Below are 72089 nucleotides of genomic sequence, written 5' to 3'. Positions count from 1 at the left end.
ACCAGGATTGGGGATGAGGGGTGCCACGCATACCGGGATTGGGGATGAGGGGTGCCACGCATACCGGGATTTTGGGATGAGGGGTGCCACGCATACCAGGATTGGGGATGAGGGGAGCCACTCATACCGGGATTGGGGATGAGGGGTGCCACGCATACCGGGATTGGGGATGAAGGGTGCCACGCATCCCGGGATTGGGGATGAGGGGTGCCACGCATCCCGGGATTGGGGATGAGGGGTGACATGCATACCGGGATTGGGGATGAGTGGTGCCACGCATACCAAAATAGGGATGAGGGGTGAAACGCATACCAGGATTGGGGATGAGGGGTGACACGCATACCGGGATTGGGGATGAGGGTGACACGCATACCGAGATTGGGGATGAGGGGTGCCACGCATACAGGGATTGGGGATGAGGGGTGCCACGCATACCGAGATTGGGGATGAGGGGTGCCACGCATACAGGGATTGGGGATGAGGGGTGCCACGCATACCGGGATTGGGGATGAGGTGTGCCACGCATACCAGGATTGGGGATGAGGGGTGCCACGTATACTGGGATTGGGGATGAGGGGTGCCACGCATAGCAGAATAGGGATGAGGGTGCCAAGCATACCAGAATAGGGATGAGGGGTGTCACGCATACCAGAATAGGGAAGAGGGGTGCCACGCATACCGGGATTGGGGATGAGGGGTGTCACGCATACCGGGATTGGGGATGAGGGGTGTCACGCATACCGGGATTGGGGATGAAAGTTGCTACGCATACAAGAATAGGGATGAGGGGTGCCACGCATACCAAAATAGGGATGAGGGGTGCCACGCATACCAGAATAGGGATGAGGGGTGCCACGCATACCGGGATTGGAGATGAGGGGTGTCACGCATACCAGGATTGGGGATGAAATGTGCCACGCATACCAGAATAGGGATGAGGGGTGCCACGCATACTGGGATAGGGGATGAGGGGTGCCACGCATACCGGGATTGGGGATGAGGGGTGTCACGCATACCGGGATTGGGGAGGAGGGGTGCCACGCATACCGGGATTGGGGATGAGGGGTGCCACGCATACCGGGATTTGGGATGAGGGGTGCCACGCATACCGGGATTGGGGATGAGGGGTGCCATGCATACCAGGATTGGGGATGAGGGGTGCCACGCATACCAGAATAGGGATGAGGGATGCCATGCATACCAGGATTGGGGATGAGGGCAGCCACGCATACCAGGATTGGGGATCAGGGGAGCCACGCATAAGGGGATTGGGGACGAGGGGTGCCACGCATACCGGGATTGGGGACGAGGGGTGCCACGCATACCGGGATTGGGGATGAGGGGTGCCACGCATACCGGGATTGGGGACGAGGGGTGCCACGCATACCGGGATTGGGGATGAGGGGTGCCACGCATACCAGGATTGGGGATGAGGGGTGCCACACATACCAGGATTGGAAATGAGGGGTGCCACGCAAACTAAAATAGGGATGAGGGGTGACTCGCATAACGGGATTGGGGATGAGGAATGACATCCATACCGGGATTGGGGATGAGGGGTGACACGCATACCGGGATTGGGGATGAGGGGTGCCACGCATACCGGGATTGGGGATGAAGGGTGCCACGCATCCCGGGATTGGGGATGAGGGGTGCCACGCATCCCGGGATTGGGGATGAGGGGTGACATGCATACCGGGATTGGGGATGAGTGGTGCCACGCATACCAAAATAGGGATGAGGGGTGACACGCATACCGGGATTGGGGATGAGGGGTGACACGCATACTGGGATTGGGGATGAGGGGTGCCACGCATTCCGGGATTGGGGATGAGGGGTGCCACGCATGCCGGGATTGGGGATGAGGGGTGCCACGCATACCGGGATTGGGGATGAGGGGTGCCACGCATACCGGGATTGGGAATGAGAGGTGCCACGCATACCAGGATTGGGGATGAGGGGTGCCATGCATACCAGGATTGGGGATGAGGGGTGCCACGCATAATAGTATTGGGGATGAGGGGAGCCACGCATACCGGGATTGGGGATGAGGGGTGCCACGCATAGCAGAATAGGGATGAGGGGTGCCACGCATACCAGAATAGGGATGAGGGATGCCATGCATACCACGATTGGGGATGAGGTGTGCCACGCATACCGAGATTGGGGATGAGGGGTGACACGCATACAGGGATTGGGGATGAGGGGTGCCACGCATACCGGGATTGTGGATGAGGGGTGCCACGCATACCAGGATTGGGGATGAAAGGTGGCATGCATACCAGAATAGGGATGAGGGGTGCCACGCATAATAGTATTGGGGATGAGGGGAGCCACGCATACTGGGATTGGGGATGAGGGCTGCCACGCATAGCAGAATAGGGATGAGGGGTGCCACGCATACCAGAATAGGGATGAGGGATGCGATGCATACCACGATTGGGGATGAGGGGAGCCACGCATATCAGGATTGGGGATGAGGGGAGCCACGCATACCGGGATTGGGGATGAGGGGTGCCACGCATCCCGGGATTGGGGATGAGGGGTGCCACACATCCCGGGATTGGGGATGAGGGGTGACATGCATACCGGGATTGGGGATGAGTGGTGCCACGCATACCAAAATAGGGATGAGGGGTGACACGCATACCGGGATTGGGGATGAGGGGTGACACGCATTCCGGGATTGGGGATGAGGGGTGCCACACATAATGGGATTGGGGATGAGGGGAGCCACGCATATCGGGATTGGGGATGAGGGATGCCATGCATACCAGGATTGGGGATGAGGGGAGCCACGCATACCAGAATAGGGATTAGGGGTGCCACGCATACCAGAATAGGAATGAGGGTTGCCACGCATACTGGGATTTGGGGATGAGGGGTGTCACGCATACTGGGATTGGGGATGAGGGGTGTCACGCATACCAGGATTGGGGATGAAAGGTGCCACGCATATCAGAATAGGGATGAGGGGTGCCACGCATGCCAGGATTGGAGATGAGGGGTGCCACGCATACCGTGATTGGGGATGAGGGGTGCCACGCATACCGGTATTGGGGATGAGGGGTGCAACGCATACCGGGATTGGGGATGAGGGGTGCCACGCATACCGGGATTTGGGATGTGGGGTGCCACGCATACCGGGATTGGGGATGAGGGGTGCCATGCATATCAGGATTGGGGATGAGGGGTGCCACGCATACCAGGATTGGGGATGAGGGGTGCCACGCATACCAAAATAGGGATGAGGGGTGAAACGCATACCAGGATTGGGGATGAGGGGTGACACGCATACCGGGATTGGGGATGAGGGTGACACGCATACCGAGATTGGGGATGAGGGGTGCCAAGCATACAGGGATTGGGGATGAGGGGTGCCACGCATACCGAGATTGGGGATGAGGGGTGCCACGCATACAGGGATTGGGGATGAGGGGTGCCACGCATACCGGGATTGGGGATGAGGGGTGCCACGCATACCAGGATTGGGGATGAGGGGTGCCACGTATACTGGGATTGGGGATGAGGGGTGCCACGCATAGCAGAATAGGGATGAGGGTGCCAAGCATACCAGAATAGGGATGAGGGGTGTCACGCATACCAGAATAGGGAAGAGGGGTGCCACGCATACCGGGATTGGGGATGAGGGGTGTCACGCATACCGGGATTGGGGATGAGGGGTGTCACGCATACCGGGATTGGGGATGAAAGGTGCTACGCATACAAGAATAGGGATGAGGGGTGCCACGCATACCAAAATAGGGATGAGGGGTGCCACGCATACCAGAATAGGGATGAGGAGTGCCACGCATACCGGGATTGGAGATGAGGGGTGTCACGCATACCAGGATTGGGGATGAAATGTGCCACGCATACCAGAATAGGGATGAGGGGTGCCACGCATACTGGGATAGGGGATGAGGGGTGCCACGCATACTGGGATTGGGGATGAGGGGTGTCACGCATACCGGGATTGGGGAGGAGGGGTGCCACGCATACCGGGATTGGGGATGAGGGGTGCCACGCATACCGGGATTTGGGATGAGGGGTGCCACGCATACCGGGATTGGGGATGAGGGGTGCCATGCATACCAGGATTGGGGATGAGGGGTGCCATGCATACCAGGATTGGGGATGAGGGGTGCCACGCATACCAGAATAGGGATGAGGGATGCCATGCATACCAGGATTGGGGATGAGGGCAGCCACGCATACCAGGATTGGGGATCAGGGGAGCCACGCATACCGGGATTGGGGACGAGGGGTGCCACGCATACCGGGATTGGGGACGAGGGGTGCCACGCATACCGGGATTGGGGATGAGGGGTGCCACGCATACCGGGATTGGGGACGAGGGATGCCACGCATACCGGGATTGGGGATGAGGGGTGCCACGCATACCAGGATTGGGGATGAGGGGTGCCACACATACCAGGATTGGAAATGAGGGGTGCCACGCAAACTAAAATAGGGATCAGGGGTGACTCGCATAACGGGATTGGGGATGAGGAATGACATCCATACCGGGATTGGGGATGAGGGGTGACACGCATACCGGGATTGGGGATGAGAGGTGCCACGCATTCCGGGATTGGGGATGAGGGGTGCCACGCATAATGGGATTGGGGATTAGGGGAGCCACGCATACCTGGATTGGGGATGAGGGGTGCCACGCATAGCAGAATAGGGATTAGGGGTGCCACGCATACCAGAATAGGGATGAGGGATGCCATGCATTCCAGGATTGGGAATGAGGGGAGCCACTCATACCAGAATTGGGGATGAGGGGAGCCACGCATACCAGGATTGGGGATGAGGGGTGCCACTCATACCAGAATTGGGGATGAGGGGAGCCACGCATACCGGGATTGGGGAGGAGGGGTGCCACGCATACCGGGATTGGGTATGAGTGGTGCCACGCATACCGGGATTGGGGATGAGTGGTGCCACGCATACCGGGATTGGGGATGAGGGGTGCCACGCAAACCGGGATTGGGGATGAGGGGTTCCACGCATACCGGGATTGGGGATGAGGGGTGCCACGCATACCAGAATAGGGATGAGGGGTGCCACGCATACCAGAATAGGGATGAGGGGTGCCACGCATACCAGAATAGGGATGAGGGGTGCCACGCATAACAGAATAGGGATGAGGGGTGCCACACATACCGGGATTGGGGATGAAGGGTGTCACGCATACCGGGATTGGTGATGAGGGGTGTCACGCATACCAGGATTGGGGATGAAAGGTGCCACGCATACCGGAATAGGGATGAGGGGTGCCACGCATACCAGAATAGGGATGAGGGGTGCCACTAAACCAGAATAGGGAAGAGGGGTGCCACGCATACCGGGATTGAGGATGAGGGGTGTCGCGAATACCGGGATTGGGGATAAGGGGTGCCACGCATACCAAAATAGGGATGAGGGGTGCCACGCATACCAGAATAGGGATGAGGGGTGCCACGCATACCAGAATAGGGATGAGGGGTGCCACGCATAACAGAATAGGGATGAGGGGTGCCACACATACCGGGATTGGGGATGAAGGGTGTCACGCATACCGGGATTGGTGATGAGGGGTGTCACGCATACCAGGATTGGGGATGAAAGGTGCCACGCATACTGGAATAGGGATGAGGGGTGCCACGCATACCAGAATAGGGATGAGGGGTGCCACTAAACCAGAATAGGGAAGAGGGGTGCCACGCATACCGGGATTGAGGATGAGGGGTGTCGCGAATACCGAGATTGGGGATAAGGGGTGCCACGCATACCAAAATAGGGATGAGGGGTGCCACGCATACCAGAATAGGGATGAGGGGTGCCACGCATACCAGAATAGGGATGAGGGGTGCCACGCATACCGGGATTGGGGATGAGGGGTGTCACGCATACCGGGATTGGGGATGAGGGGTGTCACGCATACCGGGATTGGGGATGAGGGGTGTCACGCATGCCAGGATTGGGGATGAAAGGTGCCACGCATACCAGAATAGGGATGAGGGGTGCCACGCATACCAGAATAGGGATGAGGGGTGCCTCGCATACCAGAATAGGAATGAGGGGTGCCACGCATACCGGGATTGGGGATGAGGGGTGTCACGCATACCGGGATTGGGGATGAGGGGTGTCACGCATGCCAGGATTGGGGATGAAAGGTGCCACGCATACCAGAATAGGGATGAGGGGTGCCACGCATACCAGAATAGGGATGAGGGGTGCCTCGCATACCAGAATAGGAATGAGGGGTGCCACGCATACCAGGTTTGGGGATGAGGGGTGTCACGCATACCGGTATTGGGGATGAGGGGTGTCACGCATACCAGGATTGGGGATGAAAGGTGCCACGCATACCAGAATAGGGATGAGGGATGCCACGCATACCAGGATTGGGGATGAGGGGTGCCACGCATACCAAAATAGGGATGAGGGGTGAAAAGCATACCAGGATTGGGGATGAGGGGTGCCACGCATACCAGGATTGGGGATGAAAGGTGCCACGCATACCAAAATAGGGATGAGCGGTGCCACGCATACTGGTATTGGGGATGAGAAGTGCCATGCATACCAGGATTGGGGATGAAAGGTGCCACGCATACCAGAATAGGGATGAGGGGTGCCACGCATACCAGAATAGGGATGAGGGGTGTCACGCATACCAGAATAGGGAAGAGGGGTGCCACGCATACCGGGATTGGAGATGAGGGGTGTCACGCATACCGGGATTGGGGATGAGGGGTGTCACGCATACGGGATTGGGGATGAAAGGTGCCACGCATACCAGAATAGGGATGAGGGGTGCCACGCATACCAGAATAGGGATGATGGGTGCCACGCATACCAGAATAGGGATGAGGGGTGCCACGCATACCGGGATTGGGGATGAGGGGTGTCACGCATACCGGGATTGGGGATGAGGTGTGTCACGCATGCCAGGATTGGGGATCAAAGGTGCCACGCATACCAGAATAGGGATGAGGGGTGCCACGCATACCAGAATAGGGATGAGGGGTGCCTCGCATACCAGAAAAGGAATGAGGGGTGCCACGCATACCGGGATTGGGGATGAGGGGTGTCACGCATACCGGGATTGGGGATGAGGGGTGTCACACATACCAGGATTGGGGATGAAAGGTGCCACGCATACCAGAATAGGGATGAGGGATGCCACGCATACCAGGATTGGGGATGAGGGGTGCCACGCATACCAAAATAGGGATGAGGGGTGAAAAGCATACCAGGATTGGGGATGAGGGGTGACACACATACCGGGATTGGGGATGAGGGGTGCCACGCATACCAAAATAGGGATGAGGGGTGAAAAGCATACCAGGATTGGGGATGAGGGGTGACACACATACCGGGATTGGGGATGAGGGGTGCCACGCATACCCGGATTGGGGATGAAGGGTGCCACGCATACCGCGATTGGGGATGAGGGGTGCCATGCATACCGGGATTGGGGATGAGGGGTGCCACGCATATCAGGATTGGGGATGAGAGGTGCCACGCATACCAGGATTGGGGATGAGGGGTGCCATGCATACCAGGATTGGGGATGAGGGGTGCCATGCATACCAGGATTGGGGATGAGGGGTGCCACGCATAATAGTATTGGGGATGAGGGGAGCCACGCATACCGGGATTGGGGATGAGGGGTGCCACGCATAGCAGAATAGGGATGAGGGGTGCCACGCATACCAGAATAGGGATGAGGGATGCCATGCATACCAGGATTGGGGATGAGCGGAGCCACGCATACCAGGATTGGGGATGAGGGGAGCCGCGCATACCGGGATTGGGGATGAGGGGTGCCACGCATACCAAAATAGGGATGAGGGGTGAAAAGCATACCAGGATTGGGGATGAGGGGTGCCACGCATACCGGGATTGGGGATGAGGGGTGCCACGCATACCAGGATTGGGGATGAGGGGAGCCACTCATACCGGGATTGGGGATGAGGGGTGCCACGCATACCGGGATTGGGGATGAAGGGTGCCACGCATCCCGGGATTGGGGATGAGGGGTGCCACGCATCCCGGGATTGGGGATGAGGGGTGACATGCATACCGGGATTGGGGATGAGTGGTGCCACGCATACCAAAATAGGGATGAGGGGTGACACGCATACCGGGATTGGGGATGAGGGGTGACACGCATACTGGGATTGGGGATGAGGGGTGCCACGCATTCCGGGATTGGGGATGAGGGGTGCCACGCATGCCGGGATTGGGGATGAGGGGTGCCACGCATACCGGGATTGGGGATGAGGGGTGCCACGCATACCGGGATTGGGAATGAGAGGTGCCACGCATACCAGGATTGGGGATGAGGGGTGCCATGCATACCAGGATTGGGGATGAGGGGTGCCAAGCATAATAGTATTGGGGATGAGGGGAGCCACGCATACCGGGATTGGGGATGAGGGGTGCCACGCATAGCAGAATAGGGATGAGGGGTGCCACGTGTACCAGAATAGGGATGAGGGATGCCATGCATACCACGATTGGGGATGAGGTGTGCCACGCATACTGAGATTGGGGATGAGGGGTGACACGCATACAGGGATTGGGGATGAGGGGTGCCACGCATACCGGGATTGTGGATGAGGGTTGCCACGCATACCAGGATTGGGGATGAAAGGTGCCACGCATACCAAAATAGGGATGAGCGGTGCCACGCATACCAGGATTGGTGATGAGGGGTGCCACGTATACTGGGATTGGGGATGAGGGGTGCCATGTATACTGGGATTGGGGATGAGGGGTGCCACGCATAGCAGAATAGGGATGAGGGTGCCAAGCATACCAGAATAGGGATGAGGGGTGTCACGCATACCAGAATAGGGAAGAGGGGTGCCACGCATACCGGGATTGGGGATGAGGGGTGTCACGCATACCGGGATTGGGGATGAGGGGTGTCACGCATACCGGGATTGGGGATGAAAGGTGCTACGCATACAAGAATAGGGATGAGGGGTGCCACGCATACCAAAATAGGGATGAGGGGTGCCACGCATACCAGAATAGGGATGAGGGGTGCCACGCATACCGGGATTGGAGATGAGGGGTGTCACGCATACCAGGATTGGGGATGAAATGTGCCACGCATACCAGAATAGGGATGAGGGGTGCCACGCATACTGCGATAGGGGATGAGGGGTGCCACGCATACCGGGATTGGGGATGAGGGGTGTCACGCATACCGGGACTGGGGAGGAGGGGTGCCACGCATACCGGGATTGGGGATGAGGGGTGCCACGCATACCGGGATTTGGGATGAGGGGTGCCACGCATACTGGGATTGGGGATGAGGGGTGCCATGCATACCAGGATTGGGGATGAGGGGTGCCACGCATACCAGAATAGGGATGAGGGTTGCCATGCATACCAGGATTGGGGATGAGGGCAGCCACGCATACCAGGATTGGGGAACAGGGGAGCCACGCATACCGGGATTGGGGACGAGGGGTGCCACGCATACCGGGATTGGGGACGAGGGGTGCCACGCATACCGGGATTGGGGATGAGGGGTGCCACGCATACCGGGATTGGGGACGAGGGGTGCCACGCATACCGGGATTGGGGATGAGGGGTGCCACGCATACCAGGATTGGGGATGAGGGGTGCCACACATACCAGGATTGGAAATGAGGGGTGCCACGCAAACTAAAATAGGGATGAGGGGTGACTCGCATAACGGGATTGGGGATGAGGAATGACATCCATACCGGGATTGGGGATGAGGGGTGACACGCATACCGGGATTTGGGATGAGAGGTGCCACGCATTCCGGGATTGGGGATGAGGGGTGCCACGCATAATGGGATTGGGGATGAGGGGAGCCACGTATACCTGGATTGGGGATGAGGGGTGCCACGCATAGCAGAATAGGGATTAGGGGTGCCACGCATACCAGAATAGGGATGAGGGATGCCATGCATTCCAGGATTGGAAATGAGGGGAGCCACTCATACCAGAATTGGGGATGGGGGGAGCCACGCATACCAGGATTGGGGATGAGGGGTGCCACGCATACCAGGATTGGGGATGAAAGGTGCCACGCATACCAGAATAGGGATGAGCGGTGCCACGCATACCGGTATTGGGGATGAGAAGTGCCATGCAAACCGGGATTGGGGATGAGGGGTTCCACGCATACCGGGATTGGGGATGAGGGGTGTCACGCATACCGGGATTGGGGAGGAGGGGTGCCACGCATACCGGGATTGGGTATGAGTGGTGCCACGCATACCGGGATTGGGGATGAGTGGTGCCACGCATACCGGGATTGGGGATGAGTGGTGCCACGCATACCGGGATTGGGGATGAGGGGTGCCACGCAAACCGGGATTGGGGATGAGGGGTTCCACGCATACCGGGATTGGGGATGAGGGGTGCCACGCATACCAGAATAGGGATGAGGGGTGCCACGCATACCAGAATATGGATGAGGGGTGCCACGCATACCAGAATAGGGATGAGGGGTGCCACGCATAACAGAATAGGGATGAGGGGTGCCACACATACCGGGATTGGGGATGAAGGGTGTCACGCATACCGGGATTGGTGATGAGGGGTGTCACGCATACCAGGATTGGGGATGAAAGGTGCCACGCATACCGGAATAGGGATGAGGGGTGCCACGCATACCAGAATAGGGATGAGGGGTGCCACTAAACCAGAATAGGGAAGAGGGGTGCCACGCATACCGGGATTGAGGATGAGGGGTGTCGCGAATACCGGGATTGGTGATAAGGGGTGCCACGCATACCAAAATAGGGATGAGGGGTGCCACGCATACCAGAATAGGGATGAGGGGTGCCACGCATACCAGAATAGGGATGAGGGGTGCCACGCATACCGGGATTGGGGATGAGGGGTGTCACGCATACCGGGATTGGGGATGAGGGGTGTCACGCATACCGGGATTGGGGATGAGGGGTGTCACGCATGCCAGGATTGGGGATGAAAGGTGCCACGCATACCAGAATAGGGATGAGGGGTGCCACGCATACCAGAATAGGGATGAGGGGTGCCACGCATAGCAGAATTGGGATGAGGGGTGCCACGCATACCAGAATAGGGATGAGGGATGCGATGCATATCACGATTGGGGATGAGGGGAGTCACGCATATCAGGATTGGGGATGAGGGGAGCCACGCATACCGGGATTGGGGATGAGGGGTGCCACGCATCCCGGGATTGGGGATGAGGGGTGCCACACATTCCGGGATTGGGGATGAGGGGTGACATGCATATCGGGATTGGGGATGAGTGGTGCCACGCATACCAAAATAGGGATGAGGGGTGACACGCATACCGGGATTGGGGATGAGGGGTGACACGCATTCCGGGATTGGGGATGAGGGGTGCCACGCATACCGGGATTGGGGATGAGGGTTGCCACGCATAATGGGATTGGGGATGAGGGGAGCCACGCATACCGGGATTGGGGATGAGGGATGCCATGCATACCAGGATTGGGGATGAGGGGAGCCACGCATACCAGAATAGGGATTAGGGGTGCCACGCATACCAGAATAGGAATGAGGGCTGCCACGCATACTGGGATTTGGGGATGAGGGGTGTCACGCATACCGGGATTGGGGATGAGGGGTGTCACGCATACCAGGATTGGGGATGAAAGGTGCCACGTATATCAGAATAGGGATGAGGGGTGCCACGCATGCCGGGATTGGAGATGAGGGGTGCCACGCATACCGTGATTGGGGATGAGGGGTGCCACGCATACCGGGATTGGGGATGAGGGGTGCCACGCATACCGGGATTGGGGATGAGGGGTGCCACGCATACCGGGATTTGGGATGTGGGGTGCCACGCATACCGGGATTGGGGATGAGGGGTGCCACGCATATCAGGATTGGGGATGAGGGGTGCCACGCATACCAGGATTGGGGATGAGGGGTGCCACGCATACCAAAATAGGGATGAGGGGTGAAACGCATACCAGGATTGGGTATGAGGGGTGACACGCATACAGGGATTGGGGATGAGGGGTGCCATGCATACCGGGATTGGGGATGAGGGGTGCCATGCATACCGGGATTGGGGATGAGGGGTGCCACGCATACCAGGATTGGGGATGAGGGGTGCCACGCATACTGGGATTGGGGATGAGGGGTGCCACGCATAGCAGAATAGGGATGAGGTGACACGCATACCAGAATAGGGATGAGGGATGCCATGCATACCAGGATTGGGGATGAGGGCAGCCACGCATACCAGGATTGGGGCCGAGGGGAGCCACGCATACCGGGATTGGGACGAGGGGTGCCACGCATACCGTGATTGGGGATGAGGGGTGCCACGCATACCGGGATTGGGGATGAGGGGTGCCACGCATACCAGGATTGGGGATGAGGGGTGCCACACATACCAGGATTGGAAATTAGGGGTGCCACGCATACCGGGATTGGGGATGAGAGGTGCCACGCATGCCAGGATTGGGGATGAGGGGTGCCACGCATACCGGGATTGGGGATGAGAGGTGCCACGCATGCCAGGATTGGGGATGAGGGGTGCCATGCATACCAGGATTGGGGATGAGGGGTGCCACGCATCCCGGGATTGGGGATGAGGGGTGACATGCATACCGGGATTGGGGATGAGTGGTGCCACGCATACCAAAATAGGGATGAGGGGTGACACGCATACCAGAATAGGGATGAGGGGTGCCACACATACTGGGATTGGGGATGAGGGGTGCCACGCATACCGGGATTGGGGATGAGGGGTGTCACGCATACCGGGATTGGGGAGGAGGGGTGCCACGCATACCGGGATTGGGGATGAGTGGTGCCACGCATACCGGGATTGGGGATGAGTGGTGCCACGCATACCAGGATTGGGGATGAGGGGTGCCACGCAAACCGGGATTGGGGATAAGGGGTGCCACGCATACCAGAATAGGGATGAGGGGTGCCACGCATACAAGAATAGGGATGAGGGGTGCCACGCATACCAGAATAGGGATGAGGGGTGCCACGCATACCAGAATAGGGATGAGGGGTGCCACGCATACAAGAATAGGGATGAGGGGTGCCACGCATACCAGAATAGGGATGAGGGGTGCCACGCATACCAGAATAGGGATGAGGGGTGCCACGCATACCGGGATTGAGGATGAAGGGTGTCACGCATACCGGGATTGAGGATGAAGGGTGTCACGCATACCGGGATTGGGGATGAGGGGTGCCACGCATACCAAATAGGGATGAGGGGTGCCACGCATACCGGGATTGGGGATGAGGGGTGTCACGCATACCGGGATTGGGGATGAGGGGTGTCACGCATACCAGGATTAGGGATGAAAGGTGCCACGCATACCAGAATAGGGATGAGGGGTGCCACGCATACCAGAATAGGGAAGAGGGGTGCCTCGCATACCAGAATAGGAATGAGGGGTGCCACGCATACCGCGATTGGGGATGAGGGGTGTCACGCATACCGGGATTGGGGATGAGGGGTGTCACGCATACCAGGATTGGGGATGAAAGGTGCCACGCATACCAGAATAGGGATGAGGGATGCCACGCATACCAGGATTGGGGATGAGGGGTGCCACGCATATCAAAATAGGGATGAGGGGTGAAAAGCATACCAGGATTGGGGATGAGGGGTGACACACATACCGGGATTGGGGATGAGGGGTGCCACGCATACTGGGATTGGGGATGAGGGGTGCCACGCATACCGGGATTGGGGATGAGGGGTGCCACGCATACCAGGATTGGGGATGAGGGGTGCCACGCATCCCGGGATTGGGGATGAGCTGTGACATTCATACCGGGATTGGGGATGAGTGGTGCCACGCATACCAAAATAGGGATGAGGGGTGACACGCATACCGGGATTGGGGATGAGGGGTGACACGCATACCGGGATCGGGGATGAGTGGTGCCACGCATAACGGGATTGGGGATGAGTGGTGCCACGCATTTCAGGATTGGGGATGAGTTGTGCCTCGCATAATGGATTGGGGATGAGGCGAGCCACGCATACCGGGATTGGGGATGAGGGGTGCCACGCATACCGGGATTGGGGATGAGGGGTGCCACGCATAATGGGATTGGGGATGAGGGGAGCCACGCATACCGGGATTTGGGATGAGGGATGCCATGCATACCAGGATTGGGGATGAGGGGAGCCACGCATACCAGGATTGGGGATGAGGGGAGCCACGCATACCGTGATTGGGGATGAAAGGTGCCACGCATACCAGAATAGGGATGAGGGGTGCCACGCATACCAGAATAGGGATGAGGGGTGTCACGCATACCAGAATAGGGAAGAGGGGTGCCACGCATACCGTGATTGGGGATGAGGGGTGTTACGCATACCGGGCTTGGGGATGAGGGGTGTCACGCATACCAGGATTGGGGATGAAAGGTGCCACGTATACCAGAATAGGGATGAGGGGTGCAACGCATGCCAGAATAGGGATGAGGGGTGCCACTCAAACCAGAATAGGGATGAGGGGTGCCACGCATACCGTGATTGGGGATGAGGGGTGTCACACATACCAGGATTGGGGATGAGAGGTGCCACGCATTCCGGGATTGGGGATGAGGGGTGCCACGCATAATGGGATTGGAGATGAGGGGAGCCACGCATACCTGGATAGGGGATGAGGGGTGCCATGCATAGCAGAATAGGGATTAGGGGTGCCACGCATACCAGAATAGGGATGAGGGATGCCATGAATTCCAGGATTGGGAATGAGGGGAGCCACTCATACCAGGATTGGGGATGAGGGGAGCCACGCATAACGGGATTGGGGATGAGAAGTGCCATGCATACCAGGATTGGGGATGAAAGGTGCCACGCATACCAGAATAGGGATGAGGGGTGCCACGCATACCAGAATAGGGATGAGGGGTGTCACGCATACCAGAATAGGGAACAGGGGTGCCACGCATACCTTGATTGGGGATGAGGGGTGTCACGCATACCGGGATTGGGGATGAGGGGTGTCACGCATACCGGGATTGGGGATGAAAGGTGCCACGCATACAAGAATAGGGATGAGGGGTGCCACGCATACCAGAATAGGGATGAGGGGTGCCACGCATACCAGAATAGGGATGAGGGGTGCCACGCATACCGGGATTGGGGATGAGGGGTGTCACGCATACCGGGATTGGGGATGAGGGGTGTCACGCATACCAGGATTGGGGATGAAATGTGCCTCGCATACCAGAATATGGATGAGGGGTGCCACGCATACTGGGATTGGGGATGAGGTGTGCCACGCATACCGGGATTGGGGACGAGGGGTGTCACGCATACCGGAATTGGGGATGAGGGGTGCCACGCATACCGGGATTGGGGATGAGTGGTGCCACGCATACTGGGATTGGGAATGAGTGGTGCCACGCATACCGGGATTGGGGATGAGGGGTGCCATGCAAACCGGGATTGGGGATGAGGGGTGCCACGCATACCGGGATTGGGGATGAGGGGTGCCACGTATACCAGAATAGGGATGAGGGGTGCCACGCATACCAGAATAGGGATGAGGGGTGCCACGCATACCAGAATAGGGATGAGGGGTGCCACGCATACCGGGATTGGGGATGAGGGGTGTTACGCATGCCAGGATTGGGGATGAAAGTTGCCACGCATACCAGAATAGGGATGAGGGGTGCCACGCATACCAGAATACGTATGAGGGGTGCCTCGCATACCAGAATAGGAATGAGGGGTGCCACGCATACCGGGATTGAGGATGAGGGGTGTCACGCATACCGGGATTGGGGATGAGGGGTGTCACGCATAACAGGATTGGGGATGAAAGGTGCCACGCATACCAGAATAGGGATGAGGGGTGCCACGCATACCAGAATAGGGATGAGGGGTGCCACGTAAACCAGAATAGGGAAGAGGGGTGCCACGCATAGCAGAATAGGGATGAGGGGTGCCACGCAAACCAGAATAGGGATGAGGGATGCCATGCATACCAGGATTGGGGATGAGGGGAGCCACGCATACCAGGATTGGGGATGAGGGGAGCAACGCATACCGGGATTGGGGATGAGGGGTGCCACGCATACCAAAATAGGGATGAGGGGTGAAAAACATACCAGGATTGGGGATGAGGGGTGACACACATACTAGGATTGGGGATGAGGGGTGCACGCATACCGGGATTGGGGATGAGGAGTGCCACGCATACCGGGATTGGGGATGAGGGATGCCATGCATACCAGGATTGGGGATGAGGGGAGCCACGCATACCAGAATAGGGATTAGGGGTGCCACGCATACCAGAATAGGAATGAGGGCTGCCACGCATACTGGGATTTGGGGATGAGGGGTGTCACGCATACCGGGATTGGGGATGAGGGGTGTCACGCATACCAGGATTGGGGATGAAAGGTGCCACGTATATCAGAATAGGGATGAGGGGTGCCACGCATGCCGGGATTGGAGATGAGGGGTGCCACGCATACCGTGATTGGGGATGAGGGGTGCCACGCATACCGGGATTGGGGATGAGGGGTGCCACGCATACCGGGATTGGGGATGAGGGGTGCCACGCATACCGGGATTTTGGGATGTGGGGTGCCACGCATACCGGGATTGGGGATGAGGGGTGCCACGCATATCAGGATTGGGGATGAGGGGTGCCACGCATACCAGGATTGGGGATGAGGGGTGCCACGCATACCAAAATAGGGATGAGGGGTGAAACGCATACCAGGATTGGGTATGAGGGGTGACACGCATACCGGGATTGGGGATGAGGGGTGACACGCATACCGAGATTGGGGATGAGGGGTGCCACGCATACAGGGATTGGGGATGAGGGGTGCCATGCATACCGGGATTGGGGATGAGGGGTGCCACGCATACCAGGATTGGGGATGAGGGGTGCCACGCATACTGGGATTGGGGATGAGGGGTGCCACGCATAGCAGAATAGGGATGAGGGTGACACGCATACCAGAATAGGGATGAGGGATGCCATGCATACCAGGATTGGGGATGAGGGCAGCCACGCATACCAGGATTGGGGATGAGGGGAGCCACGCATACCGGGATTGGGGACGAGGGGTGCCACGCATACCGTGATTGGGGATGAGGGGTGCCACGCATACCGGGATTGGGGATGAGGGGTGCCACGCATACCAGGATTGGGGATGAGGGGTGCCACACATACCAGGATTGGAAATTAGGGGTGCCACGCAAACTAAAATAGGGATGAGGGGTGACACGCATAACGGGATTGGGGATGAAAGGTGCCACGCATACAAGAATAGGGAAGAGGGGTGCCACGCATACCGGGATTGGGGATGAGGGGTGTCACGCATACCGGGAATGGGGATGAGGGTGTCACGCATACCGGGAATGGGGATGAAAGGTGCCACGCATACCAGAATAGGGATGAGGGGTGCCACGCATACCAGAATAGGGATGAGGGGTGCCACGCATACCAGAATAGGAATGAGGGGTGCCACGCATACCAGAATAGGGATGAGGGGTGCCACGCATACCGGGATTGAGGATTAAGGGTGTCACGCATACCGGGATTGAGGATGAAGGGTGTCACGCATACCGGTATTGGGGATGAGGGGTGCCACGCATACCAGAATAGGGATGAGGGGTGCCACGCATACCGGGATTGGGGATGAGGGGTGTCACGCATACTGGGATTGGGGATGAGGGGTGTCACGCATACCAGGATTAGGGATGAAAGGTGCCACGCATACCAGAATAGGGATGAGGGGTGCCACGCATACCAGAATAGGGAAGAGGGGTGCCTCGCATACCAGAATAGGAATGAGGGGTGCCACGCATACCGGGATTGGGGATGAGGGGTGTCACGCATACCGGGATTGGGGATGAGGGGTGTCACGCATACCAGGATTGGGGATGAAAGGTGCCACGCATACCAGAATAGGGATGAGGGATGCCACGCATACCAGGATTGGGGATGAGGGGTGCCACGCATAACAAAATAGGGATGAGGGGTGAAAAGCATACCAGGATTGGGGATGAGGGGTGACACACATACCGGGATTGGGGATGAGGGGTGCCACGCATACCGGGATTGGGGATGAGGGGTGCCACGCATACCGGGATTGGGGATGAGGGGTGCCACGCATACCGGGATTGGGGATGAGGGGTGCCACGCATACCGGGATTGGGGATGAGAGGTGCCACGCATACCAGGATTGGGGATGAGGGGTGCCATGCATACCAGGATTGGGGATGAGGGGTGCCACGCATCCCGGGATTGGGGATGAGGGGTGACATGCATACCGGAATTGGGGATGAGTGGTGCCACGCATACCAAAATAGGGATGAGGGGTGACACGCATACCGGGATTGGGGATGAGGGGTGACACGCATACCGGGATCGGGGATGAGTGGTGCCACGCATAACGGGATTGGGGATGAGTGGTGCCACGCATTTCAGGATTGGGGATGAGGGGTGCCTCGCATAATGGATTGGGGATGAGGCGAGCCACGCATACCGGGATTGGGGATGAGGGGTGCCACGCATACCGGGATTGGGGATGAGGGGTGCCACGCATAATGGGATTGGGGATGAGGGGAGCCACGCATACCGGGATTTGGGATGAGGGATGCCATGCATACCAGGATTGGGGATGAGGGGAGCCACGCATACCAGGATTGGGGATGAGGGGAGCCACGCATACCGTGATTGGGGATGAAAGGTGCCACGCATACCAGAATAGGGATGAGGGGTGCCACGCATACCAGAATAGGGATGAGGGGTGTCACGCATACCAGAATAGGGAAGAGGGGTGCCACGCATACCGTGATTGGGGATGAGGGGTGTTACGCATACCGGGCTTGGGGATGAGGGGTGTCACGCATACCAGGATTGGGGATGAAAGGTGCCACGTATACCAGAATAGGGATGAGGGGTGCAACGCATGCCAGAATAGGGATGAGGGGTGCCACTCAAACCAGAATAGGGATGAGGGGTGCCACGCATACCGTGATTTCGGATGAGGGGTGTCACGCATACCAGGATTGGGGATGAGAGGTGCCACGCATTCCGGGATTGGGGATGAGGGGTGCCACGCATAATGGGATTGGAGATGAGGGGAGCCACGCATACCTGGATAGGGGATGAGGGGTGCCATGCATAGCAGAATAGGGATTAGGGGTGCCACGCATACCAGAATAGGGATGAGGGATGCCATGAATTCCAGGATTGGGAATGAGGGGAGCCACTCATACCAGGATTGGGGATGAGGGGAGCCACGCATAACGGGATTGGGGATGAGAAGTGCCATGCATACCAGGATTGGGGATGAAAGGTGCCACGCATACCAGAATAGGGATGAGGGGTGCCACGCATACCAGAATAGGGATGAGGGGTGTCACGCATACCAGAATAGGGAACAGGGGTGCCACGCATACCTTGATTGGGGATGAGGGGTGTCACGCATACCGGGATTGGGGATGAGGGGTGTCACGCATACCGGGATTGGGGATGAAAGGTGCCACGCATACAAGAATAGGGATGAGGGGTGCCACGCATACCAGAATAGGGATGAGGGGTGCCACGCATACCAGAATAGGGATGAGGTGTGCCACGCATACCGGGATTGGGGATGAGGGGTGTCACGCATACCGGGATTGGGGATGAGGGGTGTCACGCATACCAGGATTGGGGATGAAATGTGCCTCGCATACCAGAATATGGATGAGGGGTGCCACGCATACTGGGATTGGGGATGAGGTGTGCCACGCATACCGGGATTGGGGACGAGGGGTGTCACGCATACCGGAATTGGGGAGGAGGGGTGCCACGCATACCGGGATTGGGGATGAGTGGTGCCACGCATACTGGGATTGGGAATGAGTGGTGCCACGCATACCGGGATTGGGGATGAGGGGTGCCATGCAAACCGGGATTGGGGATGAGGGGTGCCACGCATACCGGGATTGGGGATGAGGGGTGCCACGTATACCAGAATAGGGATGAGGGGTGCCACGCATACCAGAATAGGGATGAGGGGTGCCACGCATACCAGAATAGGGATGAGGGGTGCCACGCATACCGGGATTGGGGATGAGGGGTGTTACGCATGCCAGGATTGGGGATGAAAGGTGCCACGCATACCAGAATAGGGATGAGGGGTGCCACGCATACCAGAATACGTATGAGGGGTGCCTCGCATACCAGAATAGGAATGAGGGGTGCCACGCATACCGGGATTGGGGATGAGGGGTGTCACGCATACCGGGATTGGGGATGAGGGGTGTCACGCATAACAGGATTGGGGATGAAAGGTGCCACGCATACCAGAATAGGGATGAGGGGTGCCACGCATACCAGAATAGGGATGAGGGGTGCCACGTAAACCAGAATAGGGAAGAGGGGTGCCACGCATAGCAGAATAGGGATGAGGGGTGCCACGCAAACCAGAATAGGGATGAGGGATGCCATGCATACCAGGATTGGGGATGAGGGGAGCCACGCATACCAGGATTGGGCATGAGGGGAGCAACGCATACCGGGATTGGGGATGAGGGGTGCCACGCATACCAAAATAGGGATGAGGGGTGAAAAACATACCAGGATTGGGGATGAGGGGTGACACACATACTAGGATTGGGGATGAGGGGTGCACGCATACCGGGATTGGGGATGAGGAGTGCCACGCATACCGGGATTGGGGATGAGGGGTGCCACGCATAGCAGAATAGGGATGAGGGGTGCCACGCATACCAGAATAGGGATGAGGGATGCCATGCATACCAGGATTGGGGATGAGGGGAGCCACACATACCAGGATTGGGGATGAGGGGAGCCACACATACCAGGATTGGGGATGAGGGGAGCCACGCATACCGTGATTGGGGATTAGGGTTGCCACTCATCCCGGGATTGGGGATGAAGGGTGCCACGCATCCCGGGATTGGGGATGAGGGGTGCCACGCATCCCGGGATTGGGGATGAGGGGTGACATGCATACCGGGATTGGGGATGATTGGTGCCACGCACACCAAAATAGGGATGAGGGGTGACACGCATACCGGGATTGGGGATGAGTGGTGACACGCATACCGTGATTGGGGATGAGAGGTGCCACGCATACCAGGATTGGGGATGAGGGGTGCCATGCATACCAGGATTGGGGATGAGGGGTGCCACACATAATAGTATTGGGGATGAGGGGAGCCACGCATACCGGGATTGGGGATGAGGGGTGCCTCGCATACCAGAATAGGAATGAGGTGTGCCACGCATACCAGAATAGGGATGAGGGGTGCCACGCATACCAGAATAGGTATGAGGGGTGCCTCGCATACCAGAATAGGAATGAGGGGTGCCATGCATACCGGGATTGGGGATGAGGGGTGTCACGCATACCGGGATTGGGGATGAGGGGTGTCACGCATAACAGGATTGGGGATGAAAGGTGCCACGCATACCAGAATAGGGATGAGGGATGCCACGCATACCAGGATTGGGGATGAGGGGTGCCACGCATACCAGGATTGGGGATGAGGGGTGCCACGCATAGCAGAATAGGGATGAGGGGTGCCACGCAAACCAGAATAGGGATGAGGGATGCCATGCATACCAGGATTGGGGATGAGGGGAGCCACGCATACTAGGATTGGGGATGAGGGGAGCAACGCATACCGGGATTGGGGATGAGGGGTGCCACGCATACCAAAATAGGGATGAGGGGTGAAAAACATACCAGGATTGGGGATGAGGGGTGACACACATACCAGGATTGGGGATGAGGGGTGCACGCATACCGGGATTGGGGATGAGGAGTGCCACGCATACCGGGATTGGGGATGAGGGGTGCCACGCATACCGGGATTGGGGATGAGGGGTGCCACGCATACCAGGATTGGGGATGAGACGTGCCACGCATACCAGGATTGGGGATGAGGGGTGCCATGCATACCAGGATTGGGGATGAGGGGTGCCACACATAATAGTATTGGGGATGAGGGGAGCCACGCATACCGGGATTGGGGATGAGGGGTGCCACGCATAGCAGAATAGGGATGAGGGGTGCCACGCATACCAGAATTGGGATGAGGGATGCCATGCACACCAGGATTGGGGATGAGGGGAGCCACACATACCAGGATTGGGGATGAGGGGAGCCACGCATACCGTGATTGGGGATGAGGGTTGCCACGCATCCCGGGATTGGGGATGAGGGTGCCACGCATCCCGGGATTGGGGATGAGGGGTGCCACGCATCCCGGGATTGGGGATGAGGGGTGACATGCATACCGGGATTGGGGATGAGTGGTGCCACGCACACCAAAATAGGGATGAGGGGTGACACGCATACCGGGATTGGGGATGAGGGGTGACACGCATACCGGGATTGGGGATGAGTGGTGCCACGCATACCGGGATTGGGGATTAGTGCTGCCACGCCTTTCAGGATTGGGGATGAGGGGTGCCTCGCATAATGGATTGGGGATGAGGGGAGCCACGCATACCGGGATTGGGGATGAGGGGTGCCACGCATACCGGGATTGGGGATGAGGGGTGCAACGCATCCCGGGATTGGGGATGAGGGTGCCACGCATCCCGGGATTGGGGATGAGGGGTGCCACGCATCCCGGGATTGGGGATGAGGGGTGACATGCATACCGGGATTGGGGATGAGTGGTGCCACGCACACCAAAATAGGGATGAGGGGTGACACTCATACCGGGATTGGGGATGAGGGGTGACACGCATACCGGGATTGGGGATGAGTGGTGCCACGCATACCGGGATTGGGGATGAGTGCTGCCACGCCTTTCAGGATTGGGGATGAGGGGTGCCTCGCATAATGGATTGGGGATGAGGGGAGCCACGTATACCGGGATTGGGGATGAGGGGTGCCACGCATACCGGGATTGGGGATGAGGGGTGCCACGCATACCGGGATTGGGGATGAGGGGTGCCACGCATAATGGGATTGGGGATGAGGGGAGCCACGCATACCGGGATTGGGGATGAGGGATGCCATGCATACCAGGATTGGGGATGAGGGGAGCCACGCATACCAGGATTGGGGATGAGGGGCGACACGCATACCGGGATTGGAGATGAGGAGTGCCACGCATACCAGGATTGGGGATGAAAGGTGCCACGCATACCAGAATAGGGATGAGGGGTGCCACGCATACCAGAATAGGGTTGAGGGGTGTCACGCATACCAGAATAGGGAAAAGGGGTGCCACGCATACCGTGATTGGGGATGAGGGGTGTTACGCATACCGGGATTGGGGATGAGGGGTGTCACGCATACCAGGATTGGGGATGAAAGGTGCCACGCATACCAGAATAGGGATGAGGGGTGCCACACATACCAGAATAGGGATGAGGGGTGCCACTTAAACCAGAATAGGGATAAGGGGTGCCACGCATACTGGGATTGGGGATGAGGGGTGTCACGCATACCGGGATTGGGGATGAGGGGTGTCACGCATACCAGGATTGGGGATGAAAGGTGCCACGCATACCAGAATAGGGATGAGGGGTGCCACGCATACCGGGATTGGGGATGAGGGGTGCCACGCATACCAGGATTGGGGATGAGGGGTGCCACGCATACCGGGATTGGGGATCAGGGGTGCCACACATACTTGGATTGGGGATGAGTGGTGCCACGCATACCGGGATTGGGGATGAGTGGTGCCACGCATACCGGGGTTGGGGATGAGGGGTGCCACGCATGCCGGGATTGGGGATGAGGGGTGACACGCATGCCGGGATTGGGGATGAGGGGTGACACGCATACCGGGATTGGGGATGAGGGGTGCCACGCATACCGGGATTGGGGATGAGAGGTGCCATGCATACCAGGATTGGGGATGAGGGGTGCCATGCATACCAGGATTGGGGATGAGGGGTGCCATGCATACCAGGATTGGGGATGAGGGGTGCCACGCATAATAGTATTGGGGATGAGGGGAGACACGCATACCGGGATTGGGGATGAGGGGTGCCACGCATAGCAGAATAGGGATGAGGGGTGCCACGCATACCAGAATAGGGATGAGGGATGTCATGAATACCACGATTGGGGATGAGGGGAGCCACGCATATCAGGATTGGGGATGAGGGGAGCCACGCATACCGGGATTGGGGATGAGGGGTGCCACGCATCCCGGGATTGGGGATGAGGGGTGACTTGCATACCGGGATTGGGGATGAGTGGTGCCACGCATACCAGAATAGGGATTAGGGGTGCCACGCATACCAGAATAGGAATGAGGGGTGCCACGCATACTGGGATTTGGGGATGAGGGGTGTCACGCATACCGGGATTGGGGATGAGGGGTGCCACGCATACCAGGATTGGGGATGAAAGGTGCCACGCATATCAGAATAGGGATGAGGGGTGCCACGCATGCCGGGATTGGAGATGAGGGGTGCCACGCATACCGTGATTGGGGATGAGGGGTGCCACGCATACCGGGATTGGGGATGAGGGGTGCCACGCATACCGGGATTGGGGATGAGAGGTGCCATGCATACCAGGATTGGGGATGAGGGGTGCCATGCATACCAGGATTGGGGATGAGGGGTGCCACGCATAATAGTATTGGGGATGAGGGGAGACACGCATACCGGGATTGGGGATGAGGGGTGCCACGCATAGCAGAATAGGGATGAGGGGTGCCACGCATACCAGAATAGGGATGAGGGATGTCATGAATACCACGATTGGGGATGAGGGGAGCCACGCATATCAGGATTGGGGATGAGGGGTGCCACGCATACCGGGATTTGGGATGTGGGGTGCCACGCATACCGGGATTGGGGATGAGGGGTGCCACGCATACCAGGATTGGGGATGAGGGGTGCCACGCATACCAGGATTGGGGATGAGGGGTGCCACGCATACCAAAATAGGGATGAGGGGTGAAACGCATACCAGGATTGGGGATGAGGGGTAACACGCATACCGGGATTGGGGATGAGGGGTGACACGCATACCGAGATTGGGGATGAGGGGTGCCACGCATGCAGGGATTGGGGATGAGGGGTGCCACGCATACCAGGATTGGGGATGAGGGGTGCCACGCATACCAGGATTGGGGATGAGGGGTGCCACGCATAGCAGAATAGGGATGAGGGTGCCACGCATACCAGAATAGGGCTGAGGGATGCCATGCATACCAGGATTGGGGATGAGGGCAGCCACGCATACCAGGATTGGGGATGAGGGGAGCCACGCATACCGGGATTGGGGACGAGGGGTGCCACGCATACCGGGATTGGGGACGAGGGGTGCCATGCATACCGGGATTGGGGATGACGGGTGCCACGCATACCAGGATTGGGGATGAGGGGTGCCACACATACCAGGATTGGAAATGAGGGGTGCCACGTAAACTAAAATAGGGATGAGGGGTGACACGCATAACGGGATTGGGGATGAGGAGTGACATCCATACCGGGATTTGGGATGAGGGGTGACACGCATACTGGGATTGGGGATGAGAGGTGCCACGCATTCCGGGATTGGGGATGAAAGGTGCCACGCATACCAGAATAGGGATGAGGGGTGCCACGCATACCAGAATAGGGATGAGGGGTGTCACGCATACCAGAATAGGGAAGAGGGGTGCCACGCATACCGGGATTGGGGATGAGGGGTGTCACGCATACCGGGATTGGGGATGAGGGGTGTCACGCATACCGGGATTGGGGATGAAAGGTGCCACGCATACCAGAAAAGGGATGAGGGGTGCCACGCATACCAGAATAGGGATGAGGGGTGCCACGCATACCAGAATAGGGATGAGGGGTGCCACGCATACCGGGATTGGGGATGAGGGGTGTCACGCATACCGGGATTGGGGATGAGGGGTGTCACGCATACCAGGATTGGGGATGAAACGTGCAACGCATACCAGAATAGGGATGAGGGGTGCCACGCATACTGGGATTGGGGATGAGGGGTGCCACGCATACCGGGATTGGGGATGAGGGGTGTCACGCATACCGGGATTGGGGAGGAGGGGTGCCACGCATACCGGGATTGGGGATGAGTGGTGCCACGCATACCGGGATTGGGGATGAGTGGTGCCACGCATACCGGGATTGGGGATGAGGGGTGCCACGCAAACCGGGATTGGGGATGAGTGGTGCCACGCATACCGGGATTGGGGATGAGGGGTGCAACGCATACCAGAATAGGGATGAGGGGTGCCACGCATACCAGAATAGGGATGAGGGGTGCCACGCATACCAGAATAGGGATGAGGGGTGCCACGCATACCGGGATTGGGGATGAGGGGTGCCACGCATATCGGGATTGGGGATGAGGGGTGCAACGCATACCAGAATAGGGATGAGGGGTGCCACGTAAACCAGAATAGGGAAGAGGGGTGCCACGCATACCGGGATTGAGGATGAGGGGTGTCACAAATACCGGGATTGGGGATGACGGGTGCCACGCATACCAGAATAGGGATGAGGGGTGCCACGCATACCAGAATAGGGATGAGGGGTGCCACGCATACCAGAATAGGGATGAGGGGTGCCACGCATACCAGAATAGGGATGAGGGGTGCCACGCATACCGGGATTGGGGATGAGGGGTGTCACGCATACCGGGATTGGGGATGAGGGGTGTCACGCATACCGGGATTGGGGATGAGGGGTGTCACGCATACCGGGATTGGGGATGAGGGGTGTCACGCATACCAGGATTGGGGATGAAACGTGCCACGCATACCAGAATAGGGATGAGGGGTGCCACGCATACTGGGATTGGGGATGAGGGGTGCCACGCATACCGGGATTGGGGATGAGGGGTGTCACGCATACCGGGATTGGGGAGGAGGGGTGCCACACATACCGGGATTGGGGATGAGTGGTGCCACGCATACCGGGATTGGGGATGAGTGGTGCCACGCATACCGGGATTGGGGATGAGGGGTGCCACGCAAACCGAGATTGGGGATGAGGGGTGCCACGCATACCGGGATTGGGGATGAGGGGTGCAACGCATACCAGAATAGGGATGAGGGGTGCCACGCATACCAGAATAGGGATGAGGGGTGCCACGCATACCAGAATAGGGATGAGGGGTGCCACGCATACCAGAATATGGCTGAGGGGTGCCACACATACCAGAATAGGAATGAGGGGTGCCACGCATACCGGGATTGGGGATGAGGGGTGTCACGCATACCGGGATTGGGGATGAGGGGTGTCACGCATACCAGGATTGGGGATGAAAGGTGCCACGCATACCAGAATAGGGATGAGGGATGCCACGCATACCAGGATTGGGGATGAGGGGTGCCACGCATACCAAAATAGGGATGAGGGGTGAAAAGCATACCAGGATTGGGGAAGAGGGGTGACACACATACCGGGATTGGGGATGAGGGGTGCCACGCATACCGGAATTGGGGATGACTGGTGCCACGCATACCGGGATTGGGGATGAGGGGTGCCACGCATACCGGGATTGGGGATGAGAGGTGCCACGCATACCAGTATTGGGGATGAGGAGTGCCATGCATACCAGGATTGGGGATGAGGGGTGCCACGCATAATAGTATTGGGGACGAGGGGAGCCACGCATACCGGGATTGGGGATGAGGGGTGCCACGCATAGCAGAATAGGGATGAGGGGTGCCACGCATACCAGAATAGGGATGAGGGATGCCATGCATACCAGGATTGGGGATGAGGGGAGCCACGCATACCAGGATTGGGGATGAGGGGAGCCACGCATACCGGGATTGGGGATGAGGGGTGCCACGCATCCCGGGATTGGGGATGAGGGGTGCCACGCATCCCGGGATTGGGGATGAGGGGTGCCACGCATCCCGGGATTTTGGATGAGGGGTGACATGCATACCGGGATTGGGGATGAGTGGTGCCACGCATACCAAAATAGGGATGAGGGGTGACACGCATACCGGGATTGGGGATGAGGGGTGACACGCATACCGGGATTGGGGATGAGGGGTGTCACGCATACCGGGATTGGGGAGGAGGGGTGCCACGCATACCGGGATTGGGGATGAGTGGTGCCACGCATACCGGGATTGGGGATGAGTGGTGCCACGCATACCGGGATTGGGGATGAGGGGTGCCACGCAAACCGGGATTGGGGATGTGGGGTGCCACGCATACCGGGATTGGGGATGAGGGGTGCAACGCATACCAGAATAGGGATGAGGGGTGCCACGCATACCAGAATAGGGATGAGGGGTGCCACGCATACCAGAATAGGGATGAGGGGTGCCACGCATACCGGGATTGGGGATGAAGGGTGTCACGCATACCAGGATTGGGGATGAGGGGTGTCACGCATACCAGGATTGGGGATGAAAGGAGCCACGCATACCGGAATAGGGATGAGGGGTGCCACGCATACCAGAATAGGGATGAGGGGTGCCACGTAAACCAGAATAGGGAAGAGGGGTGCCACGCATACCGGGATTGAGGATGAGGGGTGTCACGAATACCGGGATTGGGGATGAGGGGTGCCACGCATACCAGAATAGGGATGAGGGGTGCCACGCATACCAGAATAGGGATGAAGGGTGCCACGCATACCAGAATAGGGATGAGGGGTGCCACGCATACCGGGATTGGGGATGAGGGGTGTCACGCATACCGGGATTGGGGATGATGGGTGTAACGCATACCAGGATTGGGGATGAAAGGTGCCACGCATACCAGAATAGGGATGAGGGGTGCCACGCATACCAGAATAGGGCTGAGGGGTGCCACACATACCAGAATAGGAATGAGGGGTGCCACGCATACCGGGATTGGGGATGAGGGGTGTCACGCATACCGGGATTGGGGATGAGGGGTGTCACGCATACCAGGATTGGGGATGAAAGGTGCCACGCATACCAGAATAGGGATGAGGGATGCCACGCATACCAGGATTGGGGATGAGGGGTGCCACGCATACCAAAATAGGGATGAGGGGTGAAAAGCATACCAGGATTGGGGATGAGGGGTGACACACATATCGGGATTGGGGATGAGGGGTGCCACGCATACCGGAATTGGGGATGACTGGTGCCACGCATACCGGGATTAGGGATGAGGGGTGCCACGCATACCGGGATTGGGGATGAGAGGTGCCACGCATACCAGTATTGGGGATGAGGAGTGCCATGCATACCAGGATTGGGGATGAGGGGTGCCACGCATAATAGTATTGGGGACGAGGGGAGCCACGCATACCGGGATTGGGGATGAGGGGTGCCACGCATAGCAGAATAGGGATGAGGGGTGCCACGCATACCAGAATAGGGATGAGGGATGCCATGCATACCAGGATTGGGGATGAGGGGAGCCACGCATACCAGGATTGGGGATGAGGGGAGCCACGCATACCGGGATTGGGGATGAGGGGTGCCACGCATCCTGGGATTGGGGATGAGGGGTGCCACGCATCCCGGGATTGGGGATGAGGGGTGCCACGCATCCCGGGATTTTGGATGAGGGGTGACATGCATACCGGGATTGGGGATGAGTGGTGCCACGCATACCAAAATAGGGATGAGGGGTGACACGCATACTGGGATTGGGGATGAGGGGTGACACGCATGCCGGGATTGGGGATGAGTGGTGCCACGCATACCGGGATTGGGGATGAGTGGTGCCAGGCATTTCAGGATTGGGGATTAGGGGTGCCTCGCATAATGGATTGGGGATGAGGGGAGCCACGCATACCGGGATTGGGGATGAGGGGTCCCACGCATACCAGGATAGGGGATGAGGGGTGCCACGCATAATGGGATTGGGGATGAGGGGAGCCACGCATACCGGGATTGGGGATGAGGGATGCCATGCATACCAGGATTGGGGATGAGGGGAGCCACGCATACCAGGATTGGGGATGAGGGGAGCCACGCATACCGTGATTGGGGATGAGGAGTGCCACGCATACCAGGATTGGGGATGAAAGGTGCCACGAATACCAGAATAGGGATGAGGGGTGCCACACATACCAGAATAGGGATGAGGGGTGTCACGCATACCAGAATAGGGAAGAGGGGTGCCACGCATACCGTGATTGGGGATGAGGGGTGTTACGCATACCGGGATTGGGGATGAGGGGTGTCACGCATACCAGGATTGGGGATGAAAGGTGCCACGCATACCAGAATAGGGATGAGGGGTGCCACGCATACCAGAATAGGGATGAGGGGTGCCACTCAAACCAGAATAGGGATGAGGGGTGCCACACATACCGGGATTGGGGATGAGGGGTGTCACGCATACCGGGATTGGGGATGAGGGGTGTCACGCATAACAGGATTGGGGATGAAACATGCCACGCATACCAGAATAGGGATGAGGGATGAGGGGTGCCACGCATACCGGGATTGGGGATCAGGGGTGCCACGCATACCGGGATTGGGGATGAGTGTTGCCACTCATACCGGGATTGGGGATGAGGGGTGCCACGCAAACCGGGATTGGGGATGAGGGGTGCCACGCATCCCGGGATTGGGGATGAGGGGTGACTTGCATACCGGGATTGGGGATGAGTGGTGCCACGCATACCAGAATAGGGATTAGGGGTGCCACGCATACCAGAATAGGAATGAGGGGTGCCACGCATACTGGGATTTGGGGATGAGGGGTGTCACGCATACCGGGATTGGGGATGAGGGGTGCCACGCATACCAGGATTGGGGATGAAAGGTGCCACGCATATCAGAATAGGGATGAGGGGTGCCACGCATGCCGGGATTGGAGATGAGGGGTGCCACGCATACCGTGATTGGGGATGAGGGGTGCCACGCATACCGGGATTGGGGATGAGGGGTGCCACGCATACCGGGATTGGGGATGAGAGGTGCCATGCATACCAGGATTGGGGATGAGGGGTGCCATGCATACCAGGATTGGGGATGAGGGGTGCCACGCATAATAGTATTGGGGATGAGGGGAGACACGCATACCGGGATTGGGGATGAGGGGTGCCACGCATAGCAGAATAGGGATGAGGGGTGCCACGCATACCAGAATAGGGATGAGGGATGTCATGAATACCACGATTGGGGATGAGGGGAGCCACGCATATCAGGATTGGGGATGAGGGGTGCCACGCATACCGGGATTTGGGATGTGGGGTGCCACGCATACCGGGATTGGGGATGAGGGGTGCCATGCATACCGGGATTGGGGATGAGGGGTGTCACGCATACCGGGATTGGGGATGAGGGGTGTCACGCATAACAGGATTGGGGATGAAAGGTGCCACGCATACCAGAATAGGGATGAGGGATGCCACGCATACCAGGATTGGGGATGAGGGGTGCCACGCATACCAGGATTGGGGATGAGGGGTGCCACGCATAGCAGAATAGGGATGAGGGGTGCCACGCAAACCAGAATAGGGATGAGGGATGCCATGCATACCAGGATTGGGGATGAGGGGAGCCACGCATACCAGGATTGGGGATGAGGGGAGCAACGCATACCGGGATTGGGGATGAGGGGTGCCACGCATACCAAAATAGGGATGAGGGGTGAAAAACATACCAGGATTGGGGATGAGGGGTGACACACATACCAGGATTGGGGATGAGGGGTGCACGCATACCGGGATTGGGGATGAGGAGTGCCACGCATACCGGGATTGGGGATGAGGGGTGCCACGCATACCGGGATTGGGGATGAGGGGTGCCACGCATACCAGGATTGGGGATGAGACGTGCCACGCATACCAGGATTGGGGATGAGGGGTGCCATGCATACCAGGATTGGGGATGAGGGGTGCCACACATAATAGTATTGGGGATGAGGGGAGCCACGCATACCGGGATTGGGGATGAGGGGTGCCACGCATAGCAGAATAGGGATGAGGGGTGCCACGCATACCAGAATTGGGATGAGGGATGCCATGCACACCAGGATTGGGGATGAGGGGAGCCACACATACCAGGATTGGGGATGAGGGGAGCCACGCATACCGTGATTGGGGATGAGGGTTGCCACGCATCCCGGGATTGGGGATGAGGGTGCCACGCATCCCGGGATTGGGGATGAGGGGTGCCACGCATCCCGGGATTGGGGATGAGGGGTGACATGCATACCGGGATTGGGGATGAGTGGTGCCACGCACACCAAAATAGGGATGAGGGGTGACACGCATACCGGGATTGGGGATGAGGGGTGACACGCATACCGGGATTGGGGATGAGTGGTGCCACGCATACCGGGATTGGGGATTAGTGCTGCCACGCCTTTCAGGATTGGGGATGAGGGGTGCCTCGCATAATGGATTGGGGATGAGGGGAGCCACGCATACCGGGATTGGGGATGAGGGGTGCCACGCATACCGGGATTGGGGATGAGGGGTGCAACGCATCCCGGGATTGGGGATGAGGGTGCCACGCATCCCGGGATTGGGGATGAGGGGTGCCACGCATCCCGGGATTGGGGATGAGGGGTGACATGCATACCGGGATTGGGGATGAGTGGTGCCACGCACACCAAAATAGGGATGAGGGGTGACACTCATACCGGGATTGGGGATGAGGGGTGACACGCATACCGGGATTGGGGATGAGTGGTGCCACGCATACCGGGATTGGGGATGAGTGCTGCCACGCCTTTCAGGATTGGGGATGAGGGGTGCCTCGCATAATGGATTGGGGATGAGGGGAGCCACGTATACCGGGATTGGGGATGAGGGGTGCCACGCATACCGGGATTGGGGATGAGGGGTGCCACGCATACCGGGATTGGGGATGAGGGGTGCCACGCATAATGGGATTGGGGATGAGGGGAGCCACGCATACCGGGATTGGGGATGAGGGATGCCATGCATACCAGGATTGGGGATGAGGGGAGCCACGCATACCAGGATTGGGGATGAGGGGCGACACGCATACCGGGATTGGAGATGAGGAGTGCCACGCATACCAGGATTGGGGATGAAAGGTGCCACGCATACCAGAATAGGGATGAGGGGTGCCACGCATACCAGAATAGGGTTGAGGGGTGTCACGCATACCAGAATAGGGAAAAGGGGTGCCACGCATACCGTGATTGGGGATGAGGGGTGTTACGCATACCGGGATTGGGGATGAGGGGTGTCACGCATACCAGGATTGGGGATGAAAGGTGCCACGCATACCAGAATAGGGATGAGGGGTGCCACACATACCAGAATAGGGATGAGGGGTGCCACTTAAACCAGAATAGGGATAAGGGGTGCCACGCATACTGGGATTGGGGATGAGGGGTGTCACGCATACCGGGATTGGGGATGAGGGGTGTCACGCATACCAGGATTGGGGATGAAAGGTGCCACGCATACCAGAATAGGGATGAGGGGTGCCACGCATACCGGGATTGGGGATGAGGGGTGCCACGCATACCAGGATTGGGGATGAGGGGTGCCACGCATACCGGGATTGGGGATCAGGGGTGCCACACATACTTGGATTGGGGATGAGTGGTGCCACGCATACCGGGATTGGGGATGAGTGGTGCCACGCATACCGGGGTTGGGGATGAGGGGTGCCACGCATGCCGGGATTGGGGATGAGGGGTGACACGCATGCCGGGATTGGGGATGAGGGGTGACACGCATACCGGGATTGGGGATGAGGGGTGCCACGCATACCGGGATTGGGGATGAGAGGTGCCATGCATACCAGGATTGGGGATGAGGGGTGCCATGCATACCAGGATTGGGGATGAGGGGTGCCATGCATACCAGGATTGGGGATGAGGGGTGCCACGCATAATAGTATTGGGGATGAGGGGAGACACGCATACCGGGATTGGGGATGAGGGGTGCCACGCATAGCAGAATAGGGATGAGGGGTGCCACGCATACCAGAATAGGGATGAGGGATGTCATGAATACCACGATTGGGGATGAGGGGAGCCACGCATATCAGGATTGGGGATGAGGGGAGCCACGCATACCGGGATTGGGGATGAGGGGTGCCACGCATCCCGGGATTGGGGATGAGGGGTGACTTGCATACCGGGATTGGGGATGAGTGGTGCCACGCATACCAGAATAGGGATTAGGGGTGCCACGCATACCAGAATAGGAATGAGGGGTGCCACGCATACTGGGATTTGGGGATGAGGGGTGTCACGCATACCGGGATTGGGGATGAGGGGTGCCACGCATACCAGGATTGGGGATGAAAGGTGCCACGCATATCAGAATAGGGATGAGGGGTGCCACGCATGCCGGGATTGGAGATGAGGGGTGCCACGCATACCGTGATTGGGGATGAGGGGTGCCACGCATACCGGGATTGGGGATGAGGGGTGCCACGCATACCGGGATTGGGGATGAGAGGTGCCATGCATACCAGGATTGGGGATGAGGGGTGCCATGCATACCAGGATTGGGGATGAGGGGTGCCACGCATAATAGTATTGGGGATGAGGGGAGACACGCATACCGGGATTGGGGATGAGGGGTGCCACGCATAGCAGAATAGGGATGAGGGGTGCCACGCATACCAGAATAGGGATGAGGGATGTCATGAATACCACGATTGGGGATGAGGGGAGCCACGCATATCAGGATTGGGGATGAGGGGTGCCACGCATACCGGGATTTGGGATGTGGGGTGCCACGCATACCGGGATTGGGGATGAGGGGTGCCACGCATACCAGGATTGGGGATGAGGGGTGCCACGCATACCAGGATTGGGGATGAGGGGTGCCACGCATACCAAAATAGGGATGAGGGGTGAAACGCATACCAGGATTGGGGATGAGGGGTAACACGCATACCGGGATTGGGGATGAGGGGTGACACGCATACCGAGATTGGGGATGAGGGGTGCCACGCATGCAGGGATTGGGGATGAGGGGTGCCACGCATACCAGGATTGGGGATGAGGGGTGCCACGCATACCAGGATTGGGGATGAGGGGTGCCACGCATAGCAGAATAGGGATGAGGGTGCCACGCATACCAGAATAGGGCTGAGGGATGCCATGCATACCAGGATTGGGGATGAGGGCAGCCACGCATACCAGGATTGGGGATGAGGGGAGCCACGCATACCGGGATTGGGGACGAGGGGTGCCACGCATACCGGGATTGGGGACGAGGGGTGCCATGCATACCGGGATTGGGGATGACGGGTGCCACGCATACCAGGATTGGGGATGAGGGGTGCCACACATACCAGGATTGGAAATGAGGGGTGCCACGTAAACTAAAATAGGGATGAGGGGTGACACGCATAACGGGATTGGGGATGAGGAGTGACATCCATACCGGGATTTGGGATGAGGGGTGACACGCATACTGGGATTGGGGATGAGAGGTGCCACGCATTCCGGGATTGGGGATGAAAGGTGCCACGCATACCAGAATAGGGATGAGGGGTGCCACGCATACCAGAATAGGGATGAGGGGTGTCACGCATACCAGAATAGGGAAGAGGGGTGCCACGCATACCGGGATTGGGGATGAGGGGTGTCACGCATACCGGGATTGGGGATGAGGGGTGTCACGCATACCGGGATTGGGGATGAAAGGTGCCACGCATACCAGAAAAGGGATGAGGGGTGCCACGCATACCAGAATAGGGATGAGGGGTGCCACGCATACCAGAATAGGGATGAGGGGTGCCACGCATACCGGGATTGGGGATGAGGGGTGTCACGCATACCGGGATTGGGGATGAGGGGTGTCACGCATACCAGGATTGGGGATGAAACGTGCAACGCATACCAGAATAGGGATGAGGGGTGCCACGCATACTGGGATTGGGGATGAGGGGTGCCACGCATACCGGGATTGGGGATGAGGGGTGTCACGCATACCGGGATTGGGGAGGAGGGGTGCCACGCATACCGGGATTGGGGATGAGTGGTGCCACGCATACCGGGATTGGGGATGAGTGGTGCCACGCATACCGGGATTGGGGATGAGGGGTGCCACGCAAACCGGGATTGGGGATGAGTGGTGCCACGCATACCGGGATTGGGGATGAGGGGTGCAACGCATACCAGAATAGGGATGAGGGGTGCCACGCATACCAGAATAGGGATGAGGGGTGCCACGCATACCAGAATAGGGATGAGGGGTGCCACGCATACCGGGATTGGGGATGAGGGGTGCCACGCATATCGGGATTGGGGATGAGGGGTGCAACGCATACCAGAATAGGGATGAGGGGTGCCACGTAAACCAGAATAGGGAAGAGGGGTGCCACGCATACCGGGATTGAGGATGAGGGGTGTCACAAATACCGGGATTGGGGATGACGGGTGCCACGCATACCAGAATAGGGATGAGGGGTGCCACGCATACCAGAATAGGGATGAGGGGTGCCACGCATACCAGAATAGGGATGAGGGGTGCCACGCATACCAGAATAGGGATGAGGGGTGCCACGCATACCGGGATTGGGGATGAGGGGTGTCACGCATACCGGGATTGGGGATGAGGGGTGTCACGCATACCGGGATTGGGGATGAGGGGTGTCACGCATACCGGGATTGGGGATGAGGGGTGTCACGCATACCAGGATTGGGGATGAAACGTGCCACGCATACCAGAATAGGGATGAGGGGTGCCACGCATACTGGGATTGGGGATGAGGGGTGCCACGCATACCGGGATTGGGGATGAGGGGTGTCACGCATACCGGGATTGGGGAGGAGGGGTGCCACACATACCGGGATTGGGGATGAGTGGTGCCACGCATACCGGGATTGGGGATGAGTGGTGCCACGCATACCGGGATTGGGGATGAGGGGTGCCACGCAAACCGAGATTGGGGATGAGGGGTGCCACGCATACCGGGATTGGGGATGAGGGGTGCAACGCATACCAGAATAGGGATGAGGGGTGCCACGCATACCAGAATAGGGATGAGGGGTGCCACGCATACCAGAATAGGGATGAGGGGTGCCACGCATACCAGAATATGGCTGAGGGGTGCCACACATACCAGAATAGGAATGAGGGGTGCCACGCATACCGGGATTGGGGATGAGGGGTGTCACGCATACCGGGATTGGGGATGAGGGGTGTCACGCATACCAGGATTGGGGATGAAAGGTGCCACGCATACCAGAATAGGGATGAGGGATGCCACGCATACCAGGATTGGGGATGAGGGGTGCCACGCATACCAAAATAGGGATGAGGGGTGAAAAGCATACCAGGATTGGGGAAGAGGGGTGACACACATACCGGGATTGGGGATGAGGGGTGCCACGCATACCGGAATTGGGGATGACTGGTGCCACGCATACCGGGATTGGGGATGAGGGGTGCCACGCATACCGGGATTGGGGATGAGAGGTGCCACGCATACCAGTATTGGGGATGAGGAGTGCCATGCATACCAGGATTGGGGATGAGGGGTGCCACGCATAATAGTATTGGGGACGAGGGGAGCCACGCATACCGGGATTGGGGATGAGGGGTGCCACGCATAGCAGAATAGGGATGAGGGGTGCCACGCATACCAGAATAGGGATGAGGGATGCCATGCATACCAGGATTGGGGATGAGGGGAGCCACGCATACCAGGATTGGGGATGAGGGGAGCCACGCATACCGGGATTGGGGATGAGGGGTGCCACGCATCCCGGGATTGGGGATGAGGGGTGCCACGCATCCCGGGATTGGGGATGAGGGGTGCCACGCATCCCGGGATTTTGGATGAGGGGTGACATGCATACCGGGATTGGGGATGAGTGGTGCCACGCATACCAAAATAGGGATGAGGGGTGACACGCATACCGGGATTGGGGATGAGGGGTGACACGCATACCGGGATTGGGGATGAGGGGTGTCACGCATACCGGGATTGGGGAGGAGGGGTGCCACGCATACCGGGATTGGGGATGAGTGGTGCCACGCATACCGGGATTGGGGATGAGTGGTGCCACGCATACCGGGATTGGGGATGAGGGGTGCCACGCAAACCGGGATTGGGGATGTGGGGTGCCACGCATACCGGGATTGGGGATGAGGGGTGCAACGCATACCAGAATAGGGATGAGGGGTGCCACGCATACCAGAATAGGGATGAGGGGTGCCACGCATACCAGAATAGGGATGAGGGGTGCCACGCATACCGGGATTGGGGATGAAGGGTGTCACGCATACCAGGATTGGGGATGAGGGGTGTCACGCATACCAGGATTGGGGATGAAAGGAGCCACGCATACCGGAATAGGGATGAGGGGTGCCACGCATACCAGAATAGGGATGAGGGGTGCCACGTAAACCAGAATAGGGAAGAGGGGTGCCACGCATACCGGGATTGAGGATGAGGGGTGTCACGAATACCGGGATTGGGGATGAGGGGTGCCACGCATACCAGAATAGGGATGAGGGGTGCCACGCATACCAGAATAGGGATGAAGGGTGCCACGCATACCAGAATAGGGATGAGGGGTGCCACGCTTACCGGGATTGGGGATGAGGGGTGTCACGCATACCGGGATTGGGGATGATGGGTGTAACGCATACCAGGATTGGGGATGAAAGGTGCCACGCATACCAGAATAGGGATGAGGGGTGCCACGCATACCAGAATAGGGCTGAGGGGTGCCACACATACCAGAATAGGAATGAGGGGTGCCACGCATACCGGGATTGGGGATGAGGGGTGTCACGCATACCGGGATTGGGGATGAGGGGTGTCACGCATACCAGGATTGGGGATGAAAGGTGCCACGCATACCAGAATAGGGATGAGGGATGCCACGCATACCAGGATTGGGGATGAGGGGTGCCACGCATACCAAAATAGGGATGAGGGGTGAAAAGCATACCAGGATTGGGGATGAGGGGTGACACACATATCGGGATTGGGGATGAGGGGTGCCACGCATACCGGAATTGGGGATGACTGGTGCCACGCATACCGGGATTAGGGATGAGGGGTGCCACGCATACCGGGATTGGGGATGAGAGGTGCCACGCATACCAGTATTGGGGATGAGGAGTGCCATGCATACCAGGATTGGGGATGAGGGGTGCCACGCATAATAGTATTGGGGACGAGGGGAGCCACGCATACCGGGATTGGGGATGAGGGGTGCCACGCATAGCAGAATAGGGATGAGGGGTGCCACGCATACCAGAATAGGGATGAGGGATGCCATGCATACCAGGATTGGGGATGAGGGGAGCCACGCATACCAGGATTGGGGATGAGGGGAGCCACGCATACCGGGATTGGGGATGAGGGGTGCCACGCATCCTGGGATTGGGGATGAGGGGTGCCACGCATCCCGGGATTGGGGATGAGGGGTGCCACGCATCCCGGGATTTTGGATGAGGGGTGACATGCATACCGGGATTGGGGATGAGTGGTGCCACGCATACCAAAATAGGGATGAGGGGTGACACGCATACTGGGATTGGGGATGAGGGGTGACACGCATGCCGGGATTGGGGATGAGTGGTGCCACGCATACCGGGATTGGGGATGAGTGGTGCCAGGCATTTCAGGATTGGGGATTAGGGGTGCCTCGCATAATGGATTGGGGATGAGGGGAGCCACGCATACCGGGATTGGGGATGAGGGGTCCCACGCATACCAGGATAGGGGATGAGGGGTGCCACGCATAATGGGATTGGGGATGAGGGGAGCCACGCATACCGGGATTGGGGATGAGGGATGCCATGCATACCAGGATTGGGGATGAGGGGAGCCACGCATACCAGGATTGGGGATGAGGGGAGCCACGCATACCGTGATTGGGGATGAGGAGTGCCACGCATACCAGGATTGGGGATGAAAGGTGCCACGAATACCAGAATAGGGATGAGGGGTGCCACACATACCAGAATAGGGATGAGGGGTGTCACGCATACCAGAATAGGGAAGAGGGGTGCCACGCATACCGTGATTGGGGATGAGGGGTGTTACGCATACCGGGATTGGGGATGAGGGGTGTCACGCATACCAGGATTGGGGATGAAAGGTGCCACGCATACCAGAATAGGGATGAGGGGTGCCACGCATACCAGAATAGGGATGAGGGGTGCCACTCAAACCAGAATAGGGATGAGGGGTGCCACACATACCGGGATTGGGGATGAGGGGTGTCACGCATACCGGGATTGGGGATGAGGGGTGTCACGCATAACAGGATTGGGGATGAAACATGCCACGCATACCAGAATAGGGATGAGGGATGAGGGGTGCCACGCATACCGGGATTGGGGATCAGGGGTGCCACGCATACCGGGATTGGGGATGAGTGTTGCCACTCATACCGGGATTGGGGATGAGGGGTGCCACGCAAACCGGGATTGGGGATGAGGGGTGCCACGCATCCCGGGATTGGGGATGAGGGGTGACTTGCATACCGGGATTGGGGATGAGTGGTGCCACGCATACCAGAATAGGGATTAGGGGTGCCACGCATACCAGAATAGGAATGAGGGGTGCCACGCATACTGGGATTTGGGGATGAGGGGTGTCACGCATACCGGGATTGGGGATGAGGGGTGCCACGCATACCAGGATTGGGGATGAAAGGTGCCACGCATATCAGAATAGGGATGAGGGGTGCCACGCATGCCGGGATTGGAGATGAGGGGTGCCACGCATACCGTGATTGGGGATGAGGGGTGCCACGCATACCGGGATTGGGGATGAGGGGTGCCACGCATACCGGGATTGGGGATGAGAGGTGCCATGCATACCAGGATTGGGGATGAGGGGTGCCATGCATACCAGGATTGGGGATGAGGGGTGCCACGCATAATAGTATTGGGGATGAGGGGAGACACGCATACCGGGATTGGGGATGAGGGGTGCCACGCATAGCAGAATAGGGATGAGGGGTGCCACGCATACCAGAATAGGGATGAGGGATGTCATGAATACCACGATTGGGGATGAGGGGAGCCACGCATATCAGGATTGGGGATGAGGGGTGCCACGCATACCGGGATTTGGGATGTGGGGTGCCACGCATACCGGGATTGGGGATGAGGGGTGCCACGCATACCAGGATTGGGGATGAGGGGTGCCACGCATACCAGGATTGGGGATGAGGGGTGCCACGCATACCAAAATAGGGATGAGGGGTGAAACGCATACCAGGATTGGGGATGAGGGGTAACACGCATACCGGGATTGGGGATGAGGGGTGACACGCATACCGAGATTGGGGATGAGGGGTGCCACGCATGCAGGGATTGGGGATGAGGGGTGCCACGCATACCAGGATTGGGGATGAGGGGTGCCACGCATACCAGGATTGGGGATGAGGGGTGCCACGCATAGCAGAATAGGGATGAGGGTGCCACGCATACCAGAATAGGGCTGAGGGATGCCATGCATACCAGGATTGGGGATGAGGGCAGCCACGCATACCAGGATTGGGGATGAGGGGAGCCACGCATACCGGGATTGGGGACGAGGGGTGCCACGCATACCGGGATTGGGGACGAGGGGTGCCATGCATACCGGGATTGGGGATGACGGGTGCCACGCATACCAGGATTGGGGATGAGGGGTGCCACACATACCAGGATTGGAAATGAGGGGTGCCACGTAAACTAAAATAGGGATGAGGGGTGACATGCATAACGGGATTGGGGATGAGGAGTGACATCCATACCGGGATTTGGGATGAGGGGTGACACGCATACTGGGATTGGGGATGAGAGGTGCCACGCATTCCGGGATTGGGGATGAAAGGTGCCACGCATACCAGAATAGGGATGAGGGGTGCCACGCATACCAGAATAGGGATGAGGGGTGTCACGCATACCAGAATAGGGAAGAGGGGTGCCACGCATACCGGGATTGGGGATGAGGGGTGTCACGCATACCGGGATTGGGGATGAGGGGTGTCACGCATACCGGGATTGGGGATGAAAGGTGCCACGCATACCAGAAAAGGGATGAGGGGTGCCACGCATACCAGAATAGGGATGAGGGGTGCCACGCATACCAGAATAGGGATGAGGGGTGCCACGCATACCGGGATTGGGGATGAGAGGTGTCACGCATACCGGGATTGGGGATGAGGGGTGTCACGCATACCAGGATTGGGGATGAAACGTGCAACGCATACCAGAATAGGGATGAGGGGTGCCACGCATACTGGGATTGGGGATGAGGGGTGCCACGCATACCGGGATTGGGGATGAGGGGTGTCACGCATACCGGGATTGGGGAGGAGGGGTGCCACGCATACCGGGATTGGGGATGAGTGGTGCCACGCATACCGGGATTGGGGATGAGTGGTGCCACGCATACCGGGATTGGGGATGAGGGGTGCCACGCAAACCGGGATTGGGGATGAGGGGTGCCACGCATACCGGGATTGGGGATGAGGGGTGCAACGCATACCAGAATAGGGATGAGGGGTGCCACGCATACCAGAATAGGGATGAGGGGTGCCACGCATACCAGAATAGGGATGAGGGGTGCCACGCATACCGGGATTGGGGATGAGGGGTGCCACGCATATCGGGATTGGGGATGAGGGGTGCAACGCATACCAGAATAGGGATGAGGGGTGCCACGTAAACCAGAATAGGGAAGAGGGGTGCCACGCATACCGGGATTGAGGATGAGGGGTGTCACAAATACCGGGATTGGGGATGACGGGTGCCACGCATACCAGAATAGGGATGAGGGGTGCCACGCATACCAGAATAGGGATGAGGGGTGCCATGCATACCAGAATAGGGATGAGGGGTGCCACGCATACCAGAATAGGGATGAGGGGTGCCACGCATACCGGGATTGGGGATGAGGGGTGTCACGCATACCGGGATTGGGGATGAGGGGTGTCACGCATACCGGGATTGGGGATGAGGGGTGTCACGCATACCGGGATTGGGGATGAGGGGTGTCACGCATACCAGGATTGGGGATGAAACGTGCCACGCATACCAGAATAGGGATGAGGGGTGCCACGCATACTGGGATTGGGGATGAGGGGTGCCACGCATACCGGGATTGGGGATGAGGGGTGTCACGCATACCGGGATTGGGGAGGAGGGGTGCCACACATACCGGGATTGGGGATGAGTGGTGCCACGCATACCGGGATTGGGGATGAGTGGTGCCACGCATACCGGGATTGGGGATGAGGGGTGCCACGCAAACCGAGATTGGGGATGAGGGGTGCCACGCATACCGGGATTGGGGATGAGGGGTGCAACGCATACCAGAATAGGGATGAGGGGTGCCACGCATACCAGAATAGGGATGAGGGGTGCCACGCATACCAGAATAGGGATGAGGGGTGCCACGCATACCAGAATATGGCTGAGGGGTGCCACACATACCAGAATAGGAATGAGGGGTGCCACGCATACCGGGATTGGGGATGAGGGGTGTCACGCATACCGGGATTGGGGATGAGGGGTGTCACGCATACCAGGATTGGGGATGAAAGGTGCCACGCATACCAGAATAGGGATGAGGGATGCCACGCATACCAGGATTGGGGATGAGGGGTGCCACGCATACCAAAATAGGGATGAGGGGTGAAAAGCATACCAGGATTGGGGAAGAGGGGTGACACACATACCGGGATTGGGGATGAGGGGTGCCACGCATACCGGAATTGGGGATGACTGGTGCCACGCATACCGGGATTGGGGATGAGGGGTGCCACGCATACCGGGATTGGGGATGAGAGGTGCCACGCATACCAGTATTGGGGATGAGGAGTGCCATGCATACCAGGATTGGGGATGAGGGGTGCCACGCATAATAGTATTGGGGACGAGGGGAGCCACGCATACCGGGATTGGGGATGAGGGGTGCCACGCATAGCAGAATAGGGATGAGGGGTGCCACGCATACCAGAATAGGGATGAGGGATGCCATGCATACCAGGATTGGGGATGAGGGGAGCCACGCATACCAGGATTGGGGATGAGGGGAGCCACGCATCCCGGGATTGGGGATGAGGGGTGCCACGCATCCCGGGATTTTGGATGAGGGGTGACATGCATACCGGGATTGGGGATGAGTGGTGCCACGCATACCAAAATAGGGATGAGGGGTGACACGCATACCGGGATTGGGGATGAGGGGTGACACGCATACCGGGATTGGGGATGAGGGGTGTCACGCATACCGGGATTGGGGAGGAGGGGTGCCACGCATACCGGGATTGGGGATGAGTGGTGCCACGCATACCGGGATTGGGGATGAGTGGTGCCACGCATACCGGGATTGGGGATGAGGGGTGCCACGCAAACCGGGATTGGGGATGTGGGGTGCCACGCATACCGGGATTGGGGATGAGGGGTGCAACGCATACCAGAATAGGGATGAGGGGTGCCACGCATACCAGAATAGGGATGAGGGGTGCCACGCATACCAGAATAGGGATGAGGGGTGCCACGCATACCGGGATTGGGGATGAAGGGTGTCACGCATACCAGGATTGGGGATGAGGGGTGTCACGCATACCAGGATTGGGGATGAAAGGAGCCACGCATACCGGAATAGGGATGAGGGGTGCCACGCATACCAGAATAGGGATGAGGGGTGCCACGTAAACCAGAATAGGGAAGAGGGGTGCCACGCATACCGGGATTGAGGATGAGGGGTGTCACGAATACCGGGATTGGGGATGAGGGGTGCCACGCATACCAGAATAGGGATGAGGGGTGCCACGCATACCAGAATAGGGATGAAGGGTGCCACGCATACCAGAATAGGGATGAGGGGTGCCACGCATACCGGGATTGGGGATGAGGGGTGTCACGCATACCGGGATTGGGGATGATGGGTGTAACGCATACCAGGATTGGGGATGAAAGGTGCCACGCATACCAGAATAGGGATGAGGGGTGCCACGCATACCAGAATAGGGCTGAGGGGTGCCACACATACCAGAATAGGAATGAGGGGTGCCACGCATACCGGGATTGGGGATGAGGGGTGTCACGCATACCGGGATTGGGGATGAGGGGTGTCACGCATACCAGGATTGGGGATGAAAGGTGCCACGCATACCAGAATAGGGATGAGGGATGCCACGCATACCAGGATTGGGGATGAGGGGTGCCACGCATACCAAAATAGGGATGAGGGGTGAAAAGCATACCAGGATTGGGGATGAGGGGTGACACACATATCGGGATTGGGGATGAGGGGTGCCACGCATACCGGAATTGGGGATGACTGGTGCCACGCATACCGGGATTAGGGATGAGGGGTGCCACGCATACCGGGATTGGGGATGAGAGGTGCCACGCATACCAGTATTGGGGATGAGGAGTGCGATGCATACCAGGATTGGGGATGAGGGGTGCCACGCATAATAGTATTGGGGACGAGGGGAGCCACGCATACCGGGATTGGGGATGAGGGGTGCCACGCATAGCAGAATAGGGATGAGGGGTGCCACGCATACCAGAATAGGGATGAGGGATGCCATGCATACCAGGATTGGGGATGAGGGGAGCCACGCATACCAGGATTGGGGATGAGGGGAGCCACGCATACCGGGATTGGGGATGAGGGGTGCCACGCATCCCGGGATTGGGGATGAGGGGTGCCACGCATCCCGGGATTGGGGATGAGGGGTGCCACGCATCCCGGGATTTTGGATGAGGGGTGACATGCATACCGGGATTGGGGATGAGTGGTGCCACGCATACCAAAATAGGGATGAGGGGTGACACGCATACTGGGATTGGGGATGAGGGGTGACACGCATGCCGGGATTGGGGATGAGTGGTGCCACGCATACCGGGATTGGGGATGAGTGGTGCCACGCATTTCAGGATTGGGGATTAGGGGTGCCTCGCATAATGGATTGGGGATGAGGGGAGCCACGCATACCGGGATTGGGGATGAGGGGTCCCACGCATACCAGGATAGGGGATGAGGGGTGCCACGCATAATGGGATTGGGGATGAGGGGAGCCACGCATACCGGGATTGGGGATGAGGGATGCCATGCATACCAGGATTGGGGATGAGGGGAGCCACGCATACCAGGATTGGGGATGAGGGGAGCCACGCATACCGTGATTGGGGATGAGGAGTGCCACGCATACCAGGATTGGGGATGAAAGGTGCCACGAATACCAGAATAGGGATGAGGGGTGCCACACATACCAGAATAGGGATGAGGGGTGTCACGCATACCAGAATAGGGAAGAGGGGTGCCACGCATACCGTGATTGGGGATGAGGGGTGTTACGCATACCAGGATTGGGGATGAGGGGTGTCACGCATACCAGGATTGGGGATGAAAGGTGCCACGCATACCAGAATAGGGATGAGGGGTGCCACGCATACCAGAATAGGGATGAGGGGTGCCACTCAAACCAGAATAGGGATGAGGGGTGCCACACATACCGGGATTGGGGATGAGGGGTGTCACGCATACCGGGATTGGGGATGAGGGGTGTCACGCATAACAGGATTGGGGATGAAACATGCCACGCATACCAGAATAGGGATGAGGGATGAGGGGTGCCACGCATACCGGGATTGGGGATCAGAGGTGCCACGCATACCAGGATTGGGGATGAGGGGTGCCATGCATACCAGGATTGGGGATGAGGGGTGCCACGCATAATAGTATTGGGGATGAGGGGAGCCACGCATAATAGTATTGGGGATGAGGGGAGCCACGCATACCGGTATTTGGGATGAGGGGTGCCACGCATAGCAGAATAGGGATAAGGGGTGCCACGCATACCAGAATAGGGATGAGGGATGCCATGCATACCACGATTGGGGATGAGGGGAGCCACGCATATCAGGATTGGGGATGAGGGGAGCCACGCATACTGGGATTGGGGATGAGGGGTGCCACGCATCCTGGGATTGGGGATGAGGGGTGCCACGCATCCCGGGATTGGGGATGAGGGGTGACATGCTTACCGGGATTGGGGATGAGTGGTGCCACGCATACCAAAATAGGGATGAGGGGTGACACGCATACCGGGATTGGGGATGAGGGGTGACACGCATTCCGGGATTGGGGATGAGTGGTGCCACACATACTGGGATTGGGGATGAGTGGTGCCACGCATAATGGGATTGGGGATGAGGGGTGCCTCGCATAATGGATTGGGGATGAGGGGTGCCATGCATACCGGGATTTGGGATGAGGTGTGCCACGCATACCAGGATTGGGGATGAGGGGTGCCACGCATACCGGGATTGGGGATGAGGGGTGCCACGCATAATGGGATTGGGAATGAGGGGAGCCACGCATACCGGGATTGGGGATGAGGGATGCCATGCATACCAGGATTGGGGATGAGGGGAGCCACGCATACCAGGATTGGGGATGAGGGGAGCCATGCATACCGGGATTGGGGATGAGGAGTGCCACGCATACTAGGATTGAGGATGAAAGGTGCCACGCATACCAGAATAGGGATGAGGGGTGCCACGCATACCAGAATAGGGATGAGGGGTGTCACGCATACCAGAATAGGGAACAGGGGTGCCACGCATACCGGGATTGGGGATGAGGGGTGTCATGCATACCGGGATTGGGGATGAGGGGTGTCACACATACCAGGATTGGGGATGAAAGGTGCCACGCATACCAGAATAGGGATGAGGGGTGCCACGCATACCAGAATAGGGATGAGGGGTGCCACTCAAACCAGAATAGGGATGAGGGGTGCCACACATACCGGGATTGGGGATGAGGGGTGTCACGCATACCGGGATTGGGGATGAGGGGTGTCACGCATAACAGGATTGGGGATGAAACATGCCACGCATACCAGAATAGGGATGAGGGATGAGGGGTGCCACGCATTGCGGGATTGGGGATCAGGGGTGCCACGCATACCGAGATTGGGGATGAGTGTTGCCACGCATACCGGGATTGGGGATGAGGGGTGCCACGCAAACCGGGATTGGGGATGAGGGGTGCCACGCATACTGGGATTGGGGATGAGGGGTGCCACGCATGCCGGGATTGGGGATGAGGGGTGCCACGCATACCGGGATTGGGGATGAGGGGTGCCACGCAAACCGGGATTGGGGATCAGAGGTGCCACGCATACCAGGATTGGGGATGAGGGGTGCCATGCATACCAGGATTGGGGATGAGGGGTGCCACGCATAATAGTATTGGGGATGAGGGGAGCCACGCATAATAGTATTGGGGATGAGGGGAGCCACGCATACCGGTATTGGGGATGAGGGGTGCCACGCATAGCAGAATAGGGATGAGGGATGCCATGCATACCACGATTGGGGATGAGGGGAGCCACGCGTATCAGGATTGGGGATGAGGGGAGCCACGCGTATCAGGATTGGGGATGAGGGGAGCCACGCATTCTGGGATTGGGGATGAGGGGTGCCACGCATCCTGGGATTGGGGATGAGGGGTGCCACGCATCCCGGGATTGGGGATGAGGGGTGACATGCATACCGGGATTGGGGATGAGTGGTGCCACGCATACCAAAATAGGGATGAGGGGTGACACGCATACCGGGATTGGGGATGAGGGGTGACACGCATTCCGGGATTGGGGATGAGTGGTGCCACGCATACTGGGATTGGGGATGAGTGGTGCCACGCATAATGGGATTGGGGATGAGGGGTGCCTCGCATAATGGATTGGGGATGAGGTGTGCCACGCATACAAGGATTGGGGATGAGGGGTGCCACGCATACCGGGATTGGGGATGAGGGGTGCCACGCATAATGGGATTGGGGATGAGTGGTGCCACGCATACCGGGATTGGGGATGAGTGGTGCCACGCATTTCAGGATTGGGGATTAGGGGTGCCTCGCATAATGGATTGGGGATGAGGGGAGCCACGCATACCGGGATTGGGGATGAGGGGTGCCACGCATACCAGGATTGGGGATGAGGGGTGCCACGCATAATGGGATTGGGGATGAGGGGAGCCACGCATACCGGGATTGGGGATGAGGGATGCCATGCATACTAGGATTGGGGATGAGGGGAGCCACGCATACCAGGATTGGGGATGAGGGGAGCCACGCATACCGTGATTGGGGATGAGGAGTGCCACGCATACCAGGATTGGGGATGAAAGGTGCCACAAATACCAGAATAGGGATGAGGGGTGCCACGCATACCAGAATAGGGATGAGGGGTGTCACGCATACCAGAATAGGGAAGAGGGGTGCCACGCATACCGTGATTGGGGATGAGGGGTGTTACGCATACCGGGATTGGGGATGAGGGGTGTCACGCATACCAGGATTGGGGATGAAAGGTGCCACGCATACCAGAATAGGGATGAGGGGTGCCACGCATACCAGAATAGGGACGAGGGGTGCCACTCAAACCAGAATAGGGATGAGGGGTGCCACACATACCGGGATTGGGGATGAGGGGTGTCACGCATACCGGGATTGGGGATGAGGGGTGTCACGCATAACAGGATTGGGGATGAAACATGCCACGCATACCAGAATAGGGATGAGGGATGAGGGGTGCCACGCATACCGGGATTGGGGATCAGGGGTGCCACGCATACCGGGATTGGGGATGAGTGTTGCCACGCATACCGGGATTGGGGATGAGGGGTGCCACGCAAACCGGGATTGGGGATGAGGGGTGCCACGCATACTGGGATTGGGGATGAGGGGTGCCACGCATGCCGGGATTGGGGATGAGGGGTGCCACGCATACCGGGATTGGGGTGCCACGCAAACCGGGATTGGGGATCAGAGGTGCCACGCATACCAGGATTGGGGATGAGGGGTGCCATGCATACCAGGATTGGGGATGAGGGGTGCCACGCATAATAGTATTGGGGATGAGGGGAGCCACGCATAATAGTATTGGGGATGAGGGGAGCCACGCATACCGGTATTGGGGATGAGGGGTGCCACGCATAGCAGAATAGGGATGAGGGGTGCCACACATACCAGAATAGGGATGAGGGATGCCATGCATACCACGATTGGGGATGAGGGGAGCCACGCATATCAGGATTGGGGATGAGGGGAGCCACGCATACTGGGATTGGGGATGAGGGGTGCCACGCATCCTGGGATTGGGGATGAGGGGTGCCACGCATCCCAGGATTGGGGATGAGGGGTGACATGCATACCGGGATTGGGGATGAGTGGTGCCACGCATACCAAAATAGGGATGAGGGGCGACACGCATACCGGGATTGGGGATGAGGGGTGACACGCATTCCGGGATTGGGGATGAGTGATGCCACACATACTGGGATTGGGGATGAGTGGTGCCACGCATAATGGGATTGGGGATGAGGTGTGCCACGCATACCAGGATTGGGGATGAGGGGTGCCACGCATACCGGGATTGGGGATGAGGGGTGCCACGCATAATAGGATTGGGAATGAGGGGAGCCACGCATACCGGGATTGGGGATGAGGGATGCCATGCATACCAGGATTGGGGATGAGGGGAGCCACGCATACCAGGATTGGGGATGAGGGGAGCCATGCATACCGGGATTGGGGATGAGGAGTGCCACGCATACTAGGATTGAGGATGAAAGGTGCCACGCATACCAGAATAGGGATGAGGGGTGCCACGCATACCAGAATAGGGATGAGGGGTGTCACGCATACCAGAATAGGGAACAGGGGTGCCACGCATACCGGGATTGGGGATGAGGGGTGTCACGCATACCGGGATTGGGGATGAGGGGTGTCACGCATACCAGGATTGGGGATGAAAGGTGCCACGCATACCAGAATAGGGATGAGGGGTGCCACGCATACCAGAATAGGGATGAGGGGTGCCACTCAAACCAGAATAGGGATGAGGGGTGCCACACATACCGGGATTGGGGATGAGGGGTGTCACGCATACCAAAATAGGGATGAGGGGTGAAACGCATACCAGGTTTCAGGATGAGGGGTGACACGCATACCGGGATTGGGGATGAGGGTGACACGCATACCGAGATTGGGGATGAGGGGTGCCACGCATACAGGGATTGGGGATGAGGGGTGCCACGCATACCGAGATTGGGGATGAGGGGTGCCACGCATACAGGGATTGGGGATGAGGGGTGCCACGCATAGCAGAATAGGGATGAGGGTGCCACGCATACCAGAATAGGGATGAGGGGTGTCACGCATACCAGAATAGGGAAGAGGGGTGCCACGCATACCGGGATTGGGGATGAGGGATGTCACGCATACCGGGATTGGGGATGAGGGGTGTCACGCATACCGGGATTGGGGATGAAAGGTGCTACGCATACAAGAATAGGGATGAGGGGTGCCACGCATACCAAAATAGGGATGAGGGGTGCCACGCATACCAGAATAGGGATGAGGGGTGCCACGCATACCGGGATTGGAGATGAGGGGTGTCACGCATACCAGGATTGGGGATGAAATGTGCCACGCATACCAGAATAGGGATGAGGGGTGCCACGCATACCGGGATTGGGGATGAGGGGTGCCACGCATAGCAGAATAGGGATGAGGGGTGCCACGCATACCAGAATAGGGATGAGGGATGCCATGCATACCAGGATTGGGGATGAGGGGAGCCACGCATACCAGGATTGGGGATGAGGGGAGCCACGCATACCGGGATTGGGGATGAGGGGTGCCACGCATCCCGGGATTGGGGATGAGGGGTGCCACGCATCCCGGGATTGGGGATGAGGGGTGCCACGCATCCCGGGATTTTGGATGAGGGGTGACATGCATACCGGGATTGGGGATGAGTGGTGCCACGCATACCAAAATAGGGATGAGGGGTGACACGCATACCGGGATTGGGGATGAGGGGTGACACGCATGCCGGGATTGGGGATGAGGGGTGCCACGCATACCGGGATTGGGGATGAGTGGTGCCACGCATTTCAGGATTGGGGATTAGGGGTGCCTCGCATAATGGATTGGGGATGAGGGGAGCCACGCATACCGGGATTGGGGATGAGGGGTGCCACGCATACCAGGATTGGGGATGAGGGGTGCCACGCATAATGGGATTGGGGATGAGGGGAGCCACGCATACCGGGATTGGGGATGAGGGATGCCATGCATACCAGGATTGGGGATGAGGGGAGCCACGCATACCAGGATTGGGGATGAGGGGAGCCACGCATACCGTGATTGGGGATGAGGAGTGCCACGCATATCAGAATAGGGATGAGGGGTGCCACGCATGCCGGGATTGGAGATGAGTGGTGCCACGCATACCAAAATAGGGATGAGGGGTGACACGCATACCGGGATTGGGGATGAGGGGTGACACGCATTCCGGGATTGGGGATGAGTGGTGCCACGCATACTGGGATTGGGGATGAGTGGTGCCACGCATAATGGGATTGGGGATGAGGGGTGCCTCGCATAATGGATTGGGGATGAGGGGTGCCATGCATACCGGGATTGGGGATGAGGTGTGCCACGCATACCAGGATTGGGGATGAGGGGTGCCACGCATACCGGGATTGGGGATGAGGGGTGCCACGCATAATGGGATTGGGGATGAGGGGAGCCACGCATACCGGGATTGGGGATGAGGGATGCCATGCATACCAGGATTGGGGATGAGGGGAGTCACGCATACCAGGATTGGGGATGAGGGGAGCCATGCATACCGGGATTGGGGATGAGGAGTGCCACGCATACTAGGATTGAGGATGAAAGGTGCCACGCATACCAGAATAGGGATGAGGGGTGCCACGCATACCAGAATAGGGATGAGGGGTGTCACGCATACCAGAATAGGGAACAGGGGTGCCACGCATACCGGGATTGGGGATGAGCTGTGTCACGCATACCGGGATTGGGGATGAGGGGTGTCACGCATACCAGGATTGGGGATGAAAGGTGCCACGCATACCAGAATAGGGATGAGGGGTGCCACGCATACCAGAATAGGGATGAGGGGTGCCAGGCAAACTAGAATAGGGATGAGGGGTGCCACGCATACCAGGATTGGGGATGAGGGGTGTCACGCATACTGGGATTTTGGATGAGGGGTGTCACGCATACCAGGATTGGGGATGAAACGTGCCACGCATACCAGAATAGGGATAAGGGGTGCCACGCATACCGGGATTGGGGATGAGCGGTGCCATGCATACCGGGATTGGGGATGAGGGGTGCCACGCATACCGGGATTGGGGATGAAGGGTGCCACGCATGCCGGGATTGGGGATGAGGGGTGCCACGAATACCGGGATTGGGGATGAGGGGTGCCACGCATACCAGAATAGGGATGAGGGGTGCCACGCATACCAGAATAGGGATGAGGGGTGCCACGCATACCAGAATAGGGATGAGGGGTGCCACGCATACCGGGATTGGGGATGAGGGGTGTCACGCATACCGGGATTGGGGATGAGGGGTGTCACGCATACCAGGATTGGGGATGAAAGGTGCCACGCATACCAGAATAGGGATGAGGGGTGCCACGCATACCGGGATTGGGGATGAGGGGTGCTACGCATACCGGGATTGGGGATCAGGGGTGCCACGCATACCGGGATTGGGGATGAGTGGTGCCACGCATACCAGGATTTGGGACGAGGGGTGCCACGCATACTGGGAATGGGGATGAGGGGTGCCACGCATACCGGGATTGGGGATGAGGGGTGCTACGCATACCGGGATTGGGGATGAGGGGTGCCACGCATGCCGGGATTGGGGATGAGGGGTGCCACGCATACCAGGATTGGGGATGAGGGGTGCCACGCATACTGGGAATGGGGATGAGGGGTGCCACGCATACCGGGATTGGGGATGAGGGGTGTCACGCATACCAGGATTGGGGATGAAAGGTGCCACGCATACCAGAATAGGGATGAGGGGTGCCACGCATACCGGGATTGGGGATGAGGGGTGCCACGCATACCGGGATTGGGGATGAGGGGTGCCACGAATACCGGGATTGGGGATGAGGGGTGCCACGCATACCAGAATAGGGATGAGGGGTGCCACGCACACCAGAATAGGGATGAGGGGTGCCACGCATACAGGGATTGGATATGAGGGGTGCCACGCATACCAGAATAGGGATGAGGGGTGCCACGCATACCAGGATTGGGGATGAGGGGAGCCACGCATACCAGGATTGGGGATGAGGAGAGCCACGCATGCCAGGATTGGGGATGAGGGGTGCCACGCATACCGGGATTGGGGATGAGGGGTGCCACGCATACCGGGATAGGATGGTGGGGGCAGCACAAATACCAGGAGGGGGGCAGCACATTCCAACATGGGAGACCATATACCAATAAAAATGCTCGCCACCCGGGCGTAGAACGCGTTCAATAGCTAGTAAGTATATAAAGAAACATTATTATGTTTTATTTTAAATGTACTTTTTATACAAATGGAAAATTATATTCGATAAATGCATTGTTCTTGCTTTTTTTGAAACCTTCTAACAAAAATGGAAATGTAGTGGGTAAACTAGTTCCATCAAATTTCACAATACTGCAAATAAAATATTTGTACACCTGGTATTGCTTTTAAATTTATGATAAAATTTAGGATAGATTTATGACATTTGTTGGCACAATGATTTGATGGAGTAAATATGGTTCTACATTTGGATTATAGAATTTATTTATGTAAACATTTATCAAATAGTGACACTGTATACAAGTATATAGGACTATACTGCAGTTACTAATACTTGTAGCATGTGCCAAGGGCATATGATGTTCGTGCTAAAATGATGATAGGTTAGTGTTCATGTGTTTTCAGATGTGTATTTTGTACCCATCATAATTATTATATGTGACCAGTTTTTACAGCTCCAAATTTTCTTTTCTGTTTTGCCTATAGTAACAAAACTTAATTCATCTGACTTGACTAGGAATTAATATAAAATGGGCCCAACTAAATAGATAATTAAAATTCTGCTGAAGATATTATTGTTCCTTTTTTTTGTGTCACTATATTGTAAATTCATTGCTTGATGGCTCTTGGATTCCAGCTACTTGAATTTATTGTAATAAACCATCTGGCTTGCTTAAACATGAAAGATTAGAATGATATACAATATGAAAGCTTCCTATTGAGTTGAAGTCAACTAAGAAAAGAACTTACCGTAGTTGTCAAAGTTTGATGAAAATACAAAAATCAGCGTTAGTAGAAAAAGAGCTTCTGAATGGTAACAATGGACAATATTTATGACAATGTCAAGTAATTAGATGAGTATATTCAGATTCTGTTTTAAACTAAAAATATGATAAAAGAGAAATAATAAGAGATCAGAGATCATTTTTTAAACCTCATGCACATGACCATAATATGAATCAGTGTTGTATTATTCTTTGATAAGGGACCTGATGCCAGCTATAGACTGATACTTTACTGCTTTGTACTTTCAACTTTACATCACAAGATATTATGCAATTTGTCAGAAAAAAATGTGCCCTGTTCTAATATGTGCTTTGTTTTGCAGATACTCTGCGGAACACTTTCAGTAGGACACTTCACTATTTATTTCCAGTAGATCATAATTTCTTCATTCAGGTTGTATGATGGATACACATGGCTTGCTACATATTACATGATAATCCAATGTAGTGAGCATAAAAAAAAATACATAATTGTATGGATATACAGTAGACCATGGCTGTCAGGAAGCATTTTAACCCCTTAACGACCATGAGTCTTTCTGTTTTTGTGTTTTCATTTTTAGCTCCCCTTCTTCCCAGAGCCAGAACTTTTTTAATTTTCGTTCAATATGGCTGTGTGAGGGCTTATTTTTTGTGGGACGAGTTGTACTTTTAAACGCCATCACTGGTTTCACCATATCGTGTGCTGGAAAACGGGAAAAAAAATTCCAAGTGCGGTGAAATTGCAAAAAAGATGCAATTCCACAGTTGTTTTTTGGGTCCTTTTTTTACCACGTTCACTTAACGCTACCATCATTATTCTCCAGGTCATTACGAGTTCGTAGACACCAAACATGTACAGGTTCTTATTTATTTAAGTGGTGAAAAAAAATCCAAAGTTTGCTTAAAAAAAAATCAAAAATAAAAAAATGACGCCATTTTCCAAGACCCGTAGCGTCTCCATTTTTCGGGATCTGGGGCTGGTTGAGGGCTTATTTTTTGCGCGCCGGGCTGACGTTTTTATTGATACTATCTTGGGGTAGATCTGATGTTTTGATCGCCCGTTATTGCATTTTATTGCAATGTTGCAGCAACCAAAAAAACATAATTCTGGTGTTTAGAATTTTTTTCTCGTTACGCTGTTTACCGATCGGATTAATTCTTCTTTTATATTGATAGATAGGGCGATTCTGAACGTGGCGATACCAAATATGTGTATGTGGTTTTTTTTTTAATTATTTTATTTTGAAAGGGGCGAAAGGGGGGTGATTTAAACTTTTATATTTTTTTTATTTTTTTTATATTTTTAAAAACATTTTTTTTTACACTTACTGCATGCTTCAATAGGCTCCATAGGAGACTAGAAGCTGCAGTTGTCTGATTGCTTCTACTGCATACAAGCGATGAGCAGATCGCTTGTATGCAGCAGAAATGCTCATGTGCTATGAGTGCTGACCACTAGGTGGCGCTCATAGCAATTGAGACATGACAACCACAGGTGTCTGCTGCAGACCCTGGGTTGTCATGCCCACCCATCGATGACCCGTGGTCACATGGCGGGGTCACAGATGGGCGGGGCTTAGGACGCGCTTCCCGGAAGTGCAAGTTAAATGCCGCTGTCAGAGATTGACAGCGGCATTTAACATGTTAACAGCCGCGGGTGGATCGCGATTCCACCCACGGCTGTTGCGGGCACATGTCAGCTGTAAGAATCAGCTGACATGTGCCCGGTTCAGTGCGGGCTCACCGCCGGAGCCCCCGCTGAACCGGCCTTTCCGACCAGGTGCGTACTGTAACGGGTCTGGGAGGCGGAACCTCTGGGCTACTATACAAGGGAGCGGTCCTTGTAAGGGAGCGGGTGGCGACCAGGCAGGCAGTCACAGCAGGTGACCGGGACAGTCTCTGGGTGTACGGGCAGGAGGTCACGGCAAGTGATCAGGGCAGTCTCTGGAAGAACGGGCTGGAGGTCACGGCAAGTGATCGGGGCAGTCTCTAGGTAAGGGGTAGGTACGACCTGTGATGGCTGAACCTCCAGGTAGGCTAGCAAGGCAGATGGAGGATGTGTGCTCCCAGGTGAGCAAGCGAGAGTCTCTGGAATAGCAGGTGGTCACAGCACGTGACGGCGGAGCCTCCAGGTAGGCAAGCAGGCAGGTAGCGGAGAAGCGCTCCCAGGTGAGCGGGCAAGAGTCTGGAATAGCTGGTGGTCACAGCACGTAACAGCGGAGCCTCCGGGCAGGCAAGCAGGCAGGTAGCGGAGAAGCGCTCCCAGGTGAGCGGGCAAGCTGGTCCATAGACAGACTGACCGGAGTTGTAAGGCAGACCGTCGGACCTCAGGCAAGCAGGCAGGTAGCTGATGTGCGCTCCCAGGTGAGCGGGCAAGTTGGTCCTTAGACAGACTGACCGGAGTTGTAAGGCAGACCGTCGGACCTCAGGCAGGCAGGCAGGTAACAGGAAATCAGGCAGGATTAGGACAGCAAGCTGGCAGGAATCTGGCAGGTAACTGGCAGGTAACTGGCAACGGGACCTGAGGGCTGAAGCAGAGTAGAACGGTGCAACAACATTGCTCGGGCACCTCCATTTTGGAGGAGGTGCCTTATATATGGTAAAGTCCTCCGGCCATTGGCCGGGGACTCCTTAGGACGGCGCGCGCGGCCCCTTTAAGAGGGAGGGAGGGCGCGCGCGCGCGCCCTAAGCACAGTGGCCGGGAAGGAGCGCGCGCTGCCAGCAGAGCGGGAGAGGGACGCCGGGCACGGAGCAGAGCGGTGAGGGGAACAGCGTCCCTGCCTAGCAGAGGGCAGGGACGCCGGCACTACACGTACTATTACTGACCTGGTCTGAAAGGGGTTAATTTTTACAAAATAAACATTAGATCCAAAGTAAAAAATCATGACCTTTCATGGACCAATAATGGATACACATTGGTAAGTATTATTTCTAATTATTTAGCATGGTTTCAGTGGTTAGTCGGCTTCACTGTACTTTACAGTAAACATTGGTGATATCTCACCACCTGACCAGCAGTGGATTGTTTTTATTCTTTGATATTGCTTTTGGGGAATATTACTGATGATGCTGTCTTACCAGCCTTGTAGTTCAAGTTAGGATAAGTTATAGGGTCCAATAAAGCATTGCTTCACAGTATTTAGTGATGAGCGAACATGCTCGCCACTGCTCGAGATGCTCGGCGCTCTGCGAGTATTTCCTGGTTGCCCGGGCAGGAGCTCGGGTTCCCTCCCTGCATGTTTGGCGCTCTTTAGAGAGTCAAAGAACATGCAGGGATTGCCTGCCACATACTGTAATGCTGTACCCATGTTGGTTGTGGCATTACAGTGATTGGCTGGCCGCACAGCGTCATCAGGTCTATAACAGACCTGGCGCCGCCATGCTTGTCACAGTGTACTCCGGAATCAGACAGTGTAGGGAGAGATGCTGCTGAGCTAGGGAGAGATTTGCTTGCTTATTAATTAGTGTAGGTATACCACAACATCTATATAAAGCCATCTGAACTAACAGTCCTTCTGAGGACTAATCCAGCTGCATATTTTCAGTGGTGAATGTGATAGCAGGAGTTAGGCAGGCAGGCAGTGTATGTGGCAGACTGCAGTTCCCATAGCAAGAGGGTCCATTGAACGTCCTGTTAGTCTAGGTATTCCACAACATGTATATATATATATACAGTACAGACCAAAAGTTTGGACACACGTTCTCATTTAAAGATTTTTCTGTATTTTCATGACTATGAAAATTGTACATTCACACTGAAGGCATCAAAACTATGAATTAACACATGTGGAATTATATACTTAACAAAAAAGTGTGAAACAACTGAAAATATGTCTTATATTCTAGGTTCTTCAAAGTAGCCACCTTTTGCTTTGATGACTGCTTTGCACACTCTTGGCATTCTCTTGATGAGCTTCAAGATGTAGTCACCGGAAATGGTTTTCACTTCACAAGTGTGCCTTGTCAGGCTTAATAAGTGGAATTTCTTGCCTTATAAATGGGGTTGGGACCATCAGTTGTGTTGTGCAGAAGTCTGGTGGATACACAGCTGATAGTCCTACTGAATAGACTGTTAGAATTTGTATTATGTCAAGAAAAAAGCAGCTAAGTAAAGAAAAATGAGTGGCCATCATTACTTTAAGAAATGAAGGTCAGTCAGTACGAAAAATTGGGAAAACTTTGAAAGTGTCCCCAAGTGCAGTTGCAAAAACCATCAAGCGCTACAAAGAAACTGGCTCACATGAGGACCGCCCCAGAAAAGGAAGACCAAGAGTCACCTCTGCTTCTGAGGATAAGTTTACCCGAGTCACCTGCCTCAGAAATCGCAGGTTAACAGCAGCTCAGATTAGAGACCAGGTCAATGCCACACAGAGTTCTAGCAGCAGACACATCTCTTGAACAACTGCTAAGAGGAGACTTTGTGCAGCAGGCCTTCATGGTAAAATAGCTGCTAGGAAACCACTGCTAAGGACAGGCAACAAGCAGAAGAGACTTGTTTGGACTAAAGAACACAAGGAATGGACATTAAACCAGTGGAAATCTGTGCTTTGGTCTGATGAGTCCAAATTTGAGATCTTTGGTTCCAACCACCGTGTCTTTGTGCGATGCAGAAAAGGTGAACGGATGGACTCTACATGCCTGGTTCCCACCGTGAAGCATGGAGGAGGAGGTGAGAGGAGGAGGTGTGATAGTGTGGGGGTGCTTTGCTGGTGACACTGTTGGGGATATATTCAAAACTGAAGGAATACTGAACCAGCATGGCTACCATAGCATCTTGCGGCATGCTATTCCATCTGTTTTGCGTTTAGTTGGACCATCATTTATTTTTCCATAGGACAATGACCCCAAACACACCTCCAGGCTGTGTAAGGGTAATTTGACCAAGCAGCAGAGTGATGGGGTGCTACGCTAGATGAGCTGGCCTCCACAGTCACCAGACCTGAACCCAATCGAGATGGTTTGGGGTGAGCTGGACCACAGAGTGAAGGCAAAAGGGCCAACAAATGCTAAGCATCTCTGGGAACTCCTTCAAGATTGTTGGAAGACCATTTCCGGTGACTACCTCTTGAAGCTCATCAATAGAATGCCAAGAGTGTGCAAAGCAGTCACCAAAGCAAAAGGTGGCTACTTTGAAGAACCTAGAATATAAGACATATTTTCAGTTGTTTCACACTTTTTTGTTAAGTATATAACAATAATATCTGTCCATAATTCTGCCTAAGGACACCATTAATCCTGACCACTATTTTGCTCAAATGCTGCCACAAACATGCAAGGTACCTCCACCATGCTTCACTATTGCCTGCAGACACTTGTTATTGTTCTGTTCTCCAACCCTTAGGTGAAAAAATTCCCTTTGTTAGAGCCCAATAGTTTACATTTTTACTCATTATTTCAGAGCAGCTGCTGCCATTTTTCTGTTCCAAAGTTCCTGGGTTTTTGTTCATAGCTGAGTAGTTAGATTTGTTTTCATGGGGAAGATATGGCATTTTGGCTGCAATTCTTCCATGAAGACGACTTCTGTCAAGTCTTCTCCGAACAATAGATGGGTGTAGCTGGGTCTTTCTGGTTGCTGCCAGTTCTGAGCTGATGACACTGCTGGACATCATCCAAATTTGAAATGAAGTAAGCATGATATGTCTTTCATCTGTTGCAAGTTTTCTTGCTGACCACTGTGTCTAGGGTCCTCAACGTTGCCCATTTTTTGGTGCTTCTTCAAAAGATCTTGAAGAGCACATCTTGAAACTCAAGTCTGCTCTGAAATCTTTACCTGGGAGAGACTTTGCTAATTCAGTATAACCACAACGTATCTTTTTGCTGTGCTCTTACCGAGGAGTATAACCTGTGACATGAAACGGACTTCCACAACCTCACTGTTGGAGCAGAGTTTGGCTGTTCCCACCTTTTTAAGCCTCCTACATAGCTGTTTCTGTTTCATTTAATGACGGTTTTAACCTATATATCAAAATGATGAATATTATCATCTGTTTGGTATAATTGGTTACTCATGCACTTGATTATAATCCTCCAAAATTCTTGACATTGTGCACCTTTGTGTACCTAGAAGAATTGATGCTACCTCTTGAAGCTCATCAAGAGAATGCCAAGAGTGCGCAAAGCAGTCATCAAAGCAAAAGGTGGCTACTTTGAAGAACCTAGAATATAATACATATTTTCAGTTGTTTCACACATTATTGTTTTGTTAAGCATATAATTCCACATGTGTTAATTCATAGTTTTGATGCCTTCAGTGTGAATGAACAATTTTCATAGTCATGAAAAGACAGAAAAATCTTTAAATGAGAAGGTGTGTCCAAACTTTTGGTCTGTACTGTATATATATATATATTAGTGATGGGCGAGCACTAAAATGCTTGGGTGCTCGTTGCTCGGGTCGAGCACATTGGAATACTCGGGTGCTCAACCCGAGCAACGAGCCCATTGTAAGTCTGTAGGAAACTCGAGTATTTTTCAGGCAGCTCCCTCCGGCGGTCAGCAGAGGGCCTAAAAATTGCCCAAATCAATGGGAACAGTGCTCAAATGGCATGGAATGGGGAAGACCCTGGAAGCATTTCTGACTCCCAGGTCACTGCTGTCAACGATGTTGTCAGAGATATTACGCCACTTTTACGGACTCACAATAAAACATACAGAAACGAAACCAAAATGGATTTTCCTGGGAAATATGTTAAGGAACCTCCTTTCCAGGGTAATGACTTGTATATAAGGCAAAATAAATAACCAAAAAGAAAACTACTCCTCCACATCTTGGGCTATGTTCACACGTAGCGTTTTTGATGCGTTTTTGCACCTTTGCATTGCTTTCAACCGTGACAAATGCATTCACCAGGAAATGTCATTTTAACATTTTACAACCTTATCTGGCCATGTGGTGTGTGAGACATGATCAGACACATCCTGTTTCATTTATGAAGGAGGGACTCTGAAAGTCAGAAAGCCTATTTTTATAGGGCCATGAGGCGGCCTTTACTATTCTTAAAGGGCCAGCAGTCGGCCCTCGCTATTCTTAGAGAGCCATCAGCTGGCTAAAATTGTTGTTCCCATTACTAAAGATTGGATCTCCTATACTGTTATTGCAGTGAGTGTCAGGTCTTCCCAAAATTTGGATGCACCCCAATACTCCTTTGAAAATTTGGACCTACTCCAATGCCCCTTGGAAGAGATGTAGAGGAGGGCCTCCTGAAAAAAAATGTTCCCATTATTAGGAAGTGGGTCTCCCATAGTGTTGGTCTATGCAGTGAATGCAAGGGCTGAAAAAAAAAATGGGAGGCACTCCAATGCCCATTAGAAGAGATGTAGAGGGCCTCATGAAAAAATGTTCAAATTATTAGTGGGTCTGCCATAGTGTTGGCCTATGCAGTGAATGCAGGGGCTGCCAAATGCCACTCCAATGCCCCTTGGAACAGACGTGGAGGAGGGCCATCATGCGCTAAGTGTATGGGCTGAAAAACATTTACCCCTGGGGGATATACATGAACATATTGTATAAAATATTTTTTTTACGGGCATAATAAAGACCCTTTAAAAAAATTATGTGGGTGTTGCATCACGGACAACGGTCACCCAGGTGATATGGTGATGGAGGATGAGGAGAAGGAGGAGGACAAGTGCAAATAGCCAAAATCAGGAAGCGGATACCCATGTGTGGGCGTCAAAAGGTGCATGGGAATACACCTCCCAAAAAAAGACACTGGATTTGAGTTTATGTTACGCTGCTATCATTCGGTGGTGTTGAGAAGTCTGGCCCAATCCAGCCCTTGTTCATTTTTATAAGAGTCAGCCTGTCAGCATTTTCAGTTGACAGGCGGATGCGCTTATCAGTTATAATTCCACTAGCGGCACTAAAAACCCGCTCTGATAAAACGATAGCGGCAGGGCAGGCCAGGACCTCCAAGGCGTAGAGAGCCAGTTCATTCCACGCATCCAGCTTGGATACCCAATAATTATAAGGCACAGATGAATCACGGAGAATGTTGGTACAGTCGGCAAGTACTCCCTCAGCATCTTCCCAAACTTTGCACTCCTTGTGAGAATACGCCGCGCCTCAGGGCCTGTGCAATGGGAGGGGCTGAGAAAATTCTCCCAGAACTTTGACAGTGTTCCCCTGCCTGGATTGGAGTTGTGTCTCTCTCGCCTGTACTCCTTGGTTGTCCAATGAACTGTGACCTCTGCCGCCAGCATTTTCAGATGGGAATTTTTTTAATAGTTCCGCAACAAGGGCCTTCTCGTACTGCCCCATTTTTGTAGACCTGTCCGCCTCAGGAATAAGAGATATAAAGTTCTCCTTGTAGCGTGGGTCTAGAAGTGTCACCAACCAGTAATGACTGTCACCCAAAATTTTGAGAATATGAGGGTCACGGGAAAGGCAGCATAACATGAACTCAGCCATGCATGCCAGACTGCTAACAGGCAAGACTTCCGTGTCCTCACCAAGAGGACGAGTGACCATGCTCTCCTCCTCCTCCTTCTCTTCTCTATCCTCTGGCCATCCATGCTGATCAGACAGTATGACAGTTGTGCAGGTAGTACTGTCTATAGCGCATGAAACTAGCTCCTGTTCTTCCTCCTCTTCTTTTTCATTGTCCCCCAATCCACGTTGGGATGAGATGAGGTTGGGCTGGGTGTAATCACCCTGTATGGTTCCTTGCTCCATCTTGCATCCTCTTTGATTGTGAGCAGAGAGCATTTCAGAAGACAGAGAAGCGGGATGGTAACACAAATTATGCCATTATCATCGCTCACCATCTTGGTGGAGTCCTCAAAGTTTTGGAAGATGGTTCATATGTCTGACATCCATGTCCACTCCTGAGGTCTTATGTGTGGAGTCTGAACTGAATACCGACGGCCTTGTTGATACTGGTACTCAACAACTGCCCTTTTCTGCTCACAAATCCTTCCCAACATCTGCAGTGTAGAGTTCCAATGCATGGGCTCATCACACACCAGTCTGTGAGACGGAAGCTCCAAATGCTGCTGAAACACGGCAAGGGCGGCGGAAGCTGTAGGTGCCTTTCTAAAATGGGCACATAGGCGGCGTACTTTAACAAGAAGATCCAGTAGCTCTGGGTATTATTTGAGAAACTGCTGAACCACAATGATAAGCACATAGGCCAGGCATGGTACGTGTGTGAGCTCACCTCACCTCAGAGCCGCCAACAGGTTTCGGCCATTGTCACACATGACTATGCCTGGCTGTAGTTCAGCGGTGTGAGCCACAGATCTGCCTGCTCTTTCAGAGCTGTCCACAACTCTTCAGCAGTGTGCGGTTTGTCATCTTAGCATATTAGCTTCAGGACAGCCTGTTGCTGCTTGCCGAGGCAGTGCTGCAGTGCTTCCAGCTTGTGACGGATGTGGTCATTTCGGAGGTGGAGGCTGAAGAGGAGAAGGAGGCTGAGGAGAATGAGGTGCAGGAGCTGTAGACTCTGGGGGCAACCCTGATTGACCTAGGGCCCGCAATCCTTGGTGTCAGGAGGACGTGTTCCGTCCCAAGATCCGACTGGGTCCCGGCTTCCACTATGTTAACCCAAGTGTGCCATCAGCGAGATGTACCTTCCCTGCCCACAAGCACTTGTCCACGTGTCCTTGGTTAGGTTGACTTTCCCGGTAACTGCATTGTTGAGGGCACGGCTAATGTTTTGGGACACGTGCTTGTGTAATGCGGGACAGCACACCGGGAGAAATAGTGGCAGCTGGGGACCGAGTACCGAGGGACAGCCACCACCAACAGGTTGCGGAATGCTTCCTTCTCCATGAGCCTAAAAGGCAACATTTCTAGTGCAAGCAGTCGCGAAATGTGGGAATTTAGTAGTGTGGCCTGTGGGGCGTTGGCTGCGTATTTGCACTTGCGTTCCAAGGACTGGGGTATGGACAACTGAATGTTATGCTGGGAAAAGGAGGTGGATATGCTTCCTGATGCTGCTACTTGAGAGTTTGCAATGACAGGTGCAGGGCAGGAGGCATCTTCGCATGCACCATGGACAGGGGATTGGCTTGCATTCACAACAGCAGAAGAAGCAATGGTGTCACCCGCAGACACTGTTCCTGGAACCTGGGGTTCGGCCCACAAAGTTGGGTGCTTTGCTGTCATGTGCTTGATCATGCCGGTTGTGGTCAGGCTGGTCATTTTGCCACCCCTGCTGATGCTGGCCTGGCAGGTGGTGCAAATGGCCTTTTTGGGGTTATCGGCAGAGTCTTTAAAAAACAACCAGACTCGGGAAGACCTAACAATTGTACTGGCAACTTCCTTCATGTTGGTGTTACGGGGAATGGTTGCCTGCCTTCTGTCTGCGGCCACCACACTGCTTCTTCCTGACTGTTGGGGTGCTCTGCCTCCCTCCCCCTAAGTGCTGCTGTCCTCGCTCTGCATGTCATCCTGCCAGGTTGTGTCAGTTACTATATCATCCACCATCTCGTCTTCCACTTCCACACCCTGGTCCTCCTCCTGACTTTCTGGTAATTGTGTCTCATCAACGTCCACCTCTTGTGACACTTTCCCACCATTGCCTTCGTGTGACCGTTGCTGCTCAAATATTTGGCATTGCTACATGCGATCTCCTCTTGCCCCGCTTCAAGTGGATGGGGCGAGAGGCCCAAATCTATAAATTGAAAAGTGAACAGCTCTTCAGAGTGACCAAGTGTGGGATCAGCTGTCTCTGGGCACTCTGCATGGTGGGAGGAAGGAGGTTCAGCGTGAGGAATATGCGGTCCAGACTCACGGCTACTGAGACTTGACAGGGTGGAAGACAGGGTGGTGGCTAAGTGACTGGAAGCATTATCTGCTATCCAACCAATAACCTTTTCACACTTCTCTGTGTTCCATAGGGGTGTTCTGCGGTCCCCTATTAATTGGGACAGGAAGGTAGAGCAAGAAGATGTGTGTGTTTGTTGTGGCACAATTCAGCTTGCCCACGCCCTCGACCTCTGCATGCACCATCGCCATCACATCCAGTTCCCCGTCCCTTGCCACTTGCCTTGCTCATTTTAAATGGAGGACAATATCTTCCACGCTCACTACAAATGGCTGAATTTGGAGCGAACTTATATGTGATCCGTTTGACGGACAAACCACAGTTTTAAATAGCTGGCCTGTAGGTAACTATTTTGAACAGCAAACTGGTGTCAATAGCTTCACTGACACACTGAAACAAATTTTTAATGGAGGCCAGAAATGGCAGTATTTTCTGAAAACATATATGTGATCCTTGTGACGGAGAAAACACAGTTTTAAATAGCTGGCCTGTAGGTAACTATTTTGAACAGCAAACTTGTGTCAATAGTTTCACTGACATACTGAAACAAATTTTTAATTGAGGCCAGAAATGGCAATATTTTCAGCACAATTATATGTGATCCGTGTGATGGACAAACCACAGTTTTAAATAGCTGTATTATGGAAAGGACCTGGCTGTATTCTGCAGTGTCAACAAGCAAATGGCGCAGAAAAACTGTGTTTTCTGGATTGCTTTTTAAGCAAATAATGAGGATTAAGATAAAAAAAAAAATATTCCTGGCCCCTGAAACCTGGGCCTATGTCTAGAAATATCTATCAGCAGCAGCAGCAGCAGAGAAAACTGGAATGGAGCCTCTTGTGCTATATGCACTGCCTGCCTGCCTATATACACTGCCTGCCTGATATCTCTGCAGATGGATTAGTCCTCAGAAGGACTGTTTGTTGAGATGGATATGTGTCTCTAATATAGTTTGGTATACCTACACTAACTAGAAACAAGCAAATCTCTCCCTAGCTCAGCAACACCTCTCCCTACACTGTCTGATTCTGGAGTGACTGTGACGAGCATGGCGACGCCACGTCTGATATAGACCTGATGACGCTGTGTGGCCAGCCAATCACTGTAATGCCACAACCAACATGGCTGCGGCATTACAGTGAGTGGCAGACAATCCCTGCATGCTCATTGGCTCTGTAAAGAGTGCCAAACATGCAGGGAGGGGACCCAAGCTCCCGCCGAGCAACCCCGGAAATACTCGGTGAGTGCCGAGCATCTCGAGCAGTGAGATGCAATGGTGAGCACCAAGCAGTAGCGAGCATGCTCACTCATCACTAATATATATATAAGCAAAGCTAGGCAGGTAGGCAGTGTATGTGGCAGACTGCTGTGTATAATACAGCACAAGAGGCTCCATTCCAGTTCTGTCTCCTACTGTTTCAGATATTTCTACAAATAGCCCCAGGTATCAAGGGCCAGGGATACTTATTTTTTTTATCTTAATTCTGATTATTTGCTTAAAAAGCACTACAGAGAACACCATTTTTCTGCTCCATTTGCTTGTTGCCACAGCAGAATACTGCCAGATTCTTTCCATATTACAGAGATAAAAATCCAGAAATTTATAGTGAACGTGGAAAATATCACTGCATTTCAATTCCAGCCATTTGTAGCGAACGTGGAAAATACTGTCCTCCATTTAAAATGGGCAAGGCACGTGGCAAGGATGGGGAACTGGACGTGATGGTGATGGTGCATGCAGAGGACAAGGCCGAGGCCATGGGCAAGCTGAAATTGTGCCACAACAGACACCCACATCTTCTTGCTCGACCTTCCTATCCCAATTAATGGGGGACCGCAGAACACCACTATTGAACACAGAGCAGTGTGAAAAGATTATTGGTTGGATAGCAGATAATGCTTTCAGTCACTTAGCCACCACCACCCTCCTTCCTCCCACCATGCCCGGAGGCAACTGATCCCACACTTGGACACTCCGAAGAGCTGTTCACTTTTCCATTTATAGATTCAGACCTCTCGCCCAGTCCACTTGAAGCAGGACAAGAGGAGATCCCATGTAGCATTGTCCAAATATTTGAGCAGCCACGATCACATGAAGGCGACGGTGGGAAACCGTCACAAAAGGTGGATGATGATGAGACACAATTGCCAGAAAGTTAGGAGGAGGACCAGGTTGCTGAAGTGGAAGATGAGGTGGTGGACGATGAAGTCACTGACCCAACCGTGGCAAAGTGACATGCAGAGCGAGGACAGCAGCATACAGGGGGAGGGAGGCGTAGCACCACAACTGGCAAGAACAAGCAGTGTGGCCACAGACAGAAGGCGGGCAACCGTTGCCCGTAATATCAACATGACGGAATTTGCCAGTACAACTGTTAGGTCTTCCCGAGTCTGGTTGCTTTTTAAATACTGTGCCGATAACCGCAAAAAGGACATTTGCACTTTTTGCCAGGTCAGCATCAGCAGGGGTAGCAAAACTAGCAGCCTGAGCACCACCAGCATGATCAAGCACATGGCAGCAAAGCACCTGTCTAAGTGGGCCAAATCCCAGGGTCCAGAAACAGTGTCTGCGGGTCACACCACTGCTTGTTCCGCTGTTGTGCGTGCACGCCAATCCCCTGTCCATGGCGCATGCCAAGATGCCTCCCGCCCTGCACTTGTCGTTGAACACTCTCAACTAGCACCATCAGCAAGCATGTCCACGTCCTTGTCCCAGCGCAGCATTCAGTTGTCCATACCCCAGTCCTTGGAACGCAAGTGCAAATACGCAGCTAACGTCCCACAGGCCACACTAAATTCACACATTTTGCGAATGCTTGCGCTCAAAATGTTGCCTTTTAGGCTCGTGGAGAAGCTTTCCGCAACCTGACGTTGGCAGCCGTCCCTCGGTACTCAGTCACCAGCTGCCACTATTTCTCCCGGTTTGACGTCCCCGCATTACACGAGCACGTGTCCCACAACATTAGCCGTGCCGTCAACAATGCAGTTACTGGGAAAGTCCACCTAACTATGGACATGTGGACAAGTGCTTGTGGGGAGGGACAGTACATTTTGCTGACGGCACACTGGGTTAACATAGTGGAAGCGGGACCCAGTCGGACCTTGACACGGAACACGTCCTCCCGACGCCGAGGATTGCGGGCCCTAGGTCAATCAGGGTTGCCCCCACATTCTACAGCTCCTTCACCTCCTCCTCTTCAGCATCCATCTCTGAAATTACCACATCAGTCGCAAGCTGGAAGCACTGCAGCACTGCCTCGGCTAAGCGGCAACAGGCTGTGGGAAAGCTAATATGCTTAGGTGACAAACCACACAACGCTGAAGAGTTGTGGACAGCTCTGAAAGAGCAGGCAGATCTGTGGCTGACACCGCTGAACCTACAGCCAGGCATGGTCATGTGTGACAATGGTCGGAAACTGATGGTGCCTCTGAGGCGAGGCGAGCTTACGCACTTACGATGCCTGGCCCATGTGCTTAACCTCTTGATTCATTGGTTTCTCAAATCCTAAATGGATCTGTTTGTCAAAGTATGCCACCTGTGTGCCCATTTTAGAAAGTCAGCTACAGCTTTCTCCGCTCTTGCCGTGCTTCAGCAGCGTTTGCAGCATATAGCTCACCGACTGATCTGCGATGTCCCCACGCATTGGAACTCTACATTGCAGATGTTGGGAAGGATTTGTGAGCCAAGATGGTGAGCGGCGATGACACCATAATTAGCGTCACCATCGCGCTTCTCTGTCATCTGAAACACTCTCTGCTCTCAATTAAAGAGGATGCAAGGCAGGCGGAGCATGATGGGATGGAGCAAGGAACCATACAGGGCAGTTACACACAGCCCAGCCACATCTCATCCCAACATGGATTGGGTGACAATGAGGAAGAGGAGGAGGAAGAAGAATATAAGCAAGTTTCCTGCGCTATAGATGGTACTACCTGCACAACTGCCATACCGTCTGTTCAGCGTGGATGGCCTGAGGATAGGGAGGAGGAGGAGGAGAGCATGGTCAGTCGTTCTCTTGGTGAGGATACGGAAGTCTTGCCTCTTTGCAGTCTGGCACACATGGCTGAGTTTATGTTACGCTGCCTTTCCCGTGACCCTCATGTTGTCCAAATTTTGGGTGACAGTCATTACTGGTTGGTGAAGCTTCTAGACCCACGCTCCATGGAGAACTTTATGTCTCTTATTCCTTTGCAGGACAGGCAGAAGGCCCTTGTCTCAGAATTAGTGAAAAAATTCCCATCTGAAAATGCTGGTGGCAGAGGTCAGAGTTCATTGGACAACCAAGGAGTACAGGCGAGAGAGCCACAAATGCAATCCAGCCAAGGCAGGGGAACACTGTCAAAGTTCTGGGAGAGTTTTCTCAGCCCCTCCCATCGCACAGGCCTTGAGGCGTGGGGTACTCTCACAAGGAGTGCAAAGTTTGGGAAGATGCTGAGAGAGTACCTTGCCGACTATACCAATGTCCTCCGTGATTCCTCTGTGCCTTATAATTATTGGGTATCCAAGCTGGACACATGGAATGAACTGGCCCTCTATGCCTTTGAGGTCCTGGCCTGCCCTGCCACTAGCGTTTTATCAGAGCTGGTTTTTAATGCCGCTGGTGTAATTATAACTGATAAGTGCATCCGCCTGTCAACTGAAAATGCTGACAGGCGGACTCCTATAAAAATGAACAAGGGCTGGATTGGGCCAGACTTCTCAACACCACCGAATGATAGCAGCGTAACATAAACTCAAATCCAGTGTCTTTTTTTGGGGAGGTCTAACTCTATTCCCATGCACCTCTGTCTTTACACCCAGACATGGGTATACGCTTCCTGATTTTGTCTATTTGCTCTATGTCCTCCTCCTTCTCAGCACCCTCATCCTCCACCAGCATATAACCACCATATGTATCATATCAACATATCTATGTCTCTGGCAAGGGACATTGGAGTTCCTCCAAATTTTTGGCAGCTGTTGATTCACTGCATAGGCAAACACTATGGGAGACCCACTTCCTAATAATGGGAACATTGTTTTTAGGAGGCTCTCTGACCTCTACATCTCTTGCAAGGGGCATTGGAGTTCCTCCAAATTTTTGGCAGCTGTTGCTTCACTGCATAGGCAAACACTATGGGAGACTCACTTCCTATTAATGGGAACATTATTTTTAGGAGGCTCTCTGACCTCTACGTCTCTTGCAAGGGACATCGGAGTGCCTCCAAATTTTTGGCAGCCGTTGCTTCACTGCATAGGAAAACATTATAGGAGACCCACTTCCTAATAATGGGAACATTGTTTTTAGGAGTCTCTCTGACCTCTACATCTCTGGCAAGGGGCATTGGAGTTTCTCCACATTTTTGGCAGCCGTTGCTTCACTGCATAGGCAAACACTATGGGAGACCCACTTCCTAATAATGGGAACATTATTTTTAGGAGGCTCTCAGACCTCTATTTCTCTTGCAAGGGGCATTGGAGTGCCTCCAAATTTTTGGCAGCCCTTGCAGTCACTGCATATGCAATAACAGTATAGGAGACCCACTCGGTAATAATTGTAACAACAAAGCATAACTGGCTGATGGCTCTCTAACAATAGCGAGGGCTGACTGCTGGCCCTTTAAGAATAGTAAGGGCTGCATGATGGCCCTATAAAAATAAGCTTTGTTACTTTCAGAGTCCCTCCATCATAAATGAAATAGGATGTGTCTGATGATGTGTCTCACACCACATGGCCAGATAAGGTTGTAAAATGTTAAAATGACATTCCCCAGTGAATGCATTTGTCTTAAAAAATAATGTAAAAAAAAAAACACAGTAGGATCTTTCTTTAGTATAAAAACCAGAGTCGCCAATGTAATCTCAATGTAATCACATTGTTCAGCTCCTGCACCTCCTCCTCCAGCTTGGCCTCCATCTCCGAAATGACCACATCAATCACAACAAGCTGAAAGCACCGCAGCATTGCCTTGGCCAACCGGCAACTGGCTGTGCTGAAGATAACATGCTTAATACTTAGGTGACAAACCGCCCACCGCTGGGTTGTTGAAAGCTGTAACACAGCAGCCTGATCTGGCTCTCACCGCTGAACATACAACCAGGCATGTTCGTGTGTGACAATGAGCAGAACCTGGTGACGGAGAAATGACAGCCGGGGTAGATGCAGTTTCCCAAAAGTCAATCCTTTCACTGAGCTAAAAAATATGGCTGTGGTGAAATATAACTCACTGACTAGCTATGGACTGGCTCCATACCGTTCCTGGCCACATTCACTTGTCCACTTGCTTGTGGTTAGGCGGTCCTTCCCAGTAAGTGGACTGGGGACGGCATGGGTAATTTTGTGGGACCCATGC

Source organism: Phyllobates terribilis, unplaced genomic scaffold, assembly GCF_046119375.1.
Source record: "Phyllobates terribilis strain yellow unplaced genomic scaffold, ASM4611937v1 Scaffold_2__4_contigs__length_985480577, whole genome shotgun sequence".
In the NCBI taxonomy this organism is placed as follows: domain Eukaryota; kingdom Metazoa; phylum Chordata; class Amphibia; order Anura; family Dendrobatidae; genus Phyllobates; species Phyllobates terribilis.
This window is presented reverse-complemented; position numbering follows the sequence as displayed.